General features: G+C 38.2%; 1 protein-coding gene across 1 annotated transcript; it reads left to right on the top strand.

Annotated features, from left to right (window-relative positions):
• The first annotated feature begins 55,107 nt into the window (after window positions 1-55,107).
• On the top strand, window positions 55,108-71,643 carry LOC150077512 (uncharacterized). Its single transcript, XM_090386423.1, has 2 exons — window positions 55,108-55,415; window positions 70,804-71,643. Exons 1-2 carry the CDS (start codon window positions 55,340-55,342, stop codon window positions 71,505-71,507), a joined length of 780 nt encoding a protein of 259 aa, XP_090242549.1. The 5' UTR covers window positions 55,108-55,339; the 3' UTR covers window positions 71,508-71,643.
• The last annotated feature ends 446 nt before the right edge of the window (window positions 71,644-72,089 follow it).

The following is a 72,089-nucleotide window of genomic DNA, read 5'->3' as shown; positions in this document are numbered from 1 at the left end:
ACCAGAACTAAATCTGTGGAACTAACTGGTTCCAGGAACATGAGTGAATTTGGATTCCTGTGGTGCCCTCCCCAGTCACTGTATTTACATATAATTGAGCACCACGGGATGTGGTAAAACTTCGGAGTAAAAATCGCAACAATCTAATTTACAATATATGGGGCGAACAAATATGGACCAGCACCCTATGGCACGATTTCGACAACCCTGTAGTTCACTCCATGAAGAATCCATGCTTTTCTGAAGGGTAATGGGGTTACAAAACTGTTGTTAGATTTCAAAAATATTATCTACACTTAAAAAAGTGGTCACTCAATGTAAGTTTCTGAACTAATTTATGGTCACGGAAAAGTAATCTCCTATGAACACATAAACAAGTCAAAAGGCATATATTTAACGGTATATGATCATAAAAGTAGGAAAAATATATATATATTCACTTAATTCTACACAGCTTTTCTTTTATTTCCATAAATGAAATGGATTAAAATAAACAGTTTTTTGTTGTTGTATGTTGCTGATGCTCATAAATTCATCAACGACTCAGGCTGGACTGCGTTGTGTGTGTGTGTGTGTGTGTGTGTTGCTGTAAAATGAGATTGTATTCTATGGTCGATTTTCTTGTTTGCTGGGCGAGAAACCCGAGGTTCCTGGAGGAAAACTTGTGGAATCACAGCCTGAGACCAACTAACTCTTTGCCACATTGTGAAGAAGACCCATAAAAATTGATCATTTCATCAACGGGATTCGGACTTTGGTATTTCCCACCCGGTGTGGTGAGGACAGATTTTCTACCAAATATTAATATCCTTTGCTAAGCAGGAGGGATATTAACTTTTAAATCAAAAAAATAGTTGCTCTTGTATGTTTCCGTCGGCGAAGTTTATTTCAATACAGTAAAAAACACAGTCCAGTCAAAACATTATGCCCACCTACCCAGTAGTGGGTAATCGTACTCTTCCGCGAGTGCCGCCACCATACAGCAGTGCATGGACTCTATAAGGCCCCTGAATGTTGCAGGTGGTATGTTGAACCATGTAGCCAGGATTTCATTCAGTATATTTGCGATAGCAAATGGTGGAGGACACAAACGTCTAATCTATTGATCCACATAATACTAGACATGTTCTATGGGATTCATATCCGGTGAATATGATGGCCAACATAGCACCTGAGAGGCACTTAGGTGTTTGCTGAACCATTCTCGAACAATGCCGGCAATCTGGTTAGGGTGCAATATCCTGCTGGAACACACCTTTGCCATCCGGGAAGTCACCAAGATAGCGTGTGTCTGATCAGCAAGAATGGTTAGGTAGTCTTTAGCAATCACATTACTGTCTATGGGTATGAGCACTCATACAGATTCATCGGAAGATTACTCGCTTGGAGTAATCTTCGACGTCCTTCAGATCACATCCATTGCCCATGCCGATCGAGTGCTTCGTATGTACTGTATGGCACGAATTTGCTGTATCAATTTACCGGTTCCTACTGCGGCATATATACTACTAGGAGGGGAAGAAAGTCGATTGTTAAACACGTAGGTGGTCACTGTTATTGTATGTTGAAGTTAGCATTCAATTCAAGTAACCTCATACTACACACTACAAGTATTAAATATTGGAGTAGATACACCGTAGATAGCTTTTAAACAAAATCTACGAAAGTAGTGTAAAGGCATAATTTCAACTGTATCTCATACTGTGATCATCCTGCACAACGAGTTACCATGTATTGCACTACTTCCAATAAGTGACGCTTTAGTAACAGAGAAGACTGTGCTGTCTGGGCGGTGGACACCACACCCAGACGGCACCGGTTCAAAGCTTGTTGGCCTTTCATCGGTGGGTAAGTTGTGCAACACTGTACATGGTAACTCGTTGTGAAGGATGATCACAATAAAATACAGTTAAAAATGATACCTTTACACTACTTTCGTATTTTTTTGTTTAAGAGCTATCTATGGTCTATCTACATCAATATTTAATAGATAATTTTAAGATCATAATATTCGTATTAGCAAAGGCACACGATGCAAGAAAACAAGCTTATACCATCAGCTACACACACACACTTCTCATTTCACCCATCCACTCGTTAAAAATTTGGTCTAGTTCTGCCTTGAATCGATTTAAGCTACCAACTTCTACAACGATAAATGGAAGGTTGTTTCACCAACCAACCACCCGCTGGCTAAAGGCAAACTTCCGCAAATCTATTCTAACTGTCGTTCCTCAATCTGAATTTATGCTCTCTCAGGCGATTATTCTGAGCAAGAGGAAGAATCCCATCAGCATTGAGCATGCTCAAACCATTCAAGGCTTTATACACCTCTATCAGATCACCTCGCCGGTGCCTAGTCTCCAGACACTGTAATTTGCAAAACGTAAGCCTTTCTTCGTAGGAGCAACCCTTTGTTCCATTCACTAATCTTGTTGCCCTTCTCTGTACTCGTTCCAACAGCTCTACATCCTTCTTAAAATTAGGCCTCCAAACCTGTATGCAGTACCAAAGGTGTGGCCTGATCATTGCCTTATGCAAGGGGATAATCACCTCCTTATCCCTGCTAGAAAAATTCCTGTATATCATTGACAAGACACAAAGCTACTCTTGCAGACCGTCTGCACTGCTCAGAAAACTTCATATCTGCCTGCACAATTACCCCCAGATCCTTTTCCCTCTCTATCACTGTCAGTGTAGTACCACACTGTTGATACGTTATTCTGGGGTTACTGCTTCCCATATGCAATACTTTACATTTGTCAATGTTAAAACTTCAGTTGCCACTTCTCAGTCCACGTACTCAACTTTTCTAGATCATGTTGCAGCAGCGTACTGTCATTAACAACAATGCCGAACTTTGTGTCGTCTGCAAACTTAGACATTAAGCTTGATATACCATCATCAATATCATTAGTAAATACAGAAAACAACAGTGGACGCAACACTGAATCCAGGGGGACTCCGCTCATAACATTAGTCCACGAACAGCAGTGTCCACTGATTACCACTCTGTCTTCTCCCACTCAACCATCCCTTTGCCCATAGCAGAAGTTTGCTTCCGATGCCACACTGCTTCAATTTATGTAGCAGACTTTAATGTGCAACAGTATAAAAAGCCTTTCTAAGATACAAATATATAATATCAAAGTTATTCCCTGCATCCAGTTCCTTTGTGACCACATCATAGTATCCAATTAAATTGGTCAGGCAAGACTTTCCCTTAACAAAACCATGCTGTGTCCGAGCTATAACTGAAGTCTTGTCTAGATGATCCTGCAATACTTCTTTAACCAGTGCCTCCATTAATTTCCCTGGAAGTTAAACTAAGAGGTCTGTAATTACCTGTCTCCCCCTTTGATCCTCCTCCTTTGTGGATTGGGGTCACATTTGCACATCTCCAGTCCATGAATACCTCCTGTGAATCCAAGGAAGCTCTTATAATTATGGCCAAGGCTTTGGTTACTTCCTTTGCTGCCTCCTTTAATATAATTGGACAGATTCCATCCTCCCCAAGTGACTTTCGTATCTTCAAAAATTTATCCTCCACTTTACTATCAGTTATTACAAGATTATCTAGATTTCTTTTTTTCTTTTTTTAACTCCAAACACGAGACGTATTAGAACCTATAGTATTTAGTACCGTGCTTGGGTTGGAGGTTGAGAAGACGAAAGAAGATATTTGTTGACATTGGACTTGAACTTCTGTAGACTGTAATTTTCAGGAAATACGTATGAAGTAAGGTTGTTTAGAAAACGACAGTTAATGAATAAACCAGGAGGATGAAAAGTTGGTTCTGTGAGTTTAAGTTGGAGAGTAAATTGATGTTGACTGGTGGCGGCACGTGTTCGGACTGTTTTGAAAGAGAGAGCGGGAATTATAGCAGCCAATTCAGAAGAACAGTGCCCATGGAAGTATCTGTAGAAGAGGCATGCAGCAGAAACAGTGCGTCTATGAGACAGCGAGTGGAGAGACTCTATTATAGATGAATCATTAATTAACCTAACTGCCCTCTTCTGAATGGAATCAAGAAGCCTGAGAGAGGTTTTGGGGGCACCACCCCAGATGTGGGAACAATATTCGTGGTAAGGGGGATTTGTGATTTATACCGAGTGAGCAGCTGTTTAGAAGAAAAGCAATGGTGACATCCTTTTGACGGAAAATCACAGGAGGCATTGAATGGAGAGCTTTGGGAATGGTGGGAGGTGTTTTACCAAGATCATTAATACACGAGTTCAAAGAAAAATGGGATGCTAGCAGGTCAGCTTTATTCTGGGCTGAAGTGAGAATAGAACCATCTGGTTTGGACAGACGTGGCAGCAAAGATGAACAAAAGTTGCGGCCAGTAGCTTTGGCAAGAAGCCAGAAAGCTCGGCTAGAATTAGGGCAAGAAGCAAGTTTTCTACTCTTAGCCTGTTCAAACTCTAGTTTGGACTGATTAATAACTGCTTTACAATTGCTGCGAGGTTTGGTGTAGGTAGAAAATGAAACGGAAGAATTAGAAACAAGCCAATTACGATATGCAACGTTCTTCTCTTCAACAGCATTAGCACATTTATTTAAAAACCAAAGTTCAAATAAAGGACGAGATTTTAAAGTGGAGTGTGGAATAAAGGATTCCATTCCCGCAAGAATAATTTCTGTGACACGATCTGAGCAAATGGTGACACCAGAAGTTTTGAAACAGTAATCCGACCAAGAAAAACTAGAAAATAAATCTCGCAGGTCATCTCATTTTGCATTCTAATAATGTCAAATAATACGAGGTTGGGAATAGCCATGAGATAAAAGCTCCAATGGAGAAGAAACAATCATCAAGTTGTTATCTGAGGTGCCTAAAGGACCTCTCACTTCGACTGTGTACTTAGAAGGTTGTTTGTGAGAAAAAGATCAAGCGTGTTGGCTGTATGATTAGAATTGTCTTGTAGGTAAATGAATAATCTGTGCAAGGTAATTAGTAATTGCAAAAGCCTCAGCATCTCGACCAGCTGGGTCGGTGTGACTAGAAAACGGACGCCAGCTGGGGTTGTGAACATTAAAATCACCAGGAAAAATTACCTCACTGTTAGTTGGACTGGAGAAAGTCAAGTTGCAAAGAGTGGAAGTCAAAGAGCTCCAAGTGATTAGTGGAGTTGGGAGACCGGTAGAGACAACAGATGAATTTGACACAATGAGGTAGAGAGATTTTAAGCCAGAGAAGATTAAAGGAGAGGAGATTCCAAATTACCAAGTCTCTGACAGGGAATATCGGAACGGACATATGCACAAGTACCACCTTTGAGGCGAAAGGAATCATACAGCGAATAATTTGGGCATCTGAGATGAGCAGTAGTTGAACCAACCGATAACTGAGATTTTGTCAGAAAAAGTACATGGGGTTTGACAGACTGCAAGTGGAAATGGACATTGTCGAGATAAGAATTGAGACCACGTATATTTGTGAAATGAATTAGGAAGTGTTTGGGAGGTTTACATCTTTTCGCAGATAAGCTTACTCTATTAGTTTAACAATTCATGGTGTACTCAATGATAAAGAAAAGTGGGTAGGATATTCTGTATGAAGTAATGAAATTTTTGGATATGGCGTACACATGGTAAGAATATACCCAGATCCTTGACATAACGTCGCCTCTACAATGCCCCCCGCATACACGCTACTCGGACTCCCTTCAGTCACTATCTGGCAGAGTAGAAGTAACAAGATTATACACTAGCTGATCGGGAAGCCTCCTAGAGAGTTACCAATAGGTTCGGTCCAGTGTACTAACTAACGGCCGGCCTGCGAACACCGTTTTAGAGCTGTACCCTCGAAATGTAAGGAAGGTTGTATCTCGCCACGATGTTCATCATAAACTTAAAAGTCATCAATCATACTGCATGATGGAAGATATGGGGAAGGGTTGACCGGAACTTGGCTGTGGAGACTAAACATGGGTTCCACCACTTCAAGCCTCCAATAATCAAAGTGGTGCTACTGTACCTGTTGATGAGAGACATCTACCATCTAGTACCGCTTGATAACACAGAGGGGCGTAATTCCTCCATGTGGTTTTGGCGCCACATCTCTACTCCTGCTTACGTTGGTTCACACCTGGGTGGTCACCCACCTTGTGCTTGTGCATGGAGGTTATACCCAGGATTACTAACAGTCCCACCATCGTGAAGGTGCAAGCAGAGGATTTGGTTGTCACAGACCGTCCGGACTTCGCCGAAATTGGGTCCACTTGATTTGAGTGTCACCCGAATATCAGTTCCAGCAGCGTTTCAGACTCCCAGATAGCAAGTACAGCTTGTCTGGCATATCTGAGAGAATGTCTGTGACAACCTCAAGGACAATACTGGCTTACTGCCAGGGTTTAAAACACCTCTGGCATTCCCCTTCCTGATATGCCAGAGGTGTATTCCTCTCTCATATTATGCTTTGTTGTATTTGGATTTATAACAAGTAGTAGTTCTAAAATCTTATTTGAAATTGAAACGATTCGCAGAGCCAAAGTTATGTCTGACAAGTTAAAAATTGTTGAGTGTCGAAAATTTGGTATGGCTACGGTTCTATTGGAATGCTAACTTCAACAGTCTAAAACAGTCACCGCCCACGCGTTTTAGCAATCAGATTCGCATGTTTAAAACAATTTACTTCGAGTTGTATTATGTGGTACTGTTTTAAGTACCCTTTTTAAATAAAATAAGTTTAAAATTAGTTTCGATCATGGTTATTAGAAAAAATTCAACCCGATTTCGCTTCAGGGACCAATAAAAATTGATATTTTGTTCTGGGCCATGCAACTTTATGAATGCGCCATCTGCCGAGTCCACAATTCTATTCCAGAATTTTAGCCGAGTTTGTCCATTTTAATATAACATTTAAGCAAGGAATTTCTACTGGATAAACTTACATTCCACTAAATGAATAATCGAATATATTAGCCTAATTTTAATTTTAGAGAAACTCATTCTGTGTCCAAGCAGCAACTATTTTCATATCTCTAAGCTCGGTTTTGTCCCCATGTAATGGATTTCTCTGAAGAATGGGTTCAAATAAGTACCGATCATTTCTTGTAAATTGAAACAAGATTGATTGTAACCTTCTCGACAAATTACCGGTGATTTATAGTGAATACAAGGTAATTGTACCAGTGTGTGCCGTACAGTAATGGTGATAGCTCTTTCATAGAAGCAGGTCGTTGGAGCGTGTCGGTAATAACGACCCATGCTGCTCACAACAAATCTTAACGACGTGTCTTTGAAAAGACAGAATTCTTTATCATCAATAACAGCACTCGTGGTTGAAAAAAAAAATAGCATATTTTCAGTCATTTTGATGTAAAGTGAGATCTATGTACGTCATTTATTGTTAAATAGCGATGTCATCCATTGAAAAACAGGAAGGATTAAATATTTAAGAGGAAATATTACAAAACATTTTTTACAATTCAAAAATATAATATTCTAGTTTTAAATAATATTGGATATACGCTTATTAATTTATTTTGCGTACACTATGTTCTTATCTTTGTTGCTAGTTAGAAGCCAAACTTCAACTATTTTATTTTAAAAAAAAAAGTCAGAAAATTGACTGTGCACTTAAAACAGTAATATTTTTGGTGCATACAATTTCTGCTATTATTACGCACGCAAAATAAATGTAAATAATCATTTCAGCTGGCGCCATCTATGGAGGAACACATGAATAATAAAGCCATGACTGGTCGTTAGAAAATTTCAATGACATAAAGTGTGCAGTTGTAGAACTTTTTTTTTTAATTATCTGAAGATGTAAACATCAGCTTATATAGTTCAAAACATTAAGATTACGGAAGTGCTAGCTCTATTTCATTTTAGTACATATACGAACTTGAAAGAAATATTTTTTAAATATTCCAATAAAATTATATTTGTATTTATTATAAAAAAAAATATTATTTCGAGTGCCATTTTAATTCATTATATACGTTATGTATAAAAATGTACGTTTATTACTCAATCTTAAGGCTACATTTATGTAGGCTTCAGATTCAGTATCTCGATTAATCTGCCTTCACAGATCGAGCATTCTGTGAAAGAGACAGGTTATATAGTAGTTTATCACACAAAAGTAGCAAATCTGTCATCGTGGTGCTATTGGGTACCACATTAGGTAGTACTGGCTTCACAGCAGGCTTGCTTCATAAAAGTCCTACGTAGGATCAAGGCGCAGGATCATCCGCCTCCTCAGTTTACAACAAAATAAAATATTCAGCTCGCTTAAAAATATGATTTTTTCTATGGATCTCCGGAATCGCTAAGCGTTGAATAATTTAAGGAGCTTATCTTTGCGATAAAGGAAGACTTTAAAACCCTCTCTTGCGTGACACCCTTAAAACATCAAAGTCATAAAGCAAACCTAGAAGTGAGGCTTTAGACTTAAGTTTATGACTAACCATTCTGAACTGTCACTGCGTCCTTTCACCGCATATTTGGCAGTGACAAAACTTTGGGTAATTGCGTGCCACAGCCGATCTGCAGATTATACAACGATTTCTGTGTGTTTCACAGAAATTGTGTGGTACTTCCATAAGTCTTCAAAATTTGACAGCAGTTTTATAGCTTTGTTACTGTCATATTAACACCGTGCATCATCCTAGATTTAAATATTTCAAATACATATTGCTTATTTCAAAGTTGATACTTTAAATAAAACTTAACCTTTCTTATCTTCGGGATATACAGATCTACCGAATTCAAAAAAGCGTTTTGATAGCCCCCTTCTTGCACTAGTGGAAAGCAAGTACAATTGGTCTTTTTCACATTAGCCATAGAAATGGCTAGATAACCCCTCAGATATTTAAGAATTTGTCGGCGGTTGTTTCATTATTTGTTGATGCGAATAAGACCTCAACAAACTGCGGGTATTCTATGGTTAGTTTCCTCCAATCTCAACACGATTCGAATCCAATGATTTTTTTACATGGCGTGTGAAAGAACAGCCATCATCATAATCACTGTGCTAACTGTGAGTACTCTTCATTGCCCTTTCTTATCCCTTGCTGCAGCAATCCATAAAATATGTAAGAACTGAAGGATGATAACTGCGAAGAAAACGATCCGGTAGCACTTTAAGGAAAGTAACCATAGATCCCTGGTTATAAAGGTGGCATGACGTCACCCGATAGTCGTCGCTACAAAGATGACGTCTGAGACCTAAGTACTCTTAAGATTTTTGACGTATTTATGGGCATTCCTGTCTACAGATAGAGTGCAGTAAGTCCGTCCATTATCACTATGAACCTGCTGAGCTTCGATTTCCGTATAGAGCTGCAGCTCAACGCCAGCATAACATGAATAAAAGCTAAAATCTCTTCGAGAAGTACATCACTGATCGTTCTTAGATTAAAAACAATGGAAACAAATTTGCGCATGCGTTTGGGCATAAAAATGCGCAAAATCTTACTTATTACCGTGAATTATTTCAAAATTAAAATTTGGAGCAGGAAGTGCCATATTACCAGTTCTTTCTTCAGATTGTGACGACTGGTCGTATTGCTTAGAGCCCTGATAACCCAATCCTAGCTCCCCTCCCTTACTACTACCCTCATCGTGGAAATTCTGTCAAAAATTTACTCCATATCCACCAGCATATCAAGACGTCGAAATACATGATCAAGCTTGCAGGTCCTTTTGAGAAAACCACTGCAGAATTAGCCTGTGTGTGAAACCCTTCCGGGTTCAACTAAAGTGTCAGTCAAGGCAGGGCTAACCACCTTATATCAGGTGCAAAGTATCAATCATCGATTTAAAATATTACCGGAAAATTCAAAACTTTTCGTAAATGAATAAAGCTACTTACTCGAGAAGTAAGTAGGGTCAGAATAAATCTTAGAGCAATCTATATACACTTAGATTACGTTTGCCAAAAAAACATTTCCTGTCTGTTTACAGCTGAAGCGAAATGAAGGATAAGTTGCATCAACATTATAAAAGTCCAATTATTCTTTCCAGGGCAAAGCTCAAAAAAAAAATTTAAAAGAAATTAAGTTTCTTACTACGTCCTCTTAATTACAGTTCCGATGAGATTTCAGAGGCTCTTCAGCTGGAAACTATCGGCTTAGAGAACGTCACTATGCCGAAAGAAAAGTTCAATACCGTGAAGAGCTACGCTTTTTCTACAACCAAATGATTTAACGTTTTCCTAGTTGAAAGACTTTGAGGAAAAAAAGATACTCTGCTTAAGTTGATGCATGTTAGTTCTCCAACAAACCTGCTCATTAATGAAAGGAGGAAATCAAACCTGGGAATTAAATGTTTTATTACCTAACTTAGTTTTGCATTGAGGATCAATCCCCAAATGGTAAAGAGAAAAACAGATAACTGATCGTTAAGATACATGAAAACTTAACATTGAGATTAATAGAATGAATATAATACACTAACGCCTACCTCAAAGGATCTTTTAATTAAACATAAGCACAACGCATAGAAAAGCCTATAAAACTAAGTGAAACAGTAATTGTGGCTTGATATAGAGTCGACGAATGTCACAGCTAAATCATTTCAAGGATTCTTATGAATTCCCTTGAAATTTTGTGAATCAAAATTATTCTTATATATTACGATTATATTTACTTATTTTTACATGCATGTAAAAGTTAATTTTCTCTTTTTTATTGTTATATGTTGTTTATAGCAGCAGCAGCAGTGCCTTAGGTCATATTCTCACAGTCTATGTGTATAGAAACACCTTTGCATGTTGAGCGAGATGAAAAATCCAGAATGAGTCACAAGGAAACCACCACAAGAAATGGAATTAACAAGTCCCCGACTGAAGAGGCCTTTGAGAATTCCTTCAGTCTTGTGGAAATTCTGGAGATTCAAACCCAAACCTCCAAAAGATGGAGAGAGAGAGAGAGAGAGAGAGAGAGAGAGAGAGAGAGAGAGAGAGAGAGAGAGAGAGAGAGAGAGAGAAGACTTTTCTGCAGTACTGTTTTAGGCACATCAACAAGTCACACCATATTGCCCCAATATGTGTCTGTAAATCACATGTCTTCTAAGGTCGATTTTCTGTTTGCTGGACAAAGAAAGAAACCGAGTTTCTGGGGGGAAAAAAACCATCCTATCTTCTCCTGAGGCTGACGAACTCAACCAAATTGTCAAAAACTCCAATTCCTCACATAACTGAGAGATTCGAACTCCAGTCTTTTCCATCCAAGTGCTCCCAAAGAGCGTAGACTGCTTTCATCCTGCCGCATTCTCCCTAACACTCTGCATCATCTCCTAATAACGATCGATTAAGGATGCGGGTTTAAGATGTCATTTCTCTATCCAGTAGATTATTTATTTTTGTTTAAAAATAGATACAGTTGTTCTTTGAGTTTAACTCTTACTCTCACTTTTAGTTGTATCTTAGACTTACCAGAGACTTGGTAATTTGGAATTTCCTCTTTTCAACCTTCTTTAACTTAAAATATCTACCTCATTCTGTCAAATTCATCTGTTGTCTCTACCGTTCTCTTAACTGTATAGAGTCCAACTCCTGTCCAACTTTCCTAACAGTGAGGTAATTTTCTTTGGTGATTTTAAATGTTCACAACTCCAGCTGGCTTCCATTTTATAGTCACACCGAACCAGCTGGTCAAGATGCTGAGGCTTTTGCAATTACTAATGACCTCACACAGATTGTTCATTTACCTACCAGAATATCCTAGCCATACAGCCAACACGCTTGACTGTTTTCTCATAAACAATCCTTCTAAATACACGGGAGAAGTGAATGGTTCTTTAGGCACCTCAGATCACAACTTGGTGATTGTCTCTTCTCCAATGGAGCCTTTATCTCATGGCTATTCCCAACATCGTGTTGTTTGGCATCACAAAAATACAAAATGGGATGACCCGAGATATTTCTTTTCTTTTTTGGCCGGATTACTGTTTCAAACCTGTGATTAACGATCGCCAGTGTGGATTCCGATAGTGTCGATCCACTGGCGATATTCTGGCTTAGTTACCCATTTATGGACTAATTCAATGAAAGACATTATCGCTGCTCGGTGAAATGGCTCGGTGAAACAAGTAGTTGTTCTTGATATCTAAAAAGCTTTCGATCGTGTTTGGCATAAAGGTCTTCTTAACAGGTTTCCATCTCATGGTTTGCCAACTGTTTTTTTTTTTTTTTTTTTAATAATTGGTTATCCAGTTTTCTCTTTGACCGCTCACTGAGGATGATGGTAGATGGCTCTCTGTCTTCAAACTTCTCCACAAATGCTGGTGTCACACAAGGTTCCCCTACTCTTTTCCTCTTGTATATTAATGACATTCTTACATTGACCGGAAATCCTATCCATAGTATTACAATGATGACACATTGCATTTCACTTTCCAGTTTGAGAAACCTTGCCTGCTCAATCAGTTTCAACTTCTCGAAAAGTCGCTACCAATTCCTTAAATGCCAATCTCCAGGTATTGGTATTTAAGGGCACAAGGGCAGCTAAGGCCAAAATGTGCCAGGTCCTATATTAATATCCTAAAGTAATATAATGTGTTCCATTTTGGCATCACAAGAATTCATATATGTATATGTATTTGCTTCAGAAAGGTATAGAGTGTAGCTAGGTTAGAACTATTTCCAATCATGTGGGTAAGCGATAATGGTTTTTGCAGTTGTGATTGAGTGTGGAAAGTACTTCTGAAATGGGAATAGTGAGAACAATCTAAAAAGTATATGCTTGACTGTAAGCGTTGTGTACAATGCTTGCATCGAGGTGTGTCATCCCCCATGAGTAAAACATATGGGTTAGTTGCGTATGTCCAATCCTTAGTCTTGCTAGTACAACTTCTTGCTGTCTATTTTGTTTAAAGCTGGGAATCCATAATGCTGGTTCTTCTTTGATTTGGAGAAATTTCTTATTATTTTGTGACTTCCATATTTCTGACCACTGAAATAGACTTTTTTTATATGCATCAAATAATCTCTATATGGTACTTGGTAATTTTCTGGTGTTGTACTGTTTGGTTTTTTGGCTGCCTGATCTGCTCTCATTGCCTAAGATACCAGAATGCCCTCGGATCCAGCAGAATTTCACTGAATGATTCCTACTTCGTAGATCGTTTAAACAGCAAATGATTTGTTTTTTGATTGGTTGTGATGTTGAAAATTGATTGGTTGTGATGTTGAAAATTGATTGCCCAAAGCAGACACTGCACTCAATGAATGTGTATATTATACTGTTAGCATTGTGGAAAGCGTTAATATTCTGTAAGGATAGTTTGATTGCACATAACTCAGCAGTATAACTGCTGCATTCAACCGGTAGTGATATGGAGGCTGTAAAAGAAGGAAAGATAGCGATCTCCAGGTAATTCTCCCGTGGGGCAAAGACAACTTAGCTGATTTCAATCCTTCTAAAACTCAGTCCTGTCTTATATTTCTCAAAAAGGGTTACTATGCTTATCTATAGCTGTTCAACTCTGTACAAATCGCAAGTTCGCCTTACCATGGAATATTGTTCCATCATCTGGGGCGGTGTCCCCAAAACCTCTCTCTCTCAGGCTTCTAGATTCCATTCAGAAGAGGGCAGTAAGGTTAATTAAGGATTCATCTCTAACAGAGTCTCTCCAATCTGTCTCACAGACGTACTATTTCTGGTGCATGTCTCTTCTACAGATATTTCTACGGGCACTGTTCTTCTGAATTGGCTTCTTTAATTCCCGCTCTCTCTTTCAAAACAGTCCGAACACGTACCGCCACCAGCCAGCATTTACTGTCCAACTTCAAACTCACTGAACCAACTTTATCTTCCTCGTTTATCTCTCGTGTTTGGGGTGTGCTTAAAAAACCTCCTTCTGTCTTTACAGAGTAAACGGAGACATTAAAAATAACTTGCCTTGAATTCAAGGAGGTTGATATTTACGTTGAGAGGAGGATAATTGTAAACTGGATCAAAGAGTGATTTGATTGGATTAACTCCCGCCTACTCTTTGAGGATTATTCATAATTCATTCATCTTAACAAATAGAATAATCGTGCATGCGTGATAGGTTTTATAAACACCGATAACAAACATTAATGAAGTAACAGTTCTCAGCAAATTTCAATAATGGAAGTGACCGCTGAATGGCGAGAGGCAAAATAATAATTTATTATAAATGGGAAAGTAATAAACTTAAGATGAAAATAAATACGAAAAAGACAAATATAAAAATCGCACTAAAGCAAATTAGTAAGATACACTGTGTTTCATTTCGCGCTCGTTCGCAAGTGGTAATAATTCATGATTAATAAGAAAATGGGAGAAAAGATCGTGGCTGCACAATCAGCAAAAGTGTTTTCTAATTCTTTGAAACAGTACAGAAATCCCGAAACATGGCTGATGCATTAATAATAATTTACAAGCGTATGGATTAGTGCAATTGCATCAGTTTAATCCTTTACAACGAGTTTCCATGGTATTGCACTTCCACGAAAAAGTAACGCTTCACCAGTGGAGAAGACTAAATGTTACTTATTCTCAGCGGATACCACCACCCAGACGGCACCTTTTCTCAGTTTATTGGCCTCTCATGTGTGGGTGGGCAGGTACCCTGGTTGTTGTAATAGTGACAACCCAATTATGAAGTATAACTCCACAATATGAGTTATACTTTATGGTGTTTAGTAGTATAAACTATAGAGTATTTTAGGGCAAGAGCCTCATGCTACGTGGCAGAATGACTGGCGTATAGGTTAGTGCCGTTGCAACAGCTTAATTCGTAGCCATTTACTAAAGTAGCTAAGTTGCCAACGTTATAATTATATCTAACCTATACGCTTTCAAGAAGATTTTTATAAATCGCGTATAAAGACAGGTTAAGTTTTGTATTACTGGCTTAATTCATCCTTATAATTATCCGGTTTTTTTTCTATGACATGTAACTGCTGAAGTTTTTCGTATCCAATTCATCGGTCTTTCTTTCCATGTATATAACATCAAAATTATCCCAAAAGTACTGTCAGGGAGTGCTCAAGCGTTGTTTGGTTATCTTCACCCGCAGTTGGCAGTTTCTCTGAAGCTTTAAGAACCACTCTGTGGCATTAGAAAAGGACCATTCACATCGTCTGTTCAAGCGAATCCATATAAAAGACTTTCCTTTTATCTATTAGGACAACCCAAGCAGAGAATTTCCCCGCATAAATCTTGTCCAGTACCTCTCATCTCAATCCACAAGATTATCCATCATATAAATTCTATCATATATTGGCAGAATTGCAGATACATTAACAAAGTTTTAGTTTTTGACGCACATTTGAATTCTTACACAAATAACGTTGAGGTGAACGTCTTTGGCAATTTATTTTGATTCTGTGTGGTCAAAATATGTATTATAAAATTTAATTTTATTCTATAAGAATTATAATTTTAAAACTAGTATATTATCGAATTCAATGGACCCACGAAATTCTGAAAATTCATTATATTCTGTAGAACCCTATATAACATCTAAACATACGCAGTCAGTTTATAAATGTCTTCTTTAAGAACCTTTTAAAGGTTGTTCAGTACTTAAATTTAATTGTCGTCAAGGAATAAAATATCTTTCATCACAGCTGCAGTTTATTTTAACTAATTTGTGCTGGAATCACGAATTAAAAATCTGTTCATACCCGTCCCCTTAGGATTTTCCAAGATGTTTACTCCGAGAGAAATCCCAGTTTAATTAAGGAGATAAAATAACCATTTCTATTTACAAAGAATAATAACTGCATTCTCTCCTTTCACAGGACACACAGAGAGCGATCCACAAAAATTTCAGTGAACTGGTAACATCGCATTCCAATGGAAAGACATTAATTTAGATATTTTACGATCCGTAGAGACAAACCAAGTAAAAATTAATAAGAGGGAAAAAATCAACTTAAAGCAAATGCGCATTAAAGAGGATTCATTTTATTCCAAATTGCATCTGCATTAATAAAGAAAATATATAATTTAAGCTTACTAGACTTTTGTGCTGGAATCTGAATCACGTTGATTATTTACACTACAGTTGAACGATCATCAGCCTTAACAGGATGCCAAAATATTTTTATTAAAGTAGGAAAATTATATCTACAGGGATTTATGGTTGATTGGTTCCTCCACAACTAGCTAATCTTGTATATTTTTCTCTCTACTCCAGTTTCACATGGAGGATAATTATATAAATGCAAACAAAATTATACTTATTTGGGAGTAATTTCTGTTGCTAATACCCAATTTCTTTAATTTCTTGCGTGGTACAGATTGAAATAAGGCAGTTCTGGCCTTGGTTGAATTCAGATGTTATTTGCTGCACACAGTATGTTCTATTTTTCTGCAATTTTTACGCCTTTGAGATGCGGAAGAATCGCTTGCTTTCCAGTCATTAAAACCGTTGAGATGGATGCTTTTGAGAAACCAACTACGTCTTTCGTTTCTTGAATCGTGACTCCTGCTAAACATGCACCCACGATAAAACCTTTTCGAAGTCTGATAAATCACGCGTTTTCCCATTCTGGCTTTAGATTATTGCAATATTATAACTAAAACAAATCTGATTCTATTCAAAGGTAAACTAGTTCAAATTGTTTTTTTACCCTGCGAAATTGTCATTTTGCAATTATTCTTTAATTTCTCTTTCTAAATATGTAGATTTAACAGTTATGAATTAATATAATATAATCTTATGGAAAACCAGTGTTATGTTAAAAAGTCTGGTCATTTTTGCAAACGCATAGGTGCTCTCTAGTTGCAACCCTGACGACTGTCATCGACAGCTGATTTCCCTAGCTACTCACGATCAAAGTGCAGGGCCACTAATCATTAATTAACCATGATGCTAACTGGTTGAGGGACTGGTTTTCTTGACGACCTTCGTGCTACACTCACTAGACATGTGGATCTTAAAATTATATTGGGGGTAAATGCTCATGGAAACCATGAGCATTTACCCCCAATATAATTTTAATTTACCCCATTTACCCCATGGTTTCCATGAGCATTTACCCTGTTTAGCAAGATTTCTTTCCAACAATTCCTTCTGTTTAGAAGAAATGGGAAGATATTCGGCAGAAATAATAAATGTGAGGTTGTTTACGTTATTACGTAAAGGGTGGTGCGCGTTATCATTGATTCTTTCTGTTATGGTAGCTATTAAATCATGGTCCACACTCCAGATGCTCCAATTCGCCCTCTATTGAATTTGGCCAAAGTGTGCAAGTTTCAGTCTGCAATAAAATGAATGGCGCCAAATTTGTAGATTACCCCTTTAGAGATGGTGAGGGATTCTCCGCGACTCTACTCAAACTGGGGATCCGGTATTCCAACGGATCGTGTATCTCTTGCACTGCAGTAACTTCCGATTTAATATACCGCAATGCAAATTTTGAGATGTCCACCAATTCTTGTCGGATCGACTGCGTAGTGGAGAAAGATTGCTTGGCATTCCTGTTCTTGAAAAATAAGCCGGTCATCCTAAATTAGACCGCCTCTACTTGATCTAATGTTTTGCGCCAGTGATTGGAGACAATTTGCCAGTAGCTGAATGACAAATGATCTCCAATCGAACTGCCACGATAACTTCACACGCTTGTTGAAATTCATCCATTAACAGTTGAAGTGAGCTGTTTTTCTGCTATACTCGTGCATACAATCTTATCCCGCAGGTAGAATTCGAGTGGGAGTTAAATCGAGTGAATTAGGTCTCACAGACATTACGATAATAAGGTAGATATACCCATCATGTCGGTAGAAAACCACTTCATCCCAAAACCGATAATAAATGACAGGCACAATACTTATTCCCCATGCAGCTTGGTCCAGAACTGCAGCTTCACCCTCAAATTGATATTTCGAGATGCTTGATCATTTTCATTAAATCAGAGTTTACGCCAACCAAAAAACTTCGTCATATCGAATTAATCACAGATAATCACGTTACTCTGTTTTGTTTTTTTTTCTCAATATAGTGGAAGTATGTGCTGCAAGCAATGGGTCATTTTTTTTTTCTGAGAGTCTAGCTCTTTCGGAAGAATATGAAGAAACATTCGTCATCCAAAAAGGGTTGCGGTGGTTGATTGTTTCTCGTCGATCTGTTTGTTTCCTGTGATTACTCCCGGTAATTGCAATGTATGTGCATTTGTGGGGATATATACATCTCCCCAGGGAAGATGGTCATTCACAATAAAGAGATGAACGACGTTAATAAAAGAGTGCTCAATTTGTCTGTCAATCTTTTTCGATAGAATTCTTCGGTTCACTTGATAACTGCACATACAGTTACCACTCTTAGGATTGATATACATCATTTTCAATTATTATTTTGATTTTTTAAGAGAGGCAACATTTTATTAAAATGTTTTTGTTGCTAAGACTGGTACAATAGACAAACTCCTAATGGGTTTATATTCTGCTGATGACTTTTCCCCTGGGACATTTTTGGACAATTTACATATAAGATCTTAGACGAAGATCTCCGAAATGTTCAAGATTTTCTTACTTGTTTATATTTTATAGGCCGTCGCAGACAACTGACCGGGCAGCATCCGATAAGATGATTAACCAAATAAGGTCAATATGTCTTAGAAAATACACCATCTGGTTGCTATTTTGAGGACAAAATTGGTTGTTTTGGAGTCTTCGAACACCATATAAAATACAGCTCACGTTCTATGGTTGAAAGAAAATAAAAATAATACATAAATAATTTGGTATACTCGCAGTAAATCACTCTACAGCGAAATTATCCACGGACTATACGAATGTCAGTTGCGTGAGTACCAAATATTCAGTGTATACAGTAGTTTTGCTTTTGTCAGTGAGCCGTGGTAATGCGTAGGCGCCTCAATGGGAACTTTTCAATAGAAATGAGGCCACTGAACCGTCCAGCCGTGTGACTAATGTCAAACATTTTGATGGAATGTCGGATTCGCTTGGTATTTTATCTTTAGATAAGATTATCTCTGCTGCAGATAAAATGGCTTAAGAATCATCTTTTCAAAATTACATAAAATAACGCTCCAGCAAACACGTACATGAAACAAATTTAAATAAGTGACATTTATTTGTACTTCAAACCAAAAGGTATTGAGCAATGAGATACCACTCTCTCTCTCTCTCTCTCGGATTTTTTGCCTTTCACACGAACGAAATCCATATTGCTAAAAGTGAAGATTGATATACTTCTTTAATATAATATACACAAAAAAAATCGTTGACGCGTCCAAAATTTTGGCGCATTTTTCCACTTTAGCCACTTCGTCAAAAATATCTTTCCATTAAAGTTGGAGAGCACTATTATTATTAAAACTGATTTATTACCATTGGACTTGCCTCTGAACAGCCTCCTGGGTAGGAAAGGCACAGGAGTTAGTGATAATATCGAGTGGATAATAGTATATTTCATATAATACTGATTACTGTATGGCATGCAGATAATCATTAATTAAATTTACAATACCGATCATGATCATCGAGATCAGTTATGCATTGAACCAAGGAACCAGCAAAAATGAACGTGATGCTAATTACAAAAGTAATTATCTTGGTGTAATGATTTTTAGGACGACTAGGCGAGTTGCTGGACTTTATTTTCCTCAAATGTGGTTTCTACATTGCTCATTGCATGGGATAGAATATTATCGTGTTGGAACACAGAGCTCATTTTTCATAAAATTTCCTCTGTGCGTGTGCGTGGACACTACGAAAGTGTAAAAAAAGGTCAGTATGCGACTCAGCACTGACGTTTTATCGAGACTATGTTCAATAAAGAATGATCATAATTTTTTTTATGACTAACCGTACTGCTTACTATTTCTAGCTGAACTGCGGAATTTAAGACCAAACCAAGATGCATCACATAGCAACTGCGCAGTTGACTCGAGCACACAGTTTCACCTTGGCGGTCGGTAAAGTTTATGCCTGTCCAATTTATCCTACGTTTCTGCCTTAAAAAAAAAATAATAAAATAAATAATTAGCTGAACCGTATGAAAAGTTAAGAGGCTTACTGTGAATCTATGCTTCCATATAGCACAGATCGCAGGTGGTTTAAGAGAAGAAACTCCAGTTAATAACAAAACAAGTTAGTTAATGTGCGCAGGCGTATCGAATTTTTTTTTTTTTTTTTTTTCTGTATGTATGTCATTTACTCATGTCGCTCGCGACATGAGTCTTACATAAACTATACACGCGAATCGTGCACGGATTATCTAAAGCTGACAATATTGCTTTAAAACTGTATATAAGCTATGCATTTTTCCATACAATAATTCATGATTTAAAAAAAAAAAACCTTTTTTAAAGGTTATTTGAATTTTATTTATTTTTTAATAATTTTTAATAACAAGATACACAACAGGTAATCATTAACAGAGCATCTGAGAGCAGAACGATGAGCAGAGTTGATAACAATAAATCCAATACCGAGATAAACCATTGACGTAGATTCAAACATTAAAGTTATATGCACAAAGGAAGTACTGTATGCATTAAGATAAGTTACCGGTAAAACAAATATTAAATAAATTAATTAAAGAAGAAAAAATAATAATGAACTACATAAATAAATGTGCGTAGTCACTTTGCAGTTCAAGAGAACAGACATACATGTGGATTGAGTTCAACAACGATTGGGATTGGTCAAAAAAAGTCAATGAGAAAGTCATTTGCTGATTCTATTAAGTGGACTGAACTTCATAAAGTCAGTGGTGGCAGAGTCAAAGCGAAACAGTGCAAGATTCCTGATTTGTCTACGAGGAGCATTGCAGTTGATTTTACTAAGGATATGAGTTCCAGTGAGTACTTCATACGATTTCCAGTGAGTGATGCTTCATAAGTTCTAGTGAGTACTTTGACTAGAAGGGTAATGTCAGCATTAACTCTTCTAGTACACAGAGGTCTCAGATGAAAGTAATCACGCAGCGATTAATAGTACACTGAGTGATAAAATAGAGGGTTAAGGAATGGAAGATTTCGGACAAAATTTTGTAGGATTGCTTCAGTTTTGTTAATTAAAGTCTTGGTGTGAGGATTCTAGATGGGTGAACCGAATACAAGGACTGGCAGAATAATGGTTTTATATAGGACAATAGCATACCTGTAGCTTTGAACTCGTAATTGTTCCTTTTGATAAATCCGAGTGTTTTGAATGCTTTTCTGATGATTTTAAGGACACGGGCATCAAATTTAGCACTTCTGGAGAAAATAATCCCAAAATCTAACTTTGTCACACCTTTCGACGATCTCAGATTTAATAGTGTATTCCGTATTTATTAGTTGTGGAGATCTGCAGGATGAGAAAGAGATTAATTTGCACTTCGAGGGGTTAGCAGACAAGCCATTCAGAAATAGCCACAGAGAGAATTTGAGAGTGCATTGAATCTGTTGAGAATCGGATGTCTCCTTCACTGCTGAATAGATCTTAAGGTTATCTGCATAGAGAGCAACTTGAACATTGCAGGTGGAAGAAAGATCATTTATGAAAACAATGAAAAGTAGAGGACCTATGGGGAGGCCTTGAGGTACTCCACTTACTGTTATAAAAAGGTCCGATTTCACTTTATCGATGATAACGCTCAAGGAACGGTGCATAATATAGCTCCGTGGCATGAGAGAAAAGAATTACAGATACTGTACACTTAAACGACAGTATCTCAGCAAATAAAGGAATACACATACTGGAAGAAAAGGTAGAAGTGGAAGACCATGACACGACAGATAAAAATCAACTTTATCAAATTAAATGGCTATAAATAAAGTATTAGGGGGAAAACCAGAGACCATACACAATGGTATTGCCATTAGACACGTACATAGGTCTAAATTAGGAATGCACATTGTTCGAAGTGTCTTTGTATTGTCTGAACTAGCCCATAGCCATAAAAGACAATATTGCAATCTCTTCCTCTGGGTTATCATGCAAATCATTTCGTAATAAAAAAAAAATCATCTTTTAATCTTTTTTTTTTTTATAAAGACTACCGTTGTAATGGTAATGAATTGGTACACATAGCTGTTTTCGACGAACCTCAAATGATAATCTCATAGGGGACAGTTCTCTCTTTTGTTTCAGCGTGTTGAGAGGGGGGAGGTTATAAATTATAATCACTTTTCAGTTGCTGTTATTGCACCAATCTTCATTGTTGTCTACGAGATTACAAAAGCATGTAGCTTCTTCGGTCATTGCCACTGATTAGCAGCATGCGCAACGTTCCAGGTTAAGTCGACCGTGAAATATAGTGATATTGTCACGTGAACCAACGACATCCAATAACAATAGTTCTTACAATGTGGGAAAGTTATCTGTTAGAGATACGAAGCGTAGGAGTGAAGAGGAAAACGATGTACTCTCTTCTGTGTGTGTTTTTTCGGCCATACGGGATCATCACTCATGGAGGAGACGCCAGTTCCATGTTTAAGGATACGTTTCATAGCAACGTGTCGACCCACTTTCTGAGGATAAAGGAAAAAATGTAGCTGTCAAGAACCTTCACACTCGGGATTTTTATGAGAAAGTTTCAGTGTTTGGAGCCAGATAAACTTTACCAATGAGAGGTAAGTTTTATTTTCGAGTCAGGTGGGTTTCTGTGTTAATATGTGGAATTTAGGTTAAGGGGAAAAAAATATTTCCCAACTATTATCAAGTACAACAGTTATCAATTTAGCTAGTATAAAAAATAAACGGAGGATATTATTTAGGAAATAAAAACAAAGGAAAATCTTATCCTGTTGTACTCCTACGATAAGTATTAGTAGAAAACATCTATTTATGATTTGGGATAATCATTTCGGCTTAAATGAGTTTATAACTGGGTGTTGCTATTAACAATGTGGAATCAAATGCCCAACTGTTGATCTCGTTATTAAAACAGTGACCAAGTGGGCAACGGATGGACAAATTTATAAGCCTGTTTGAACAGCATTACTGTGGATTAGGAATTTCTGTTTTCAGTTAGGTTTAATTAAAATTACAGTTTGTTTTTCCACTTCCCAAAATTCATTAATAAGCACTAACAGGAAGCAGCGCATATTAGTAACCTGAGGATTGAGGCCATGTACGCTAGTTCGTGAACAGGAATCTCGTGAGCAACGTATATAAAAGTGGTTTGAGAGTTGTCTAGCAGTGACAGTTTGCAAGCGCACTTCAATGGAAAGTTGCTATGCTGGACGGAAGATGTGCAAGTGCGTGCTGAACATTTGAGTTGTATTTAACAAATCAAAATCAAAATGGATAAAGATGAAATTCGCACTTGGGTCAAATATGAAGAAACGTGTCCATGGTTTTATGACTACATAAAGTGATGCTGGTTATTCCGTACCACCGAGAAGGCCATATTCTGCTTCACGTTGTTCTACAAGCCAACAATTAATGTCGGGGAGTGTGAGTCATCCCTGAAGAAGCTTTTGTAATACGATGAAAGCACTACCATTTCCCTGGGGCAGCGCCAATAATTATACAAAATGCAAGACGTTATGGCTAGCGTTGTGAAGGTATTACTTTGGCGATAGCAGTGGGAAATCCTTGGGCACCACTGTACCCAGTTGTCCAGGGATGAGTCCTGGTGAACTTCCATTTATTCCAGAAGATGGAGCCACTATGAGGTAAACGATTTCGGACCACGCCTCCCGCATATTTTGGGATTGAGTGGACCGGAAGCCGGAGTTTACTTTCAGGAAATATATTGGTTAAACAAATGTAAATAAAATTGTTGTTATTTATTTATTTTTTTATTTATTTTATTTATTATTTTTTTTTTTTGCAACAGCCGCGTTATCCACTACTTGTGGGCTTTTTCTTGTTTCTCTCTTGAGCAAATGCTCAAGATAGAAATGGCAAAATGAAAACGGCTACGATGGTCAAGTTGGGCCTATTCTTGTGGAATGAGACTGCACAGGTTATTAAAATGGGTTTATAAGAGCATATCTAAATTAATACGTTTTAGACAAAACTCATATTGGAGCTGTCCCAATAATATAATTAAGCTGAAGAGAATCCTGTAAATTTAGAGAGGAATAGAAATTATGTGGATCTGGCGGACCGATGAGTGCATTCAATAAGAATGGTTTACAGTTAATGGTATACCGCAGTGCAAGCAAAGGGGGAGAATCATTCTTACCAATAAAAAAAGATGCATGAGATAAGTATGACCAAAATGCATGTGTGGCCAACACAACCGCTTCGTTTACTCAGATCTGTTTTGTTCGCTTATTCGAATATGTATCGGTATTATTGAGTTTAAAGGAGAGACGCACATAAAAAAGAAGTTAGTTAATTACAAGTTAAATGAATTTTCTGTGGATATTTGAAATACTTACAAAAGAACTCTCTAGCTATCTGCACATCAAACATTTTTTTCAACAAACAGGCTATCCCTAAATTAACAAGCATGTAATTCTTCATTCGTTTTTCCCAAATGATACACAATTCTCTCCGGTTCCAGATACTAATTCTCCAAATGCTAACTTCAATAATGATGACTATATACATCTATCAGAATACGTAAAATGTTGCATTTTTTTTTAAAAATGCGTTATCCTTAATTTTGTAGAGACTATCTTAATTCTATTCACCTCTGAACGTGTAGCTGTTACCTAACTGTGGAAAGTGGGATAAACTGAAGTTATAATGGCTATATTTTCCCAAAAGTCTCAATAATTAATATTCAAAAATGTTATGCCTGTATTTATGCTTTGTAATAAAGTCTATAACACACAGACGATTGGACCAAAGGGATGGTTTAAAATGACGATTCGCGAGAAACTTTGTGAAAACTATTCAATTTTCATGGGCAAAGCGGCAAAAATCCACCGTCAGATTAAAGTTTAACAGTGAGACATCACTATGTCAACATATAGATAAATGACAGTACAGTAATTAAATAAAATGAAACAGGGATAAAATTACATAACATCTGCAACTGCTTTCATGAGGAAACTATTTACTTTGAAGTTCATATCTTCTTTATTGATGTGTCAATATATTTCATGTCAGCTAGCTGCCTGATAATTATCTCTCGTTCTTCACGTGTAATAATAACTACCATGTTTATCATTCGCTCCATTAAACGCATTTTTGCAATTCACAGCTTCACTTTTCTCCGACGATTGTCAGCTTTCATTAATTAAATTCTTCGAACCAACGAAAAGCAATGGCAAGACTCATCTCATCAACGCGAGACTCTTGCAACAACTTATGAGCTTCCATGGAAGTTGTCTTCAATCGCATACAAAACTTCAGAACTGTATGTTGTTCAGCGCCCAGAAGTAATTTGGAAGGAGACTAGAAAATAAGGTTAATTCGTGATGGTGTCTGCAAATAGAAGAACACGATAAGACACTGCCATCTGATGCACTGATTTGCCAGGTGAATAACTGGAGAGGAAGAGCTATCAAAATAATTGTTTCTGGGTTTACTAAAGAGGAATTATTCGGGAAAGCCAGACTGTAAACAAACGATTGAATAGAAATAAAGCTTAAATAAAATACACACGCAGAGAGAGAGAGAGAAAGAAGAAATGAGTTCCTCATTATTGAGTTTATTCAACCATTTTAAATCCATGAATACTTTAATCATATCACAGTTGACATCACAAGTTAAACTGCGAACTTACCTTGAAGGAATTTCTTTTTCTCTTAATTCATCGTATATCAGTAATCAAATATAATAACCGATGAAAACTATCCTAATCATATCAAATTGCATCGTCAAGTTTTGTTTCACAACTAAAAATATTTCATTTCAGATTATGACTCGTGATCAGTGTATTTTAACTTCTCTCTTTTCACGCTCTGCATAAATTATGCAGTTCTTGCTGGAAGTGCATGTCCTGGTCATCGATAAACTATCATTCAACTTATTGCAGCTTCATCAGTATTGCTAATAAATATCTGAAACATTAGTTCACCGAGTACTGAATCCTGTGGATCAAACTCGTGCACTATGAGCAATAACTGCTTTATCCACCCTTTGTTTTCTCCTTTTGGTCATCTTTTAATCCACTTGGGCATACTCTCTCTTTTAATTCAAAATGAAATAAAGTGCACCACGTTGGCTGTAGGGACACGCAAAAATAGATACTAAATCGGTTCTTTCTTTAATAATTTATAATTTTATCAGTTTTAGACTAAACTTGTTTAACAGCTGCAATCTACAATTTTTATGTAATATCAGAATGTGATCTACGAAAAACAGTTTCTTCTCGGAATCCAAAAACAGTTATTAAAACAAAAATACGATGTCAAGTAAAAGCATGTACACAAATAACAATAACTAAAGAGTCCAGAGATTGAAAATAGCTGTGACTTCGGCTAAAATGCGTGCTATAAACACAAACAATTCTGTAAATATTAGCGATCGTTCTTCTTAAAGACTCACCATCGAAAAGTATTAACAGAAATTAATTAGTTTACTCCATTTAATAAATCACTGATGGAAATTTAAATGCAGTTGAATCACTGCTCTTCGACTTTAAGGGCGCCCTAATATGCAATTCACACAGTTAACTATTTAAGCATATTTCACCTTCCTCGGACTGTGTCACATTCTTCTTCCTTTCCATTAACTGGCGCTTAACAGCTGTCGAGATGTTGTCAACGCATTTATTCCATGTAATGGTCAGTAACTCAACACACATAGGACGTTATCCCTGAGAACTTAACAGAAGCATTCATCGATAGTGCTTGGACGTTATTATTACTGTACGACATCCCAATGTCACGAAGCAGTATATATCACTAAGAAGCCAAAAACCGGAAGCTCCGATAATTTCCTGGACACTTAACCGCATTCCTACTGCTCGTTCTCACGAAGCGGCTGTCAAATGCACAATGGCACAAATGCACAACTCGCTTTAATCCGAGTTAGCCGCGAGAATAAACCTTTTATTCTTTAGCGATTAAGAAAAATATTCGTCCTAAGCGAATTGAGAGCTAGACAACGAGTTGCACAGTGGCAAAAGCACCAATAGATTATCTAAAAGTGTTAACTATTTCTCAATAAGAAGAGTAATGGAAAGTACTTGGATTTTGAATTTACTGTACTGTTTCCGTCTGTATTTTTATCTCTTCTTTACGCGTAGTGTAGCGTAGCAAAAAAAGGCACTCATGCGCATACAGTATTCGTCCTCCACATTTGTTATTGTCTTTTTATGTACCATCGCATTATCAGTTATAATAACTGACAATGAGCTGCCACATGCAAAGAACTTCCTTGGAAATACTCTTCTCCGTTATTAATTGCACTTCCATTCCTGTTTGTGAGTATCTATCTCACAGTTTAATACAGCGAGAAACGTCACACGAAAATGACTATTGCACATGCGATTCAGCTTGGCATTTTGTAGCTTAAATCTGAGGAATGCCTTTTTTATTTTAAAGTTTTAACAATCGCTTGAACAAATACGGATGTTTAGCTGGATGAAAATTTACCTTCTTTTTTCCTGGAAACCTCGACTTGGCACCAAGTGACGAGGAATCACAAGTTACTGGTTCGATTGTTCCATGATATGTTTTCCTTGGTCTAGTAAAATTCTAATAGTAATTTTTTTATAGAAGTTGCAGTAGGAATTCTAGTAAAAGCTGAACCAAATTATTGCACGAAGCACAGTGGAGCATAACATGTTTGAAGTAATGTTTCAGGTTATTGATATGCTATGTGATGATTGCCTTCATTTCCGGTGGAATATTCTCATGGTTATGGTAGCCATGCGCCTTTAAATAACCTCGTAACCAAAATTTAGGGAACTTCAGATGGAGTGAATGGGAGGTTGAGAGCAGCAAAATGTTCGCCTTATCTTTAAGGCCAGCTGAAACATTTGCAGATTTATATTGAATGCATTTATTTATAGCTTAATTGATATAAAATCATAATACAAGGGACTTATTTTGTAAGTTTCCCCATATAGGCAACAAGTATTGGATTTTCTTTCTTTGGACATAGACAAATTCACTAAAATTGACCTGGAAGCAAGAGTAGGTCTTTTCTGTTAGTGGCTGGGTTTCTCTCTTTTGGATCGATACGGGAACAATATACTGTTTTATTCAATACTGTTTTAACAGACACCAATGAAAACAATGGCCATGTTAGTTTAATACATTGAACATTTCAAGACAGAGTTACCCCAAGGGCTTGTACAGCTTCTGTTTACACACATGGCGTCTGTCCCAATTTTGAAGGAGTTCGATTTTTTTAAATTTACGAAGCTCTCTTCAAGAAGATCTAGCAAGATGTTCCAATAACTTAGAGTTTAGTGAAAAGAAGATAGCATATTTCTTTATGACAATAACGATCTTGCTACTCTTTGGTGTGCATTTAACCTTCTGCATCGTTCTGGTAGTTGGCACAAACTCCAAACCATAAGAAAAGCTGTTTTATCATAACATTTTGCAGAACGCTATAATGTTTGGAAGTATATGCTACCTATTGGTCACCTACATAACTTCACAGGAGAAACTATTCTTGTTAATGAGGATGCTGGCTGTGAGCAAAGTATTTTATTGTAATTCTTTGCAGAAAATTCTTGAGTAGGCTGGATTGTCAATGTCACAAAGAGACAGATGCAAACATAAATTTTGATTTCTTAACGACCATTGCCGAGGCCAAATGGACACACACATATTGATAGTCTCTTAATTACTGTATGTAGTCCAGATGTTTATTTTTTCTTTTTTAACCCCATTTCCAAATTTCAACGATGGAACCCAATAATTATTAGAAATAAATTTAAAAAAATATTTCTAATAATTATTGGTTATTTTAAAGATATGGTAGTAATTGTGCATCATCAATGGGTCATATCATTTTATAAGTCTATGTATAATTTCCAGTGACTCCGGAACATCACGATATACAAAAACTTTATTTTTATAAATCAATCTCTGGAACTGTGTGCGCGAAATACAGTTGAGTGAGTGAAACAGATCAGTGAGCAAAATATCCGAAGTAATAATTTGCAGAATCCTTTATTATTTCTTTAAAACCGGATGCAAGTCACGCGTTATGAAATTTAAAAAAGGTAATTAGCTTTGCCCCTTCAAAAATAGCATGACTAAATTGAAGTGCTATGTTAATTATCTTGCTGGGAAAGGACCAAGGCACTCTTAGGAGAATAAGAGTTACAGTGGATTAACAGGAACTACACTCACTGGCGAAAAATTAGAAATGTTTTGCAATAGGAGTCAACAGATAATGAAATAAGGAATGCAAATGCAGTTTGCCACATAGCATGATCACAAATTTTCTGGTTGGCTTTTATTCAAAATAAAAAAGGTCCAGTGTAGAGCAAATAACTAAAAAAATAAAAGAAAGCCTCTTTTTAATTGAACTATGCGGTGGCAGTTGAAGAAACCAGGATTTATTAGTCGTGTGCCTATACGGAAACAATTTTTATTCAAAGAATCGAATGATTTGACTGGCGTGATGCAGCCTCCGCTAAGATGGACCGTGGAAAAAGAATGTGGGCTAACGAGTCTCGATTTACCCTTTTGCACCAATGGTGTGGCGTGAACCTCATGAAGCCATGCATTCAAACCGTCTCGTGTCCATCATTTAACCAGATATAGGTGGTATCATGGTATGCTTAGTTGGTACGGACTGCTTCAGCTTATTCCGTTATATGATCGTGTTACCTCCAATGAATATTCTATTGTATGAGATAAATTTCACCCTCCTTCATTTTCACCCGAATTGCAATGGATTCTTTCAAGACAATAACCCAATTATCCAATGTGCATGCAAAACTTTTATCTGAATAGTTCGAATGGTTCTACGAACATTCCCAAGTATTCCAACCTCTGCACCCTGAACTCCTAACTCTCTAGATCTGAATCCATTCGAGAATGTCTGGGATATGTTGGAAGAGAACGTTCGGCTTTTCAGTTCTGTATCAGCCAACAATACAGAGGCAGAAGCTGACAAATATCCTAATATAAGAATGGTCAAATCTAGAGCTAAACTCCCTCAGACAGCGAGTGTTATTCATCCCACGACGTGTAGGGACTATAATTCTAGTAAACGTTGGCTCTTTTAGATTGGGAATAAAATTTTTATAATTTTTGGGCAGTAAGTATATAAGCCAAGTCGAACATACGGTAATTCTCAAATTATTCAGACTGGAATATTGTCACTATACACATACATGTTGCATTGATCTGGATCTATCCACCTGCTAGAGCACATTACCAAAATTATTAGCAGCCTTTTCTTTAGATTTGATTAGTCAAAATCTGTATGCTTTAGTAATTTTTACTAACTTCCAAAGAAACAATGACTTCACAGCTCGAGCGCACACAGAATACACATAGGGCTCTGTTACAAACGCCGGTATCTCGATAAAATAATGACATCAGAACTCCTCAAAGAGTACCGAAATGGCTCCTAATGCTCTAAGTATCTGTACAACTCAAAGAGTGAACTGTCACATATGGTGCCTTTAATTCCTTCACGTTCCTGTTCTTCCCATCCATTCTACTTCACCCTGAGAAGAAAGCAGCGAAGCGCATCTAACAAGCATGCTTCACGATACAATCAGCTGACCGGAAAGTCAAACTGACGAACCAAGCAATCCACTCCATTCACTGTTAACCATTTTATTATTATTGTTTGTTTATTTTTGATCAATCAGCAACGGAAAGTGTAGGCTGATAAATTGCATTTCATTCCTTCTTTGACCCTATAATTAGAGAGGGAAAAGTGAGTTCCCTCACCCGTACAAGTGTTCACAACTGTTGAGCAATGCTTACAGTTGTTATCGAATATTGTGTTAAGCAAGAAGTTGTGCCAATAAGCGCAAAATTTTCAGGTTTTGGAAAATCGCACAATTTTTACACCATTTTTATAGAAAGGACAAGAAAGTATTTACAATATACTGATCTCTCCAATGCAGTAGTATGTACTAGCATCAGTCTTTGATGAAAGTGGAGTAAAAGGTTTTGCACTGTTATACTATTTAGGCCATCTTTTACGCTTTTAAAAGAATTCAGAAAAAAAATCTCAAAGAAGCAAAGTTTGTAACTTAAAACACCTAAAACAAGTTTAGATAGAATCAGAACGGAGCTTAAAAGTTTATCTTCCTGCGTTGCTACGAAGTTGTAAACCAATAGAGAAGATTGTAAGTTGCCAAAAGTTTTGTGGCCAAGAGTGTTACAAATCTAGATATCGTCGACAAGGTTTGTGGACGGATGAAGCCAAATTTAAACTAAATGGAACTTATAATAGCAATAAGTTTTTTTATTAGTCTCTTAACCACCATTTATTCTTTAACAAAGATTTAAAATCTCCTAGCTTGACGGTGTGGATTACAATTTGAATAGATGTTCTCGGACCTTCTTTCTTTGAGAGAAACGTAACAAGAGAAAGATACCTCAAGATTGCTAAAAGACAAAATCATTCCATTAATGCTGTCCAAAATCAAAATTTTGTAGTTTTTTTTTTTTTTTTTTAACAAATGTAAGATACAGCACCAGCTCACTAGGCAAAATTGTCCGCGAATTTTTAGATGAAAAGTTTCCTATCGCTGCATTGGACGGCGGACTTCCACTGAATTGCCAGACCAGTAGTTTTTGTGGGATTCTTAAAAGATAAAGTACTTGATAATAACCACAGCTCTCTGCTGGAGCTTCAGTAGCCAAAAGAGAATCTGAATATTTCTGAGGATTTTGCCTTGGTGTGGGGGGCGTGCACGAAACACTACAATTTTTAAAGACCGAAATAGTGGCCATATTTGAGCGTCTTTTAATTTTTCTAGAATTAAAATATTTACAGTTAAACATGTTTGTTTGTTTGTTTGTTTGTTTGTGTTTTATTGGCGCATCAGCAACTGAGGCTATAATGCGCCAAATACCGGTCATATATAAAAGGTTAAAAAATTCAGTGACCTAAGTAGTTAGGCCACCATGTCCATATGTATAATAACAAAGATATAAAAAGTGAACCAATAAATACGTAACAATAACGTAAATTTTTATATACAATTAAAAACTTTTATTAATTTGAAATAGCTAAAAACAGCAGACACGTTGTCGTTGTCGGATAAAATCTGACTGAGTGTATACGGCTCAGTCAGATGATTAAAAATGCTAGAACGGATATTGCTAAAATCTGGACATTCGATTAAAAGGTGTCTAATTGATATAATTGTGCCACAAGACGCACACATAGGAGGGTCATCAGCCCTCAGCAGAAAAGAATGTGTCAAATGACTATGTCCTATGCGGGTCCGGGCAAGAACAACTTCCTCCTTACGATTCCTGCGCAGACAAGACTGCCACGGTTCAATAACAGGCTTTATACGATGTAATTTATTCGCAGTCTGTCTATTCCACGAATCCTGCCATTGGGAATGTACCTTTTGATGTACTGTTTGCCTGTAGTCTGTATAGGGGACTAACAGGCAACGGTTATTATTGGGAAGTGCTGATTTGGCTGCGGCGTCAGCCAAATCATTTCCCCTAATCCCAATGTGGCTGGGAATCCAGCAGAAGCGGATGTCATATTCGCGTTCATGGAGAACGTGAATCTTCTGCTGAATGCTAGACAGAACTGGATGAGGATTATACCTCACAGATATTAAAGCCTGTAACATGCTAAGAGAGTCGGAATATAAAATGAACCGTTGGTATTGGCATTTACTAATATGATCCAAGGCTAATTCTACAGCGTGCAGCTCTGCAGTAAATATGCTGCAATCAGAGGGAATCTGCTCTGATATAGTGCTGTCTGTGAAGACAGCAGCAGATCCCACATATGATTCCGACTTCGAACCGTCTGTGTAGACTGGCGCGAAGTCGGAATATTCAGTTCGGTGAGCTGAATGAAGCTGCAGGTAGACACATGATGGCGTGTCCAACTTTCCCCAGTTTCTAAGCGACAAGTCGCATGCCGGGACACGAGCATGCCAGGGTGGAAAGGGTTGCTTTGATGTTTGGGCAACCTTGTCTACCTTGATATTAAGTTCTTTGAGTAGCTCTTGGAAACGAATACCAAAAGGACGATTGGCAGTCTTACGGGTATTGTATAAATTTTCCCATCGTGGTTCAAAAACGAAGGGCCACGTAGGATGGTCTGGCAGGGATTTCAATTTTAAAGCATACTTTAAAGACAACTGCTTACGTCGAAGTGATAACGGTGGTTCGTTTGCTTCGACGTATAAGCTCTGGACAGGAGATGTGCGATATGCTCCAGTAGCAATACGTAGGGCCTGATGATGGACGGGGTCCAGCCATCGCAGGACACTGTCTCTGGCTGAGGAATATACATGGGACCCATAATCTAGTTTGGATCGCACAAGTGCACGGTAGAGCCGAAGAAGGATACATCTGTCTGCTCCCCAAGATGTAGAGGAGAGCGAGCGAAGCATATTAAGGCCTCTTGTGCACTTTGTGCGGAGCTGACGAATATGATCTAAAAACGTCAGTTTTTTTATCGAATATGAGTCCCAAGAATTTTATGTTCGCTGCTACTGGAATGGCATTTTGTCCGAGCCTTAATTCAGGTTCAGGATGAAGATTACGCTTGCGACAAAAGTGTACGCAAACGGTCTTCTCCGGCGAGAACCTGAAGCCATTAGCAAGTGCCCAGGAATTCAGACTATCAATGGCTTTCTGCAGTTGTCTTTCAATAACCCTCATGTTGCACGACTGGCAAAAAATGCTAAAGTCATCAACATAGAGGGCACTGTTTACAGTCGGAGGAAGTTGTTCTGTGATGGAATTTATTTTTATGGCAAAAAGCGTGACACTTAATACTGATCCTTGTGGTACTCCCTCCTCTTGGCTAAAGGAGCGAGAGAGTGAGGATCCCACACGAACTTGGAACGATCGATTGGCTAAAAAGTTTTGAATAAAAAAAGGCAGATGCCCTCTTAGGCCAAGGCTATGTAAGTCTTTTAAAATGCCAAATCTCCAAGTTGTGTCATACGCTTTTTCCATGTCAAAGAACACCGACACCAAGTGTTCCCGTTTTAGGAATGCATCCCGGATAGATGCTTCCATTCTAATAAGATGGTCCAAAGTGGACCGGTTCCGTCGGAAGCCGCACTGGATGTTGGAGAGAAGGTCATTTGATTCTAAATACCATAGTAAACGAGAATTGACCATTCTCTCCAGGATTTTGCACAAACAGCTAGTCAGAGCAATAGGACGATAATTGGTGGTGACTTTTGGATCATTTCCTGGCTTAGGAAAGGCAAGAACGATTGCCTTTCGCCAGGAGTCCGGAAACTGCCCTTCAGTAAAGATTCTGTTATACAGAAGGAGCAGACAATCCATAGATTTTGGTGAAAGATGTTTAATCATTCCATAATGGATGCCATCTGGTCCAACGGCACTTGCTTTGGAAAGAGCGAGGGCTCTTTTCAATTCCACAATAGTGAAATCCCCGTTGTAGGGATAAATGCCCTTAGTTTTAAAGTTAAGTGCCTGTTTTTCTATTTTATATTTCAGGACCAGGAACTCTGGGGAATACGAAGATGTTGCAGAGATCTTAGAGAATGTTTCCCCAAGAGCATTGGCTATTGCAGTTGGATCTGCAATAGCGCATCCATTATAATCTAGGATTGCAGAAGGGTGGGAGGTATATTTTCCCTTCATTTTCCGGATTTTATCCCAGACTACCTTAGAGTTGGTAGACTGGTTAATAGATGATGTAAAACGGATCCAAGATTCCTTTTGACTCTGACGACGGATGTAGCGTGCTTTAGCTCGTGCACGTTTGAAGGCTATAAGGTTGTTCGTGGTAGGATATCGGCGAAATATCCCCCACGCTTTGTTTTGAGCCTTTTTTGCTGCTGTGCATTGTGAATTCCACCAAGGTTTGGGAAATGGTGGAAACCGGGCTGATGTTTTTGGGACAGCATTAGCAGCTGCTTGGACGATGATTTCTGTGATGAATTTTACTGCGTCATTGATCGGCTCTTGACTGACTGTGCTAAGATCGAAATTTGCCTGTTGTTGGAAGGCAGTCCAGTCAGCCTGATCAATCTTCCACCGTGGTAACCTAAAAGGAAGACATGGTCTCCCACTGTGTAACAAGGTTATCACAGGGAAGTGATCGCTTCCGTATGGATTCTCCTCCACTTCCCAGGTGAGTGAAGGGAGTAGAGAAGGGGAGCAGATAGATAGATCAATGGCAGAAAAAGTACAGGTAGGCATGTGGAAGAAGGTGTTATTTCCAGTATTTAGAAGGGAAAGGTCGTTGTCATTGAGCATACGCTCAATGACTCGTCCCCTTCCGTTGACGTTAGCACTACCCCACAGGGTGTTATGTCCGTTAAAATCCCCGAGAAGTAAGAAAGGGGGAGGCAGCTGCGTTAGAAGATCATCAAGGTCTGCTGGGGAGATGTCAGTCCCAGGCGGCAAATAGACAGAGCACACAGTTAATAAAAATCCCACCGTAAGGCGAATTGCAACAGCCTCTATGCTAGTTGTAATTAGTAAGGACTGCACTGGGGTCTGGTTACCCACAAGGATAGCCACTCCCCCATGTACAGAGCCATCCGCAATTCTATCCTTACGAAAAATTGTGGTGTTATGCATCGTGGGATCGTCACTTGCCTTTAGATATGTCTCCTGCAAGCAAAAGCAAACTGGCTCGTGCTTTTGCAGGAGGGCCTTGATGTCATCTATATTTCGCCGGAATCCACGACAATTCCATTGTAGGAATTTAGCCATTATTTTGGCTTGGTGGGTCCGTCAGGCGGCTTCCGAGATTCTTTTACTTTTATCCAAGACTGATAAAAGCTTACTTTTATCAGTCTTGGATTTATCTTTTTTGGGGAAGAATGGACGCTGTCCCGTGTCCATTTCCTCCTCCGCAAAGAGTTCCAAGACTGACTCTTCGGGTACCTCCTTCTGCTCGACATCCATCTTTTCTTGGGTACTAGGGGGTACTTCCCCTTTCTTGTTCTTTTCTTTAATAGTTAACTTCGGAACCTGTGGAGCATTAGGAGGTACCGATATAGGAGTGGCAGCTGATTGGTCCTTTTGTGCAGGTTTTTGAGAACTTAATAGATACCGCGCGATGGGAGTGAAAGACTCCTTTGGAGGAATGGTCATGTCCGTCTGAGTTCCAACGGAACATCTCCCTGCTACCTTCTGGGCGTAGGTAGGTCTGTTGATATTCAGGGGTTTGACCGATTTCCTTGCCTCCTGGTATGATATGTTAAGCTCTGCCTTCAGCCGTTGAATCTCTTTTTCTTCTTTCCACCTCTGGCATGCTCGTGAGTAGGCCGGGTGTTCGCCCTCACAGTTAATACAGGTGGGTTTTGCGGGTGAACATGCTGTTGTTTCGTGGTCCTTTGCACCGCATCGAGCGCATGCAAGGACTCCACGGCAGGCCATTTGGGAATGTCCATACTTTTGGCATTTAAAACACCGTAAAGGATTTGGTATGTATGGACGCACTGAACAGTTGATATATCCAGCTTTAATCTCCTCAGGAGGTTTAGGAGTGTTAAAAGTCAGGATAACGCTCCTGGTTTTAACAATTTTTCCATCCCTTCGCGCAGTGATTCTCTTGACGGCAATGACTCCCTGTGGTTTTAATTCGGAGCAGATTTCCTCCTCGTATACGTCGAGAAGGTCCCACTCCGAAATGACACCTCTAGATGAATTGAGTGTTCTGTGTGGTGTCACTGTTATAGGGATTCCTCCGATTGATGTTGTTCGGAGTAGATGTTCTGATTGCCTGTCAGTTTTGGTTTCAATTAAGAGGTCTCCAGAACGGAGCCTCTTAACTGATTTGGGGGAACCTGCTATCCCATCTAACCCTTTTTGAAAGAAAAAGGGCGACATTTTACCAATCGGTTTTTCACCGGTTGAGTGCATAATTAGGAACCTGGGTACAGGCCCTGATGTTACTTCTGTTCGCTGCCTCTTTGTACTAATAGTACTATCTGGATCTTCATCTACGTTCGCAGATAGGGACCGGGTTGGGGCCCCTGAAGAAGTTAGTTTATCAGGATTCATGAGTTTTTTTAAGTGGTTCAGTGCCCGGGCTCCCCACCCACCACGGAGCCCAAAGGGACGCCCACTACCCGGTATGCAATAAATGCGCTCGGGAGTGGGACGCCAGGGCTACCCAGACACCATACCCGCACCGCCGCCAGCCTGAATCCTGTCCCTCGGACCATGAGGGTAGGGGCATGGCTTTGACACGGTTGACCCTCGCAGGCGAACCTACTAGCCGATTGATCCTAGCCGGGCCTTCCAGGACCACCCGTCTTGTCGAAGCAGGGGGCCAAAGTGGTGTATTGAAGCTGGGCCCCTCAACCACCAGGATCCCCCTTTCCGAATTTCCACGGGTCGCAGCGCACGGCAAACACGCCGGATTCCATTGATGTAAGCCCGGAACCTAGGCTGTGGGCGTTGGATCCCAGTGATGCTAGTCTGGGAGTCCAGCAGCGTCACTGGGAGGTCCCCTCACCACGTACAGGTGCCCACGTCGAGGGGAGTTAAACATGTTTCCTTACTTAGGGACCACCTACTTTGCACACGAGTATAGTATTTATTTCATCAGGTTACATGACAGCAATCAGATGCTAAGAGGGTAAACACAAATATAAGAGCTTAATACAATACCTATATCGGGTAAAATAAGATACAGAAATCAAGTCAATAAGTATTTACAGAATGTTAAGACAGATTGTGTTCACCATAAATGCTCTAAATACATTCAGCATCGGTCCAAGAAGAGGGCGGGATTCTGGCAAGATTCTGCAGACTGTCCAAAATTGTGTAGGTATCAGAAAAGACTTTTGATCTGTAGGCCTTGTCCACGCGAATCGCCTCAGGGTTGATATTTAGGTCGTATAATACGTAGAGTTTATCCTAAAAGTATAACATCAAAATTATCTGTCCTATAATACTATATAATGGGCCTACATCTGGATGGGGGTGGATTACAAATCCTTCGTGATAGAAACCCTGGCCAATAGACTGAATGGTCATTTTAACGAAAGTTTTCACTCAATATTTAATGTTATTCTCTATTTTATAAATATTACTGAAAACCGCGGTAAAATTAATTCTGTTTTTTAAAAGGCAAATTTAGTTTTTATTTAGTAATCAAATGTTCTTTTTTTAATGACACAAATACATTTCCCTACCTGGTAGATGATCACAAAATCAACTCAGTAAAATTATTCACATAATTTCTGCCCCCACCCAATTCCTTTTAATTAATGCGTGTAAAATGTATTAATCAACTTTAATTTCGGGAACATAATTTTCATTTGTAATATGCCCAACTTTTTTTTTTTCTTATTACTCTGTTTGAATCGCTGTTGCATTTTATTATTAAATAAACAGTGGGAGAAATTTTAATTAAACGGAACTTCGATAAATGTTTAAGAAATGTTTTTCACCAGTTCATTAATTATAATTTAATTTTCTCATCTTTCCCAGGTTTTTTTGAAAGTTGTTTGAAGATCGCTATTTAAGCAACAAATGCACGAGACGAGTTCGCAAGCAGGAAAAACTTAATATTTACACTCACTTATCAGGAAACAAAGAAATAACTTGAAAAAAATAAATGCTCTAAGAGCTACATTACATTTATTCACACAAATATTCTGATCTTTTAACTTTAGGGTATTTGATTCATAATAATAAGAGGCGAGCAAAATAAAACTAATAGCGCATCGATATAATGATCTATTTAAAGAAGTAAATTTCTTTTATTTTATTCCTGAATCTGTTTGATTTAGCGCATGATGGAAAGATTGTGTAGTCGCACTTCTAGTGAGGGAGGACGGATTTTATGCATTACAAAGTCCTACAAAGAAACCAGATGAACAAAATAACACAAATCATCATTAACGCTTCTTAGAAATAGTCAGAATGAATTTATGAGAATTTAATGGCGAATGTTTTTAGATTAATATATCTAAAGCAACAGTCAAGTATTGTTTGTCTAGGTTCTTATTTATTACAATAGATGGCAGCACACGCTTCCCACAATATTTTTTTGAATTACCGGTAGGTCAAATAAATAATATTCTTATCAAAGTGTGACGTATTTCTTCGATTGAGGATATCTCACACTTCATATAAATTAAAATATTATATTTGCACGTATAGCAATATATTTTTATAAGAGACATTCTAACTAAAATTATTAAGTTCTCGGTTACGGTATAGTATCCTCGAGTGGCAACTGTTCCAAGAAAATGGAACACTGATGATTCTGGATGGCATTTTTATGGTTGACTTTAATCTTATGTCGAATAGAAATTGGTTCTGTGGCAATAATCTCTCTATAGTAACGTTTTTAAATGATATTCACCAAAGTAGCAATGCAGAAGATTCGTTTAATGATGTTAATCGAAAAGCATAAATCTTAGACCAATAGTGTACAGAAGGACAGATAATATGACCTAATTAAGTTTTACCAGTTTCTACGTCCTATTGAGAAGGAGCTGGCCACGCTCGTGGGTAGCCAATTTCGTGTAATCATAATCTTACCACATTAGATGGAAAACACCAGAGTTCGAATCCCATCAGGAATTTCTATGGGTCTTTCTCACAACGTGGCAAGTCATCGGTCTCAGGTGAGGGTATAATGGTTTCTTCTTCCGGTAACTTGGGTTTTTTCGTCCAGAAAACAACAATTCGACATCTATTCGACCACAGAACACACAATTTACAGACCTATTATATACGGTGCAATATGGTCTAAGCCTCCGTAGCCGAGTGGTCAGGAGCGGGAGTGCAGTAGCACTCGCTCTTTGAGTAGACCGGGGTTCAAGCCACTTACTGCTAAATACGGTCGATCTCCCAACCCGCACTGGACCAGCCTGGCAAATTATGGTCCATTTCCCTCAGCATAAATTGTTGAGGAGGCTTCCATCCTGCAGTGGTTTCATAATGGCTGCAGTTTTTATGGTCTAAGTTGCTAAGGCGCCTAAAAACCTACAACAACCAACCAACCAATGAGTTGATCTTTTCCGATCCGCCTTAGCTTGCATATTTTGAGGTGTAGTTATGAAGCTAATATGTGCTGTTAAAAACTGAACCTGGGATCATAAACGATGCTCAAATCTAGCTTAGCAGAATCTGGTTAGGTTTGAACGAGGAAACAGCCTGAATGACGTCGTCGTGTATCAAATCCACAAACTAGGCAATATATGTTTAAAATCTCGCCAGAACTTCATAACAGAATTTCATTGATGGGTATGACTTTCAAAAGTCATACTCAGTTTCCGAGTCTCATAAGAGCAACTCTTCAGCCCGATTTTGATGTCAAAGTTTTGGTTCCTAACTACTTTTTATACGCACAGTTTTATTTATGAGATAAACAGAATAAAGATTCACTCACCCTTATGTATGAGAAAAGTTTTATAAAATACCTCTGCATAATCACAGAAGTTTCGTTTTTCGTAAAAGAATGACTCTCTTCTAAAATATTTAAACGCTAAGCATTCAACTATAAAAATATGAAGCAAGTGCGAGAGTGATATGTGCTGAGTATTAATCTTCTAGAAAGTGGAAAAAAATCCGACTTAACTCAAGATTTTAGCCTACTGCCAATTTACGAGAAAATTTGGCTGCTTGTTAGAAAGAATATGAGGTGGCTGAAGCAATTTGATGGTTTAAGTTTGTAGTCACTATTTCAGTGATACAGAAAATAAAGACCCCGAAAGAGTCAACTTCTGGGAATTCCTCCCCAAATGGTTTCCTACTGCGAGATGAATTTATTTTTGAAATTTAGGAAGAAGCTCTTTAATATTCATGTATTCAAATCTCAGCGGGGAGAGAGAGAGAGAGAGAGAGAGAGAGAGAGAGAGAGAGAATCTCAAACTACACAATCACAGTAATACTCTTCATTAGTGTGCGTTTGAAGTAGTATAGTTCAATGGAACAAAGCGGGAAGAAGAAACGTGAGATAAATTAATAATTCGATAAAGTTTGTCCTATGAATAATAATGTCCTTCGGTGTGAAATAAGACTCCAAAGTTAGAGGAAAAAAGTCATAATCAGAGTTATTTAGGTTGGCAAACAGAAGGATGGAATATTGATTAAATTCAGTGTAAGAACTGATGCAAGTTCAGTAATATCGTGTTTCTAAAGTAATTTTTTTTCTGTGTTGGGTTATCGGTTCTTGGAAAGAAAAATCCATAACGAAAGTTTTTTATTTTTAAGGTGTGGACGTTTGGGATATGCACACGATTTCCTACCATTTTGTTTTAAAGATTTTTGTTGGGAGGTACCATAGCTGTGGAAAAGCCAGTAATTTTAAGAATCCTAAGGTTTGATACTGAAGTGTATTCAAGGGTATTGTCATCATTGCTAATTGATTTCGCGCCTGTTTAGAAAGCCACTAATTGCTCACTCTCTAGACCTGTTCAATCACAGATGCCTGCTTGAATGCAGTCCTGTGCTTCTCTCTCTGTTTTGAGATGCAGCTCATACTTTTAAATAACATTTGTTAGTTAACTAGCTATGAGTGCAACATGTAACGGATTTAAAAAACTGAATTATTTTCATACTAATTGAAGAAAAATGTTAATTTATTCATACAACGAATTGTTGCATGCGATTTTATTCAAGGTATTTCCTCAACTCTTATTCATTTTAATTTTTATTTTTCAGCTCCACTACTCCAATCGGCGACATGGGTTCGCAGATTCCAGTATGGATTGATCAACGAGTAATCTGGCTTACGGGTGTTAAACGACAGACTACATGTGATGACCTTATTAAGGCTATACTCCTGTGCGGCGATGATTTTAAATACTCCACTCCAGAGAGAGATTTCAGGCAATTCGCCATTGTCGAAAGATGGAGACAGGTGGAGCGTCCCTTACCACGACGGGCGAAGATATTAAAAGTGTGGAGAGCTTGGGGAGAAGAACAAAAGAACGTTCGCCTTCTAATGAAAAAAGTCAACCGCTACGTTCGCTTTGACAAGTTTAAGACGAGAAGAACGAGATTAAAAAATATGCAATCTGTTAATGGGGAATCTTCGAAATTCCATCATCCGCCATCGGTACGATCAGCAGGGTCCACGTATAGTCAAACCGACATCACTCAGCTGAAGAGGATTGTGGGTTCACAAAAAAAGATAATCTCCCACCAGATGGAGCTGATTCTTAAGAAAAACGAAGAAATAGAGCACCATGAGGCACGCATCCATAAAATGAGAACGAAACAAATTGGTGAAAACTACGTGCAGGAAACTTATCTGTGCAGTGATCGAGAGGACAGCAGCGACCACACCGTTAGTGGCGGATCTACGATTTCCGAAGAAGGACTCAAAGAATTGCTTCATATTTATGAAAAGCTCCTTGAGGTTAACAAAAGAATGGAGAAAGAGGAGGAACATGCCAAACATTTGCAGACTCTTTTAAGGTATTCTATAGCCGAAAACACCCAGAAAGGAGGAAATGCGAAGTCCTTTAAACGGTTATCAGTAGATATGCGCGTGGAGACAAATAACAAGCTTGACGAATGCATTGAGAATCTGAAAGTGTGCATCAAGAAAACGGTGGATTTGAATGAAAAGCAAGAAGCGATCATCGAAGAGAATCAAAAGACATTAGAGCAGTGCAATAAGAGTTTAGAAACTAAAGGACGTTACATAGACGAACTGCGAAAAGAATTAGAAGAGACGGAAAAACAGGCTCTTGTTATTCAAGAAAAATACAAGGCGAGGACCGTGCCGGAAACACTCTATTACAGCAGTAGAACTGAAGGTATTTATGGTAGCACACATAGAAAATCTCCATTGATGTGGAGGCGAGCGCTGTCTACCACTGCTCTTGATACTCTTGTGTAGCGCGAAATTAAACGAAGATACTCAACTGCGAATTATTCCCCTATATTAGGCGATCTTCCTGATATCGAGATGTTCAATCTAGTTCTAACTCCCACTATGTGATGATGCATAGTTTATCGAATATCTAGTCGAAATGTGTGATAGGAAGTCTAGGAACAATCACCGAAATGAGGAGGAAGGTTGAACAGTATTACTGTGTTGTGCAAGCTTACTAATTAATGCCTAAAATTCCAGTAACAAAAATATACGTGAAAATAAAGCAAAATTTCAGTATTTTCTAATGTGAAAACTTTTATGGCTTAATCTGGAAGTTATTATTAATAATGATAGTATTAATGTGCATGAATCTATGATTAATACACATCGATAAGTATGAGCCACTGACTCGCTATTTTCCATCTGGTCACGGCTTAAATTAAAACAAAAAGTTAACGGTTAACGGGTTGGATTTATAAGTCCTGGTCCAGTTCCATTTCATGGAAATTATTACAAAATTCTGTATGCATTTCCTAATCATTTTAACAATAAATGGATAGCCGATGGAAAATTTATTAAAAATCAAATCAGATTTATTGTTTTAGTAAATCCTTGCACTCTATTAGCTTCACATCCATTGTGAACAAGGAGTGCGCAATTTTTAAACAGTTGATAAGATTTAAGCCTAATTGAATCCTATTTATACTGTTAAAATAATGTGATATGTCATTATGTACAAAGGAAAAGAAATTAATAATATTTAGACGAGATTTAATAAAGAAAAGTTCTGCTAACGATTCTTTTATTTAAATATACAATGAACCAAAAAGGTGATTAAAGAATTCCATGTGTTTGAACTGGGAGTTTTGTTTCACGATTGCTGTGTTCTGTATCCTGCAAGAACTAGCATGGTTTTAACAAGAGGTACAGTATGATGGGTTCTTAGTTATTTAAAGCATTATTAATGGATATTTAAATAATTAAAGCATTATTTTACAGAACGAATCTTACCGGTTGATGGAAATCGATGAAAAATAACAATCGAATTGCTATATCCGGTTATCGTTGGAAAAGCACGAAAATTAAGGATACCAGGAGAGAATTTGTTTGCAATTTGAAGGTGCATTAAAAGGAAGAACGCTTACGTTTTTCACAAGGACCTACACAATTAAAGCAATGATTTTCACATTAGTCCCTGCCATTCATGCAGAATAATTCCTCCACAGCCGTTGTAATCACTGTCTGACAAGCCCCCCCCCCCCAGTTACGTGGTTTGCGCAATTGGGTAATCGTCCCATGGATTAAGGACAATAACAGAAAGCAATTTGTTTCAATTTATCACAGAGATGTTGCTAATACCACCAGTATTGTCGTTCATGTAACAAGTTTGTTGTGAAGGAAGAAACTTGGTTATCCTTTAATCCCACCTGGCATCAAACTTGATAAATCTTATTCCCATGTTGTCTCTGCATGGAAGACGGGTAATGGGGATCTCAAAATGGCAAATAAAAAAGAACATAAGAAATATATTACTCCTTCAGTTTCTTTATGTTTGCAGATGACTTAAACAATTCCTTCAAAGAGCATTTAAAGTTGATGAAAGTAATCTGTTCGGATTAAGAAAAAGAAAACCCTCAGTAGAATGTGCTCGCAATTTCCCTTTATACAAAACTACACAAAACCGAAATGTTATGGTATTAACAGCTGGGAAATCTCAAAATAATGATTTTGATCCTTTGATATTCCATACAGACAGACATGAAGTTGAGATTATTAACGCTATATCGGAAATTTTCAAATCAATATCCGAAATTCAATTCTTAAAAAAAAAAAAGAAAAGCTAAGGAAAATTAATAAAATTTAATGGGTGTCAGAAGTAATAAAAATGTAACTTTCACCACACATATACAGTTATCAAGTTCGAATAAATAATATTTGGAAGAATTTATAAATAAACGTTAGTTCAGCTCCACCTTGTTACACTGATGATATACAGAACTGAGTACAATGGCTGACCAAAAATGAGTGCATTATTTCTGGCCACTTTGCTACTGGGAAGTTGAGATCACCAGGAAGGCTTCTTTTCAGTACCCGTGAAAGCCACGAGGAGGTGTCCCAAAAATATGAGCACGTACCATTTTTATTGTTGATTAAACCACGCACTCACAGGCTGCAGTGCAAGTCCTATGGGTACCAGCATTCCCATAGTATTGAGCCTAAATAAATGGCACCAACAAAAGGTTCCGCTCCTGCACGCGTGAAAAGGAGGAACCAAAAAGTGAACCAATAAATAAAAAAAATACGAACAGAACAAGTTAAAAAATCAAATAAGTAAATAAAACAGAAAATGTAGAAAAATAAAATCCCACCCCCACAGGGAGAATAGCAGAAACCAGTTGGTGCCTGGATTCCCGTACCACAGAGATCCTTGGGTATCAGCAAAGGTTTTGCCTTTTGAAAATGCAGAAGGCCACAATTTCTCCCCTCTCAGGAATGGAGGTTGTTTATTTTCGTACCTACAGAATACCAGACAGACAATCTTAACCACGCAGCCAACACGCTTGATCTTTTTTTCACAAACAACCCTTCTAAGTACAAATTCGAGTGAACAGTCCCTCTCGGCACCTCAGATTAAAATTTGGTGATGGACTCTTCTCCAATGGAGCCCTTCTCTTGTGGCCAATCTCAATCTCGTGTTGTTTGGCATTACAAGAACGCAAAACCGAATGATCGTGTCAATGAAATTATCCTTATAGGGATGGAATCCTTTATTCCACAATCCATCTTAAAATCTCGTCATTTTTGTAAACCTTAGTTTTTCTAATTAATACCCTAAAGCTGTTCAAGATAAGACTGATACATATCGTAATTGGCTTGTTTTCAAATTGCGGGTTCATTTTCTGGCTACACCAAAGCTCGCAACGATTGTAAAGCAGTCATTAATTAGTCCAAACTATACTTCGAACAGGCTAAGAATAGAAAACTTGCTTCTTGTCCAAATAGCAGCCGAGTATTCTGGTCTCTTGCCAATGCTATTCGCCGCAACTTTTGTTCATCTTTTTTCTCACCTCCATCAAAACCAAATGGTTCTATCGCCACTTCAGCCAAAGATAAAGCTAGCATACGATTTGTCTTCAAACTCGTATATTGATGATCTTGGTAAACCACCTCCTACCATTTCCATTACACTCCATTCAAAGCTTCTTGTAGCTTTCCATCAAAAGGATGTCAAATGTATTTTGACGAATCTTGATACTAAGAAAGCTTCAGGTCCTGATGGTATTTATCCACTTGTTTAAAAACCTGTGCTCCTGAACTTACGCCTGTTCTGTGTTGCCTTTATTCACTTTCTTATTCCCCAGGTGTTTTTCTTTCTTCTTGGAAATTTGCTCATATCCAGTCATCCTAAACTGAGTTGCAAGATCCTCCCATCCAATTATCCCCATTGCAATTACTTCTACTCTTTCTAGAGTAATGGAGAAAACAATTAACCGCCAACTCTTAAGCTGTCTAGAAAATCTCCATCTGATCAACGATCGCCAGTGTGGATTCCATCAGTGTCGATCCACTGAGGATATTCTGGCTTACATTACGCATCTATATTCAAATTCGTTCGTTATTTGGTTTTTAGGAGCATTAGCAACTAAGGCCATATTGCTCCGGGAATATGCGGTGGTCATTTCCTGACCTTTCCGCATCCTCCGTATTTGGTGGTGACGGGCTCGAACCCCGGTCTAATCAAGAAGCGTGTGCTACGCACTGCTGCTCCTTCGCACCTGGCTACCGAGGCGCCTCTCCTCTTCCCGCAGCTTAGAATATTGTAAATGTCGAGGGCATTCAAAGTGTGTGTAAACAGCTGACTAAGGGTCATAATATTCCGTGTAACGATCAGGTGTTTCCATGGTATGACGTCCAATACCGCCTTGGAGATTGTGAAGGACTACTTTGTGGCCGAGTTCACCATCGCAGATACCAGTATTCTAATTCAAGATGGCTTTTCAGGTAGGAGGATGGGACAGATGACAATCACTGATGCGTATATAACGACTGGAACAATATGTCTCTGAACGTACTGGACGATTGAGCCCTTGCAGATTTACCCACATGGCAGAGAAACATTTGCTTCTAAATAAGGTTTTGGTCCCATGTTAATCCGAAATCTTTATGATGAGAAACCTTCCTGATTTCTGAGGCACTGATGACAGGAATGTGGTTTCTTCATTTTCATTTTTGTGAACGTGATTTGTCTTTATTTATATGTAAATCAATGAAATGCAGATACTCTCCAAGGAGTGAGAGTTTCTGTGCTACTCATCGGAGATTAAATGGGTGGAGTTGGGCTCTCATGATGTGATGAGTAGTTTAAAATCATCGGCATAGGGCAGGAAGTCCAGGTTAACCGACAGAAAGGGTTCCAGTGCAGTCGTGAATAGTGGTGAGGAGAGGACGCCCCTTGTGGAACATACCTCGAAATGGTAAAAACTTCTGTTGTAATACCGATATGCGACTAGCAGATGTCTAGGTTTAGCGACTGATGCCAGGACTTAAGTGCTTGCCGTTGATATTAAAATGTGATGATTTCAGAATGTGCAGGAGGGCGGGAATGGAAATCTGATCATATGCTGCCTTAATATCAGTAAACAAAATATCGAGTTGCGACTTGTAGTTCAAAGCCCTTTGTTCTGAAGGTCAATTTTCTGTTTATAGCTAATGAAAAAATTAAAAAAAAAAAAAAAAAAAAAAAAACACTATAAGACTTAAGGAAGCTTCAACTTTTTATATTTCGTATTCGAATTCCTCCATAACTGTTTATTAATGATGAACACTGCGACTGTGTCCACTAGGACAAATTATAACTCAGCAGTGCTAACAACGAAAGTGGGTTTCTTCTGATTATGGCAAAGCGAAAGTGGACTCTTTTGTAGACTTCAATATCTAACAAAAAATCCCAAAAATTCATAATTTTCCCTGTTCCAAAATAAGAGTATCGAAATCCTCTTTACAAATTCGCTTCCTTCCTAGTAATTTGTTTCAATGGTTTACAGTAAGCTATCCGAAGGTTAAATTTAATGAGGTATAGACTTCTGTTACTGCCTAAGATTTTATATTTGTGCAGTCTGATCCCTCTCTCTACTACTAGTAAGAATATACCCCACTCTTCCGTAATCTGATAAAGAACACCCAGCATAAGTCTGAGTCAATAGTACATTACTGGAATTTTAATATTCCACAGAGAGGCCATATACAGTATGCGAATAATTACAGGGACTTTGTCAGAAATATCGACGCTCTTTCACCAGAAAGCTAAAAAAAAAAAGTCACAGATCTACACAGATCTTGTCTCTCATGAAATATATGAATATTTCAGAATAATTATCTTCTTATTTCACTAAGTACAGGTATCTTGAGGATCTAATGAGGTAGCATTACTGTACACATTGTACAACGCACAATTTGTCCAGTAATGCTTGCAGATTGTCAGATGGATGGTCGTAGCATAGAATGCCCTTTTCCAGTATATCCATGTTTTATTCTTTTTTTTATGAAAACCCCAAACACGGAGGTACTAGAACCTATAGTACTTATTACTGTGCTTGGGTTGAAAAGACGAAAGAAGATATTTGTCGACATTGGACTTGAACTCCTGTAGACTGTAATTTTCAGGAAATACGTATGAAGGAAAGTTGTTCCAGAAAACGGGAGATGAATGAATAAACGAGGAAGAAGATAAGTTGGTTCAGTGAGTTTCAAGTTGGACAGTAAATGGATGTTGGCTGGTGGCAGCACGTGTTCGGACTGTTTCGAAAGAGAGAGCGGGAATTATAGAAGCCAATTCAGAAGAACAGTAGAAGAGGCATGCAACAGAAACAGTACGTGTATGAGACAGTGAGTGGAGAGAATCTGTTAGAGATTAATCATTAATTAACCTAACTGCCCTCTTCTGAATGGAATCAAGAAGCCTGAGAGAGGTTTTGGGGGCAGCACCCCAGATGTGGGAACAATATTCCATGGTAGGGCGGATTTGAGATTTGTACAGAGTGAACAGCTGTTTGGAAGAAAAGTAACGCTGAGAGTGAAAGAAAAAATAAAGTTTTTTTGATGCAAAGAAACAATATTCGCAATGTGCTTGTGCCAAGAGAGATTAGAAGTCAGGGTAATCCCCAAAAGAGATATATTGTGGGGGGGTGGTTTGTTTGGAGGATGATTATTCTGGGGGGATAATACTTTTTCTTCTATTATTTATTATTTATTTATTATTAAATCATATCTCACGTTATCCTTCCAGACCCACCTCTTTTAACTATGTATTTCTCAATTAAATTTCCCCCTTAATTTACCTCCCCTCCACGTTAACACCTGACTTGTATACTGCACAGAAGATCACAGATTCTGGGGGAATAATAGTTCGTGTATGTCTCCTCTGGACTGGCTGAGTATTCAGAATGACTCAATACTACACATGATAAACATATACAAATTTGTTTATTTCACAGTATATACATTAAAGAATGGTATCATACAACATCAATTGGTATAATGTTAATAACTGGCATTATATGTGTGTTAAGATGTAAAATTAATAGCAAATGATATAATATGTCTCTTCGTGTCTTTCTGCTTTTTCTCCTTCTTGTTTTGGTTACATCTCATAACATTATTTTTACTTTCTAACAGTTAAATTTCCCAACTGGAATTACCTCAGTGGGCTTAACACCTCTATGGATATTGTCCTAGATTTATAAATCCCCGCTATAATCTTTCATTAATTTACCCCTTCCAAAATAATTCAATCTTAATATCTTGTAACGTTTCAAGTACATAGAACACCTTTACTTCTTAACTTAGAACATACCAGTCTCAAGTACATGTATCTAAATCTTCCTTGCTTTAACTTATCCTTGAGATGAAGTACATACATCTATGAACCCTTTTCTTCCTTTTATACTAATCAATACCAAATCTACTATCAACTAAATAAACATTTTTCTAAAGTCCTCCTCTTCAAATCTACTATCAACTAAATAAACATTTTTCTAAAGTCCTTCTCTTCAAATCTAGCTTAAAATTATTATCTCGTACTTACATATTAACTTAGGGAACCACTCTTTACACTACCTTTTCTCAGTTCAGGGGCGACTCATCATCGACAGCATAGGGAATCATCAGGCTCCAACTGGAAGTATTCATCGGCAAAGGAACTGCTGCTCTTCTACAGGGATTCTCCTACGTTCAGGAACTCGCTCTTCTTTCCACACGGCTATTAAATAAGTTGCTCCGGCCTGCTTTTTGGGCGTCTGATCAGTTCGACGAAACTGGGAAGCATAATAGGATTATCAGGACTCTTCTTACTGCTTTATTAAGAAGCCTGGCTATGTAGCTCTTCCTTATCGTTCTATGGTGAGGCTTTTAGATCATTTTTACTCAGCTCCAGCATAGGTGTTTCCATCTTTCAAGGATTATCTCCTTCCTATTTCAACAACTCTTAAACAGCATCTCCCACAACTCATTACTCTGGCCGCTACTTTCTGGCGATTCTCCCGGCACTTCTCGGGATTTCTTTCCAGCCGCACATCACTCAGGCATCTCCACGGGAACTCTCCAAACTTCCACACTGCCAAAACTCACAACTCTCCCACAAAAAACCTCCTTCACTCCTTTCTTGCATCTGCCTTTTGTTTCAGCCGCTCATTCTATTTTGATCCAATCGTCGTTCGTTCTCCATCATCTCATTATTCTCATTCGCTCTCTCCCACTTCTTCCGTTTTTTCTTGGCCCTTCCCTCTCCTGGGGTAACTTCCTGTTTACAAATTTCCAGCAACTTCGATGAACTACAGGGCGTCTAGAAATTTCTAGATATTTCCTTGTGATCATTCCCGATTCACTTACCGCTATTAGTCTCCTCTGTTTCTTCTCTACCGCTCCTTGAAATTAGTAAGTGCTCAAGGAGTCGGTCTGTTTCATCTAGCGGCTAGCTATTTCTACATAGTGTATATCGCATCCAGGGTTTTCTTCACCCTCTTAGTTCTTAAAATCTTTCTCTCCACAAGGGGGAGTCGGTTCCCTTGTTCTTCTTCCAAAGAGTTGCTCACTTTCTGTTTATGCGACCATGAACTGGCCTTGCGTTGCTCCCTTTGTACTAGTGTTCCAGTGCTCCCATTGTCTTGTGTACCGTCCTGCTACCCCCCGTTGTTACGTTAATCCTCCCCTACTTGACTGTATGGTACAGAGCGATCGCAATCTGGTTGAAGATCATCCTATGTAAATAATATTATTTACTATTTACATCTTTTTTTTCTTGTTATGTTATAATATTTATAACATAACATTCGCTAGGATAAGTGTAAAAATTTTGTTCTTACAATATCATTTTGCCTAGAAATCGGAGTGTCACTAAAGATAAGCATAGGATCAGAAGAATCCTTTTTGCGAGATATAAGACAAGACTGAGTTTTAGAAGGGTTGAAATCAACTAAGTTGTCTTTGCCCCACTGGACAATTACCTGAAGATCGGCATTTAAGGAATTGGCAGCAGATTTCGAAAACTTGAAGCTGATTGAGCAGGACAAGGTTTCTCAAAATGGAAAGTTGAATGCAATGTGCTATCATCGGCAAAACTATGGATGGGATTTCCAGTCAATGGAAGAAGGTCATTGATATACAAGAGGAAAACAGTGGGGGAAAGAACTGAACCTTGGGGGACACCGGCATTAGTGGAGAAGTTAGAAGACAGAGCCATCTACCATCACCCTCAGTGAGCGATCAGAGAGAAAACTGGATAACCAATTACAAGAAACAGTCTGCAAACCATAAGATGGAAGCTTGTTTAAAAGACCTTTACGCCAAACACGATCGAAAGCCTTTGTGATGTCAAGAGCAAATGATTGTGTTTCACAGAACTTTTCCATTGAATTAGTCCATAAATGTGCAACACAAACCAGAATATCACCAGTGGATCGAAACTGACGGAATCCATACTGGCGATCGTTGATCAGACGGATGGTTTCTAGGTAGTTTAAGAGTTGGCGGTTAATTGATTTCTCCATTATTTGGAAAGAGTAGAAGTAATCGCAATGAGACGATAATTGGAGGTGAGGGATTTGTCACCCTTTTTAGGAACTGGCTGGATATTTGCAAATTTACAAGCAGGAGGAAAAACACCTTTGGAATAGGAAAGTGAAAAAAGGCGGCAAAGAACAGGAGTAAGTTCAGGAGCACAGGTTTTGAGAACAAGTGGAGAAATACCATTAGGACCTGGAGCTTTCTTAGCAAGAAGATTCGGCAAAACCCTTCTGACATCCTTTTGACGGAAAACCACAGGAGGCATTGAATGGAGCGTGTTGGGAATGGTGGGAGGTGTTTTACCAAGATAATTAATACATGATTTGGAAGAAAAATGGGATGCTAGCAGGTCAGCTTTATCCTTGGCTGAAGTGACAACAGAACCATCTCGTTTGGACCGAGGTGGGAGCAGAGATGAGCAAAAATTGCGGCCAATAGCTTTGGCAAGAGACCAGTATGCTTGGCTACCATTAGAGCAAGAAGCAAGTTTTCTATTCTTAGCTTGCTCAAACTCTAATTTGGACTGATTAATAACTGCTTTACAATTGTTGCGAGCTTTGGTGTAGGCAGAAAATGACACTGAAGAATTAGAAAGAAGCCAATTAGGATATGCAACTTTCTTCTCCTGAACGGCCTTAGCACATTTATTGGAAAACCAGGGTTTAGATAAAGGACGAGATTTTAAAGTTGAGTGTGGGATAAAGGATTCCATTCCTGCAAGAATAATTTCACTGACACGATCTGAGCAAACGTTGACATCAGAAGGTTTGAAACATCAATCCCACCAAGGAAAAGAAATCTCCATTTTGCATTCTTGTAATGCCAAACAACACGAGGTTGGGAATAGTCATGAGGTAAAAGCTCCATTGGAGAAGAGATAATCACCAAGTTTTGATCTGAGGTACCTAAAGGACCACTCACTCCGACTGTGTACTTAGGATTGTTTGTGAGAGAAAGATCAAGCGTGTTGGCTGTATGGTTAGGATTATCCGGTATTCTTGTAGGTAAATGAACAATCTGTGTAAGGTCATTTGTAATTGCAAACGCCTCAGCATCTCGACCAGCTGAGTCGGTGTGGCTAGAAAACGGGAGCCAGCTGGAGTTGTGAACATTAAAATCACCAAGGAAAATTACCTCACTGTTACGAAAGTTGGACTGGAGTAAGTCCAGTTGCAAAGAGAGGAAGTCAATGAGCCCCGAGTAATTAGTGGAGTTGGGAGAACGGTAGAGACAATAGATGAATTTGACAGAATGAGGTAGAGATTTTATGCTAGAGAAGATCAAAGAGAGGAGATTCAATTGCCAAGTCTCTGACAGGGAATATCGGAACGGACATAAGCACAAGTACCACTTTTGAGGCGAAAGGAATCATACAGCGAATAATTTGGGCAATTGAGATGAGCGGTAGTTGAATCAACTGATAACTGAGATTCTCTCAGAAAAGTACGTGGGGTTTGACAGACTGCAAGTGGAAATGGTTTGTTTGTTTGTTATTTGGTTTTTAGGAGCATTAGCAACTAAGGCCATATTGCTCCGGGATATGCAGTGGTCATTCCCTGACCTTTCCGCATCTTCCGTATTTGGTGGTGACGGGGTCGAACCCCGGTCTAATCAAGAAGCGTGTGCTACGCACTGCTGGTCCTTCCCACCTGGCTACGGAGGCGGCTCAGCAGTGGAAATGGACATCGTTAAGTTTAGAATTGAGACCACGTATATTTGTGAAACGAATTAGGAAGTGCTTGTGAGGTTTAGATCTTTACGCAGAAAAGCTTGCTCTATTAGTTTGACAATTCATGGTGTATTCAATAGTAAGAAAAAGTGGGTGGGACATGCTGTATGAAGTAATGAAATTTTTGGATATGGCGTACACATGGTAAGAATATACCGAGATCCTTGACATAACGTGGTCTCGAAAATGCCCCCCGCATACACACTACTCGGACTCCTTCCAGTCACTGTCTGGCAGAGTAGAGGTAGCAAGATTATACACTAGCTGATCCGGAAGCCTCCTAGAGAGTTACCAATAGGTCCGGTCCGGTGGCCAAGCGGACAGCTAACTAGCGGCCAGCCTTCGAACACCGTTTTCAGCTGTACCCTCGAAATGTATGGAAGATTGGATCTCGCCACGATGTTCATCATAACCTCAAAAGTCATCAATCATACTGCATGATGGAAGAGATTGGGAAGGGTTGAATGTGTGCAAACTACAGCAGCAACTCCCGACATGGTGCCTTCACCAGCGTCAGCCATCCGTTCCTGCAAAAGTGGGCGTTTCTAATGCAATGCCAATTCGGTGTGTGGGTTTATTTATTTCTAATAGAATTTTATAGCCATTTCTGTGAATTCGAAGTTTTTAAGAGCTCTGAAAATAAATTTGTCAAGAGGTTATTAGCCATGCAGCAAACTTTATAAAGTTATTCTATGGAACAGCTATTAATGATAGCAGGTTATTGCCGTTTGTGTTCAATATCTGCATAAGATAACACCTGTTTTTGGATGATATTAATATTGGCAATAATGTTTATTAAAGCCAACATCTTCACATCATATCTTGATGACAAGAGGCAACCTTGGTTACATTTGTAGAAAAGAAATTTAGCCACTTTTTCATTCAAAAGCCGAAAGTGGAGTAATACTTTCAAAGACATCTAATTCTAGCATTCACTTATTACAAACCGTAGCACGTTTGAGACCTGGCGAAATTGTTTACAAGTTCTATTGAAAATTGAATATTGTGCAAACGAAAGCTAACACCGTCGCAAAATTAAATCTGAGTAATAAATTTTAATCTGTTATTAATAGCAGCGCGCTTAAGCAAGAAATGTGAAGCGCTCTTATTATAATGAGGACACTGTCTCTCTGCATCCCCCTGCAATCTCTCGCAATCGATTGCATCCCTGCCATGTTCACACAAGACATAATAGGATCTCAAGAAGACAAACGACCATTGGATTTAATCCAATACACGGAGAGAAATCGGGGAATTTAATCGAATTAAGATATCGCTTTTCATCCCCATCATTGTCGCAGCTTGCGCTAAGCCCAGGTATCTGACGCTTCTGGCAGTAATCCACTTTACTGATGTCCTACCCAATAGAGCATTACTTAGTCATTTCGTTTTTTACACGTTATGGGATAAGCATCTTGCACTCGAGTGCTGAAGGACTTTTCTTAACAATTTGTTTCACAGCAGTGGCACGGCACCCTGGGGGGAGGTAATCTTTACCTACCTTTGCCACGGTGCGCAACAAGTCGCCGCAGAAAACCCGCCAGGAATATTTGTTTTCATTTGGCCCGTCGGATGAAGACGTGGGTTTGATGTATATGGGAGAGTTCGAGTCACGTGACGATACGCTAGGCAGCCGGTGGTATATAGGTATATCCATCTAACCAGTACCCTTAGAGGTTGGAGAACATAAATACGGTGTCGGTACTGGAGGGAAGACTATCACTTGGCCAAAAAGGGATCGGTACTGTTATTGTACAGTGTGCGAAAAATATTTGCTCTACTCTTCAGTCGACATTTCGATAACTTTCCACCGCTCTTCTTTTCTCCAGTTTTAGAATCATGGGTGTCTGTCGGAATTCAGCAAAGAAATGCTTCTGTGGAACTGTTCTCCTCGTGATTTGCTTCTCAGCACAGGGTGAGTATTTACGATGATACCCGAGTGTTGAAAACTTATTTTGTCAAAATTATCATTTAAAAGTAATCGAGTTCAGAAAAGTTTTGAAAGATGCGGATTTAATGCGTAATTTATGTCAGCAGGGACTTGTGAATCTTTCGCAATATTCTTTGAATTTGGAGAGTCTTAAATGGTCCAGTCAGATTAACTAATAGGCTTATGGATAAGGATAATTTAATAAGTTTTTTTTTCACTGCATTTATTTTAGCAGTCCTCAAATCAGTGAAATGTTCATTCGAAATTCCTATTCGTAAATTAAAATGAAGAGAAATGGAATGAACACAAAAGCAATGCTTTTGTGTTCTACCTGTAATCTTCCGCTACTGAAAGTTAGGAAATGAAATAATACGAGTACATTTAACGTCCTCCGTGACGGTATACTGGGTTTCTCACTTGATATTCCTCTGGTCTGGAATTCTGTCGGATAGGGAAGAATTCTTAAGCCTCTTCAATTGAGAATATAGTTTCTTATTCCGGAATTTTTAGGTCAGCATAATGAAGACAGCCTACGAGCACACTAGTACAGGCATAATACACTGAACATGTAATATTAAATGTAATTAAAATCATTATATGTGACTGAAATAAGTTGACCCGTAAGTACACGTAAAGTTACTTAGACAATTAATCGGAGAAGTTGTTGGAATGAGTTGCATTAGATTGATATTGTATGGTACACTTTGCATCTGGAATTCTGTCGGATACGGGAAGAATTCTTAAATATGCATGCGAAGTCACATGGACATGGTATTACCATCTCAAAGTTTTTGTTTTATTACTTCTAAATGATTTACTTTGTTGTGTTAAAATCCGCTAACATGTGATTCTTAAAGTCGGTATTGAGCACTATGCTTTTTTGATATTTTTATGGTTGATTGGTGGCAATCACAGCTACCCCGATGCAGGCATAGGAATGACACATATCAGCGAATTGACGGCGAAGCTTGAATGAACCACATCGGTAGATTCTCCAACATGCATCATCAGTCGCAAGTCATGGAGTTTGAGTGGGTTCAGTTGTTGATAATAAGCTGGAGTCTGTTATTATCACAAAAGAGCTGATACAGAGAATCAGAACCACTGCAAACTATTTATAATTTATCCTTAGTAACAGAGTTTTCTCTGAAAAGTGGAATACGTATGCTGTAATCCCTATGCCAAAAATTACAAACCCTCAGGAAGCACTACAGACCTATATCTACTGCATCTTCACTCTTGAAAACACTGGAGAAAGCTCTACTGCCAAAGTTGGTCCTGACCAATCAGCTCAACAAATCATTACGGAATATCCAACAGATCAAGAATTACGACATCCTTACCATGCAAACCACGATACTGAACGCTTTCCAAGTTGGAAACGAAGTTGCAATAACATATGCTGATATAAAGGCCGCCTTCGACAGTCTGAATGTACATGTCCTACTACTCCTGCCGCAACACGCCTTCCAAATAAAAGGAAAGTTGAAGTTTCTGAAGTCCCTATTAACTTGTCGTCCCATTTACTTCCGGTCTGATCCTCCAACGACCAGTTGATGCAGGTGTTCCACAAGGTGGCATCTTATCCGGACTCCTCTTTAACGCAATGATGATCCCGTTCTGCGAAAGCAGGTACCATGTATGCACGTACGCAGATGGAATTAAGATTTTAACGACCATCGAACCGTCCTTTTCTACCAGTGCATTGTGTGACCAGTTCAATCATCAGCTTATGCAGCTATACATATACTTAGATAAATTTGGCCAGGCCAAAATCCACAATAGACTATAATGATGTGTACTTACTGAAAAACAAAATCGCCTACGCTCGTACATTCAAAAATAAATGGAATGCCTATCCCAATTGTCACAACTCAGAGCTCTGGGGACAATATTTGACACAAAACTTACGTTCACTTCGCATATTGACTTATTTGTAAAGAGAATGAACTATGTACGTTAGACAACCAAACAACACCTCTTGCAGGTGAGAAACTGCGACAACCGCACGATATACAAGAACAACAGTGTATCCAGCTATATTGCATGGTGCCGAATTGTGGGCATCAGCCATACCCACATTAGGAGAATACATGCCACTGGATTTTGGTGCTGAAGTGGGTCAACAATAAGCACCATCAGTCAAGGACCACGCAGTTGCTGAACAGCCAAAGCTACAGAGTTTACCAGACATTTCCTGGAAACGACTAATAACTACAATAAAGACAACGATGGGCGTGATATCTTCAATATGCTTCTGGCAGCTTTCGGAGTGGCACATCTCGCCATCTGCTTTAAGAGGCACAAAATCCCTGAGGATAAAAGCCAGACTGAAGATGGCTGGTAGGTACATACCAGCCAGGATGCTAGAATAAATCCACTGCTTATCTCAAATTATAATAGTCGTCGAAAGGCTAATACAAGATCCGAAGTACAGTTAAAAAACCGCGATGCAGTTCACTGAGGTTGCTGTCGCCTACCAGGATTGTGCGTTGTTTGAACGTTTGTGGGTACTCAATGGAGTGCTTATGTGAACAAGTGTACCATGTCTATAGTGTATTCAGTGGTGGTGTTGCTATACTGAGCAGTTTGTACGTTAACTGCCAGGACTCAAGACAAAGACGCAGTGTAAATTAATCACTATATATATATATATATATATATATATATATATATATATATTTTTTTTTTTATTTCTTTATAATGTATTATGTAAATCTCCCGGAATTTGTCACTAACCAATGTAACACTTTATTTAGTTTGGTAGGACAAATAAAGATTTATTTATTTATTTAAACCTACACGATTTTGCGATATTGGAAATTTAAATCAGCATTTCAGCCTCAGCTACTCTCAGGTCCTAGTGGTGTGGGAGAAAGAGAATATTGGAAGAGTTTTTATCATTAAAAAAGGTATTTTTCAAATGACCTTTAATAGTCTATTTTTAATCTTCTCGGATAACAAATGCTCATTCGAATTACTGGTTCGCTATTACATGCTATATCGAAATTATATAAATGTTTAAAAATGTTCAGAAAGGGCATTATACAGCTGTCCATAATGAATTAATGCGATATGTGAATAATACTAATTAAAACTGAATTGTTATGAAGTTAATTTTGGTGTGTATAATGAGTTACAATTTGCAATAGAACTGCTTAGCAATTGGAGACATTTCCGGATTCCATGTTGAATTGCGTCGTCAGGTCTAGAGAGGAACGAGAGTCATAAAAATTTCTTGGGAGGAAACCGCAGTTTCCCTCGTACAGTGTGTTCCTCCGCTTTTATCCTTCTTGGTTAGATCTTGTTACACACCTAATCAACTAACTCTGAATGTTCCATCGAATTATTATGCCTTCAAAATTATACGTCGCTATTCTTGGCGTTAGGATATCATCCTTTAATCAAATTCCAAATTTGCTATGTACATATACTTTATATCATTTCCTCTGTATTCTTATCTGCCCCTAGCCATGTGCTGTGATGGGCTTGCTGTATTTGCAATAAATGAATATTTATTTATTTATTTATTTATTTATTTTCTGGGGGAAAATAATCTGGACTTAAAGTGTAATTTATTGAAATCCGTTGGTTTCATATGTGGGGGGGGATCTATCTCGAAAGTTCATTTTTATTATTATTCAAATTTCTTTATGTACACTCGATATCTATTTTTCAGTTTCCATTTCTTCTTCAGTGGCTTTTTATATTTTAGAGGCAGATGGTCATTGACAAATTACACAGTAATAGACTAATTCGACCAGTTATATTAGTAGTATACGTCAATCATTCACTGCTCCCATTTTTATTTCATAAGTTATTTAAATGATTTAACAGTAAGCAATATCCAAGGGTTGCTATATAATTTTAATAGTGAGAGTGCCAGGAGTAACAACCAATTTTGAAAGTCAGACATTAGAGACTATATCTGTCCTTAGCCAGCTGGCAGTATGGTCTCGACTGAAGTACTGAAGTTTAAAGACAACCTCACCTAGTCAGCAATATAGGCGCTTGGAGTCCTTGTAGATTATGGCTGTATGAAATTTGCAGTTGGTTTTCCGATGCTAGGACATAGTATAGATATCGGTTTATTTCTGTTATTTCTCTTTGAGTTTGAACTCATCTTTGTTCTGAACTGCAATGAAGTTATTAATTACGGGGGGAAAGTTGTTTAGGTAAATTTCTTAAAATGTCTCTGAACTTTATATTTCTGGACAAGTCCAAACTCTGTACCATTTCTTGATCATGCTTTCCTTCGAGAGATTAAAAACACAGCAAACTAGAAATGCCTGAATAAATTTTACACCAACCTTAGCGATAGTACAGAGTTTGTAGTCCAATATAAACACACACAAAGAAATTTCTCTGTAGAGAACAGTCAGTAAATCAGAAATATGTGAGAATGTAAACCACCCACATAGAAGAAAGTGACGGGCTACTGAAATTAACTGGTAGGTTGGTTGTTGCAGAGTTTTAGGCACATCAACTAAAACAATATTGTGCCGTATATAATATGCCTGTAAATTGAGGGCATTCTGTGGTCGATGTGTTTGCTGTACGATAAACCTAAGTTTCTGGGAGAAAAACCATGCTACCCTCGCTTGACACCGAACTAACTCATAGCCGTTGCCAAAAAAGACCCATAAAAATTTATGGAGTCATCTATAAAGTCAGGTCTTTTTCACTCGGTGTGGTAAGAACGGTGATTATACCAATTGTTCTACTCATGAGAGCACATCCAGGTAGCCTATATAAATTTTAGTAAAAGGAAGATTCCCTATAACGTAAATGGTGTGGGGTTACTTCTCTCACACATCACCAACCCCCAGTTAATATTGGTTTCGGCAAAGTTTTTAAAACATAACCGGAAGTTTACCATTGTTACCACCTAGAAATGCACTCGTATAGACATTTCAGAGAGATTAGCTTTAGTTTCTATAATAAAGAAACTAATCTTTAGCCTCTTTGCACTAAATACAAACGGCGGGGGATGAAATCAGTGGCAATGCCTTGCCTTAGGTGCCAATTCAGCTGTTCCAAGATCATTGCATCATCACTCAACACGATTTGAAAGGTAATCTTTACCAAAGAGCAACAGTAACGAAGCCATTTATAAAACGAGGATTCGATTATACACAAATGAAACTCAAAACAGCTCCTTAACTAAGATTGCTGATAATAAATAGACGAACGTAATCATAAAAAGTAACATAATTTTAAGTGTTTTTAAGCGAGATATTCATTACTTTTATTCTTTACTACTCTATATTCGGCTGGCAAACTTTTAGAAAATAGAGGAAGAGATTAAGTGACATTTCTTCCAGAGTAAATTATGAAAATTTAAATCCGTTTTCATGATTCAACTGGAAGACTGGCTGATTTTGTAGACATTTTCACCTAAAGGTCTACATTTAAAAAGAAATGCTACATTCCTCTGCATATAAAGTCAGACCAGTTCCAAAAATCAACGCACCAAATGCCATAAGCCATTTTAGATCAATTTCCGAAGCCTCAGCACTACTCAAGCTCATGGAAAGTTCTGTTCTCAATCTTAATAGAGCAAGTTTTACCACAAACCTCTCCTCAGATACATTATGTAATAAAGCAGCGATCAATTGTAACAAACTTTCTTTCTCGATTAACTCAGCGCTAAACATGTTCCAAGAAAACTCAAAGCTCGCACTTACCTATCTGGACGTTCAAGCAACCTTTGACACAGTAAATACCTTTAGCCTCCTCTTATCTCTCTGGGAAATATTATGTAATCAAAGGCAACGTAAAGTACTTGGTTTCTTAAGATCTCTTCTGTTCAATAGAATCCTTCACCTTAAAGTTGGTAAGTAGACGCTAATTCGCAAAGTAACCATTGGGATCCGACAAGGTAGCATGCTTTCTGGCTTGCTCTACACAGCCATCCTAATCCCATTCATCGTGAACAAATCAGTCATGCTATGCTATGCTATGCAGATAATAGAAATTTTAATAGAAGTCCACCCAAAGATAACCACTAACAAATCACTGAAGCCATCAATTTAAAACTTCTACATTTAGCTCAATATTTGTTAAACTTTAATATGCCTATAAATCCTTAAATTTGCAATGATGATTTCATTGAAGCCAAACCAGCCACATCTTCCAGTGATGCTAAAGGATTGTTTTGGTCCCTGGGGGGTCTACCACCACACGGATCTAGGAGTGATATTTGAACCAAAGCTTCAATTCCACGGACAACTTGAAGCTCTTCATATCAAAATGTGTAGATTGAGATCGATAACAAATCGGCATTTACTTATGTTCGAGATTCTTCAACTTCCATCAAATACGTTTATAGAATGATTCACCCTCTGTCCTTTACGGCGAAGAGATCTGGGCTTCATACTCCTCATCTGCTGCATTCAGTGCGACGAATATTAGATGATCAGTTGGCTTGCATGCAAACATAACCTCACAAATGACATCCACAATACCACCATTATAGCAGCCCTCATTAACAGAACTACAAAATCAAAAGTTGAAGAAAGAAGACTGCCTACGACCATAAAACCGATTCCAGGCTTCGTCAACTTTTCCGATTTCTGGAAGATTTGCTATTGAAGGATCTGACTTCAGACCCTCAGGACCTTTCCGTAGTAACTATGATAAGCTCCATCTACTTGACCCTTTTTTCCCACTAGCATGCTTCAGACTATCCAGAAACTAGATGCAGATCTCTCAGTTTAAAAGGTAAAATGTACAGAAAAGGTGTCACTGGAAGCTTAATATCGCAGGATAAGTACTCCTCCGTGATATCACTGGAAGTCCGGTTGGAAAAAATGTTCGCTGTCTGCTGTTATTTGTTTATAAATTTTCTATAATTTGATCTTACTTGATACTCAATTAATAGTCTGATTACCGTAATAATTCATCTCTAATTTGAGGAACTACACCAGAAGCCTAGAGTCACAAGAATTTGACGTGAATCTTCCAGCCTTAATTCAGATTTTTATGTAAAAATGCCTGGATTGGCCGCAATGGATCGTATTATTGCAATGCAATAAAAGATTTGACTCGGTTTTAAAAAGATGTAGCTTGGAAGATGTTTTATTCAAGCTGAGTAACTATGAGATGATCGAGGATTGACTTGGGCTGTTATATGCATTAGCATATATATGCGTAAAGCGCACTTTGTCTTCACCATTGTTTGTCCATCCATCCACGTGTAATAACTGAACTCTTAGTAGGGGCGCTATGTAAAATTTGATATTTAGATCTTTTAGGAAGAGAGAGCTGTGCTAAATTTCATTAAGTCGGACCATAGAAAAATTCGGTAATTAGTATTTTTTATCATTCCGTTAGTATATGATAATTTAATAATTCCAATCTCAACAGATGGATTCCATAAAATTGTATATTATTTTATATTTGACTCTTTTAGAACGATTTGTCGAGTCTTTCAAAATTTCGCTAAAATCAGATCGACAGAAATCTGGAAATTAGTGTTTACGTTTTCATCCATATCATGAAGGCTTTTTAGGGGAAGGTTGCCTGAATTGTACCAGAGCCAAGGATAGAACAGAGTCAAATATAAGATTCTAACTTTTGTGCTGGCATCTACTGGCGAATTGTTATACAGCTTTACCAGCAGAGTCTGCCACAATAGTTTCCTCTTCATCGAGCAAGTAGTGCGAATATGAAATCGAAAAGTTTGTTTTCGATGCTTTATCTTATTTGCAGTCTCAATTTTCGCAATAATTTCTCGGTGGTTTCTGAATCTTTATAATTGATTAATACTCATCAATAGATTCGAACTCTTAAATTACTGCCGATTTTCTTCCTTTGTTATCTTTTGACTACTCTACGTGATAATAGTGAATAAAAGATAGTGCCGTGTTGCCTAAAATGGACCACGTACTGTTTCCTAGAATGGACTGCTGGTCCAATGAAGAAATGTATTTTCAAAGTTTCAACATCTTCTCTAATTGTTGTCAATCAATTAACTACTGACGCTTCGTAAAAATAGATAATTCAGGAAAATATGTTCACGTTTTACAGTAATGTAAACTAATAGGATTATGATTTGGGCAATTTATTGATGTTTGTAACGTATCAATTCATTATTGAATTGATACGTAACAAATAACGCCTTTAACCTAGAAAAAGCTCAGCAGTGAACTGGCCTTCACCCTTGGGCGTCTCTTTACCTAGATTAACCTGAAACCGAATTTTTCCCCGCTCCTTTATGAGACCCTGCTAGCAAGTTTGTAGCTTAATCCAGAGAGTGAATGGATAAACAGCGACATTCCTCGTGGCATAAGCGTTTCATCGATACTGTTAAACCGTCCAAAGTTGTTCTTTTACTGGATGGACATGCTGCTCATACTAAAAATATTGCTGCACTATAACCTCGAGAAAATGGATTAATAGAGCTGTTATTGCCTACTCACCCGCTCACAAACTACACCTCCCATCCCCTTGATGTTGCATTTTACAAGCCCCTCTCTTCCTACTTTATTAATGCCACTGAGAAGAGGATTCGTGCTCATCCAGGCAGGTGCGTTACACAATTTCAAATAATGTATGTCAGTTGTTTGGAGAATACACTCCAAGTCTGCTTTAATGTCTGCAGCTATGAATAGGCTTGCCAAAACAAAAGTTTGGCCAGTTGACAGAAATGTATTTCAAGATCACCATTTCTCTCCATCTGTTGTGCTCACAAATCTAACAGAAGGACCTTTTATTCAAGAATGCAGATTTCTTCACATGATGCTCAAAGTTCCCAAGCCTCTGCAAATGGAAAGAGGCTCTCACCGCTGTCTCAACAAGATAACTAGGGGCTATATCTCTTGAGTGTACCAACAAGAAGCCTAAATTTGATTTGCGTACACCTAAAGAAGACATTTCTCTAATAATGGATGCTATTCTTGCAATGTAGAAAACAGCAAAGAGGAGCACTCAGAATGTTCTTGAATTGACAAGCAGCCCTTATAAGGAATCTCTTCAGATGAAACGGCGAAACCTTAAGGAAAAAACTTAATTACCGGGGGCCTGAAAAAAAAAAACAGCAAGATAATGAAAGCTGATATTGCTTTATTTGTGAAAAGCAAAAGATGCACCATATGCAAGTCATGTCATAAATGGGTACACGAAGAATGCCCTGGAGTTAAAGAGCAAATTAGTGTACTATTGCTTTGTGTGTAACTCCATTAAACAATAAAGTAGGTTGTTTTTTCTGAGTTGGCTACTGTATATCTGTATTACATATTCCATCGTGTATAAAATGGCAATATTTTATGATTCTAGAACAATTCAACCTCTGATCCAATATAAGGCACCTTACTTGTCCAAGAAAGGAACCAGATTCGTACATTGGACCACTTCTACAATATCAGAATTTATTTTTTTAAAGTTTTTCCAATATCATTACACATGATTGATTACTATTTGGTAACAGTGTTTATGCTGATTCACATGATAAATTTTCAAAGACTTATCAACGTGTTTCGAAATAATTAGCTTACAAAGTTAAGGGGTACAATTCAGGCAACCTTCCCCTATATACATACACTCCAAAGAATTTTTAGATTTTTTTTTTTTTTTTTTTAAGAATGGAAAATTTACAGAGAAAAAAAAAGTATTGACGTGATGAATATTAAAATTAACTTTTTTTTCGCCAAAATATCCTCCACGAGATTTTATGCTCATGGAGGACATTGCCTTACACAGACGTGGCATTCTGACGACGGTCTAAGTGATCTCATAAAGGGGATTTAAGTCAAGTGATTGGGTGGCCACATTATAATTTGCAATACTTTCTCCTCTTGTTTAGTTGGTAGGAAGTCCTTGCGCATACAGCTTAGAGCTGTGCTTCGAATCATTTTCTTGTTGTAATATAAAATTTCTTCCGCAAAGTTGAAGTCCAGAGGATATTCATTTTGCTCAAGAATGTTTTTAAAGCCTTCTTAAATATTCCTTCAATTCTAACGATGTCACCCACTCCAAAAAGAAAAAAAGCAATCCCAGATCATAATGGAAATACCACCATGCTTGACTGTAGGCCTAAACAATATGGCACCATATTTTTTTTCTTTAGTTGATCGTCTCATAAACTATGCTTGACCAAAATGCTCAAATTTGAGTTCATCCGTCCACAGTACGTGTTTCCATTCTTCAATTGTCCAATGTTGATAACGTTTAGTCCAAACCAACCGTTTTTTCGATTTTCCAGGTTTATTAATGGTTTTCGGACCGCTACACGACTGTAAAGTACTGCTTGTTTAAGAGGACGTTTTACAGTTGGATGTAGACACGATAGTTTCTCTGTTCCTACTGAACTCAGCTCAGATTGCAGATACAGTACATCGCCGATTGCGTTTAGAAATAAGTGTTATGGTCTTATCTCGTGCTTCCGTTGGTATGCACGATCCTCCTGGTCATGGTTTATTTTTTTTTTAAACTGCCAGTTTCATAGACTCGTCGAATGGTAGTTTTTACTCCTTTAAATGAAATCTAGTTTTCCTACAATACTTCTCATGAAATAACTTTCTTTATACAGGAGTTATAATAGCACTTTTTTTTCAACGGTTCCTTATTTTTTGCCACGTTTATCACAAAACACACAAAACTTACAACTCTTTTTGAATGACGGGTTTTGAGTTGATAAGTTACAGCTCTTTCTCCTCAATTTTTACTCTAGAATCATCTACAATTTTAGAATATTCTGGAATCATCCAAAATGATCTACCGCATTCAGGAATTTTCTATACCTTTCTGCAATATTTTAAAAGTTTGTCATCTGATTTTTTACATAATAGAAAATACTTTAATAAAAAAAAAAATGGTAAACAAGTTGGTCATATTTTAATAAACTTTTCGAAAATTAAGAAATATTAAATGCGATGAAACTTTCAGAAAAGCTTTTAAAAACTTTTAGAAAATAAATAATAAATATATCCAGATAAGGCAAGAACGCAACACTCAAAAGATAAAAACCACTGATATCACATACTACAGTTTATCATCATGCTAGGGTTGTCTGCGGTTACAACCAGAAATAATGTGTCCAGCCCCAAAGAGTGCAAGTTCAGTTGCTTGTGTGCATCACCGCGGTGCTATTTTCAACTCATATGGCCTCCATGTACGAGTGGTCAGGAGCTGAAGTGCAGTAGCACACGCTCTTTGGGTAGACCAGGGTTCAAGCCCCTGACCGCTAAATACGGTCGATCTGCTAAGCCACACTGAACCAGCGTGGCAGATTATGGTCCATCTCCCTCAACATGAATCGTTGAGGAGGCTTCCATTTTGCAGTGGATTGATAATGGCTGCAGTTTACCTTTATATATCTTCTATGCAGTTCAGGTCACAATCGGTCGGACATATCTTCAAACAGTCAGTTATGTCTTTAAAATGTATGAGCTCTAAGATTGATTAAACTATTTGGATGAAGAATGGAAAAATCTTATATCATCTGAGGAACCCGTTTACTGTGCATTGTTTGTACAAGGAACTGCTTTCAACTCAGGCCGAGTACTTGTGCATAAATGGATCGCAACTCTTTTATAGAAGTTGTAGTTAACAGTTTGTTCCACCGAGACAAGTACCTGGCGCACGGTATTAACCTAACCACTATTAATGAATTCAGCTGAAGTCTTAACGTTAGAAAATTTTTTGCGAAATTTTAATGTAGCATTTTAGTGCGTTCGACTCTCTCTGGTGGCTAAGCGTCCTTGACAGACTCCGCAAAGCGCATGCGCCCATAAACCTTTACAATACTATCAAAGCATACCTGTCCCAAAGAAGAATTGAAGTCGTAGCGCCCTTCCAAAGAATAACAAGAAATATCCATAGGATGCCCGCAGGGGTCCGTTCTTGGCCACCTGCTTTGGAATATAGTGTTCGACGACTTCCTTGATACCAATTTGGGGGAAGTAAAGTGTCAAGCCTTCGCAGATGACCTTGCACTCCTAGAGATCCTACAACAATGGGCAGAAGAAAACTTCCTACAAATTGAACCGACAAAAACAACGTCGATCCTTCTCAAAGGATCATTAAATATCAGAAGACCTCCACAAATTAAAATAAAAGGAAAAACGATAAAGCTTACCACCCAAATGAAATATCTAGGTGTCATCCTTGACAACACTCTCCTTCCAACCTCATCTCAAGCAACTAAGAATAAAAATTAGAAACTACTCTGCACTGGTTGCCCGTGTTACAAGGCGTGACTGGGGCCTGAAAAAGCGAACACTCTCTCTCTCTCTCTCTCTCTCTCTCTCTCTCTCTCTCTCTCTCTCTCTCTTTACTATAAGGCTACATTTATACCAGCAATCTTATATGCTGCACCAATCTGGTTCCACAAGACAGCCATGGCCGTAAATAAAAGAATTCTTGATTCAATCCAGAGATCAATCCTTCTAACAATAACCCGTGCATGCAGGACTGTCAATACGCATGCGCTCCAGGTGCTGGCGGGGGTTCTCCCACTGGACCTGGAGATTGTCAGGTGTGGCCTGTCATACTACTTATCTAAAGAATTCTTTTATTTACGGCCATGGCTGTCTTGTGGAACCAGATTGGAGCAGCATATGAGATTGCTGGTATAAATGTAGCCTTATAGTAGAGAGAGAGTGTTCGCTTTTTCAGGCCCCCGTCACATTCATGGGGTACACCATCGAACCTACAAATGACAGAAAGGACAGAATGGCAAACCCGCTGGACAAACAGTACCAAAGGAGAAGTGACAAGGAAATTTCTTCCGGACATACACAAAGTGTACCCTAAATCACCGCCTTGGTTCCACCCAGGACTGCACTCCACTTACATCCTGACGGATCACGGACCTTTCAATGAAAAACTTGCAGCCTTTCGGCTTGTGGAGGACCCACATTGTCCATGTGGGGAACGCGAGAGCTGGCAACATTTCATGCACCAATGTCCACTGTACGACGACCTACGTGGAATCCTAAGCACCAGACTAACTTACTTACCTCAGGACCGGGAACACCATCTCCTGGACAGCTTTGATGAATATAGTGCGCTTTCTAAATTTGCACATGACTTATTTGCAAGAAGGAGAACACAAATTGCAATCAATAATGCATGCCGTTAGCCCAGGGCTCCCTGCACATGAGCATCCAAACTGAACCAGACTATGGCAGTTTTGGTGGGACCTCTCTCTCTCCTAGGATTGAACATCCATCACAAATGATAGGCGATCCGACACCATATATGCGGACTCCTACTAGACAATGATCTCTCTCTGGACGGGACTCTTTCTTCAATGTGCGGCGCAACGACTGGACCACATGGCCACAGCAACTCTGCTGCAGCACGTCGCCTGGCGTTCTGAACTGGGCACCTTTTCCCAGTTCACTTTTAAAACTATTCCTAGGCAGGGAAGGGGAAGAGATGGGCCTCAGTCTCATCCCCTCCCCTGCCCCCCTTTTCTCCCTGGTGGGGCTTGCTCCACTGACACTCCTGGGATCGCCTTCTCTTTCGTTCCCGTACTTCTACCTGTTATCCCCAATCTTCAAGTCTTCCCCCACTCTACCTTTACCGACCGTGAATGCCCCACTGCAAGCTGTTAAACTTCAATGTGGAAAATTAAACCTAACCTTCTTTTAAAACCTATCTCGGCCTTATCTAAACCTCTAGTGTCTACCCCATTTTTTTTTTTTTTTTTTTTTTTTTTTTTACATAGGCCCTAGCCACTGAAATCTCAGGAAATTAGGTGGCAGGGCCTGCCAGAGTAAATAATTGTAATACTGGTGTACCTGCTCTGCCTCCACGGGGCCAAGTGTGGGCAACGTTGGGCCTCAGTAGGGGTCCAGCGGCTAAATGACCAGATGAACAACGGTACACATGTACAAAATCCATACTTTTAAATCTCTGACCTCAACAGCGTTCTGTTTCACATGACAATTTATACTACGCGGAGATGGGGGAAAACCATTGGTGCCGTTTGACACGAATACACTTTATAAAATGCGGAGTTAAGGTCGATTTTCTTATTTCTAAATCGCATGAATTTCACGATGAACTTAACTCAATGCCAGAGGGCACTACTACGAGTATTAAGCCATTCCTTCAAGTAGAGCATAAGTCATTTTAAATGAGTAGATTGCCGAAGGATATAGAGTAACTGATAAGAGATCAAAGATGATTATTTCGCCTTGGAAATGGACTGTTTATGTAACTGTAAGAAATCATATAACTCTTTGTAATAGGATATTCAAGAAGTTAAAATTCTCTCTATTGTTCAATCTGGAATTCGTATATCTCCACCTCAGGAGATATACGAATAGCACGTAAAGTGGCTTAAATGAAACACCTGTGAGCAAAGTGTTTGGTAAAAGTATAAGCATTTAATATAGTATTGGCAGTGCATGAATAAACGCTCTCACTATATAGAAATTTATTGACACATAACGGAGAAAGATTTTGTTCCACAATAGTTACTTTTTTTGCTACAATTCCTTCTTTATTTCCTATAGAAGATTATGCGAAATAAACTGGAAACCAAAACATCTTTCTCCATCGACATCAATCTATGTCTGTTTTTTGTGATTTCCTCTGGAATGCTATTTCGAATGACATTTTATTTCACTCTCTTCCTGAAAACCAACCTTACTGATGGAAAATGAGTGTAGCTTTTCAAATATGAAACATGGTATTGCTTTGAGGAGCATTTGTTAAATCTATTTTCGGTATTTCTCCTCTTTTTCAACTTTCGATTTTTCGTCATTCGCTCCATACCATGATGCTTCTTTAAAAGTCACTGCGCTTAAATTTTAAGGGATCATACTTTTTTCCAATAATGTGTCAAGTGAAATCTGGGTTCTAATTAGCCAGCTTCAGGCTAAAATTTAGGGTCTTCCACCTTGAATCTCGAGATTTTGCTCATGCAAAGATGCCTAGAATGCAGATACTTTCCAGATGCAATGGAGGTTCAAGGTCAAAAGTTGCCTCAACTTTTTCTTTAAGTAGTCCACCCTAAAGTTTTCATTTTTTGTGAAAATGATCTATTCCGTAGTTCTGGTCCACATTTTATAGAAGATTGAAATTCAACCTTCCTTCGATATGTAATTATTTTATTTTCTGCATTATAAAAATAATTTGTATCCTATGGTCATCCAATTCTTTTCTCTGACGAATCCCGATGGCATCTTTATTAACCGATACGCCCCATTTTCACACCGAGTGTTTGAAGTATTCCAAGCACCACCTATTTAATTTCAGGGAATTAGGCCTTTTGTATTATTTATATCATTATATGCTAACTGACGTTATTTTACCATCTTAACATTCATATGTAGATAGAAAAAATAATTGAAGATTGTTGAAATACATTTTTCCATCAAAAACCATTCTCACTAAATATAAATTTTTTGTCTTTCAGCTGCTGACCTCACAGATAGGTTGAAGATGCAAGACTTAATGTCACGCTTTTCACCTGTAGAAATCTTTTCGTTTGGGAACGATGGCAATGTTCAACGTTCAGAAGAATTAGAGGATTCAAAGCAAACCGGAACAAAGAAGTCTTCAACAATTGTAAGGTTGCCCATAGATGGTCTCCCAGGAGAGACTCACGACTACTATCCTATAAAGTATGTGATGATACCTTACAAGGCTTCTCTTTCGTCTTTCACTCCTCGCATCGGGAAAAAGAAGAAGTCGGATTTCAGGAGGTTGGGAGCAACACATTTTAGTAATAATGGTTTCGCTAGTCGCCCTTTTGATATTCTGAAACTCAAGAATTTCAAAGAAGTATCTTCAAATAATCCTGTATTGAAGAACATATTTCGTCAGTTGATTCCGGTATCAAGGGTTGGTCGAGCAGAAGACAGCCTGCCTACTCTGCACCTGAGAGCTGCTTTTGTTCCTAGGCTTGGTAAGAAACGATCGTATGTAACAGTTCCTTACGACCAAGAGCCGGAAACTGGTGAGTTGGAAAGAAGTGGAATCTTTTGGCCATCTCTAGCACAACGTTCAAATCGAGCTCAGCACGTAATAAACCTGAACGCTGGAAGCGGTTTCACTCCAAGGCTTGGAAGATCACTTTATCATTCAGAGCCGCCATCGGATAAAGAAAGCGAACGTTGATTCGCTTCCATTTTAAATTTAGAGACAGTAGATCAAAGTTAGCTTACACTGAGAAATAATAAAATGAAATAAAGTATCTCTGACTGAAGTAATACTTATGCACTGTGTAGGAGAAGACGTTTTCCTCTGTATATTTCAATGGTCCAAAACAATCAATCAGTCTGTAAATTAAGATACCAATAAATACTAAGAGCTCTTTTTATTGTAGTTTAGTGTGTCAATAACAGTATAAAGACAAATCAATCGAAAAGAGTGTCCTACCTTTTTTCCCCCGTCTGGTGTTCTTATCTATGACATTCTTGCTGGCATTAAAGAATTTATAGCTTTAAAATATAACAATTTAAACTTTTACTACTGAAAGCAAAATAATTTTTCCACAATCTAAAATCATTTTAGAATGTCATGTACAGTTTAATCTTAATGTAAATGGCTTATGATAATCAAAGGACTACTGAACACATAAGTAAAAGTTTGCTAAATAATGATTTCTCATTAATAAATTTTTTATATTAAAGTTAAAGAATTTGTGAATGAATTGTTGCACATCACCTATACAAATCCTTCATTGAAAAGAGCTATTGG

The sequence above is a fragment of the Mastigoproctus giganteus genome, chromosome 12 (assembly GCF_048544385.1).
Source record: "Mastigoproctus giganteus isolate SK-2022 chromosome 12, ASM4854438v1, whole genome shotgun sequence".
Taxonomy (NCBI): domain Eukaryota; kingdom Metazoa; phylum Arthropoda; class Arachnida; order Uropygi; family Thelyphonidae; genus Mastigoproctus; species Mastigoproctus giganteus.
The sequence above is the reverse complement of the archived record's forward strand: the minus strand, read 5'-3'. Positions and strand labels throughout refer to the sequence as shown.

Coding starts and splice junctions, on each gene's coding strand:
- LOC150077512 (XM_090386423.1), top strand. CDS start 55,340: ATGGGTGTCTGTCGGAATTCAGCAAAGAAATGCTTCTGTGGAACTGTT. Junction 55,416..70,803: donor GATTTGCTTCTCAGCACAGG/GTGAGTATTTAC, acceptor TTTGTCTTTCAG/CTGCTGACCTCACAGATAGG.